The sequence below is a fragment of the Sorex araneus genome, chromosome 4 (genome assembly GCF_027595985.1).
Source record: "Sorex araneus isolate mSorAra2 chromosome 4, mSorAra2.pri, whole genome shotgun sequence".
Taxonomy (NCBI): domain Eukaryota; kingdom Metazoa; phylum Chordata; class Mammalia; order Eulipotyphla; family Soricidae; genus Sorex; species Sorex araneus.
Genome location: NC_073305.1, coordinates 43,702,104 through 43,763,051, shown reverse-complemented (window position 1 = coordinate 43,763,051; position 60,948 = coordinate 43,702,104). Strand labels below are relative to the sequence as shown.

At 60.5% G+C, this 60,948-nt stretch overlaps 2 protein-coding genes across 6 annotated transcripts; one reads left to right on the top strand and one right to left on the bottom strand.

Moving 5' to 3' along the window:
• Nucleotides 1–6,353: 6,353 nt before the first annotated feature.
• On the bottom strand, nucleotides 6,354–28,333 carry PTH1R (parathyroid hormone 1 receptor). 5 transcript variants are annotated; one of them, XM_055135707.1, is made up of 16 exons: nucleotides 28,184–28,333; nucleotides 27,045–27,167; nucleotides 24,512–24,609; nucleotides 15,630–15,732; nucleotides 13,804–13,938; nucleotides 12,236–12,346; nucleotides 12,022–12,140; nucleotides 11,751–11,845; nucleotides 10,945–11,137; nucleotides 10,415–10,568; nucleotides 8,793–8,853; nucleotides 8,389–8,455; nucleotides 8,001–8,095; nucleotides 7,382–7,523; nucleotides 7,265–7,306; nucleotides 6,354–6,846 (listed from the first exon to the last, which is right to left on the bottom strand). In XM_055135707.1, exons 1-16 carry the CDS (start codon nucleotides 28,215–28,217, stop codon nucleotides 6,469–6,471), a joined length of 1,950 nt encoding a protein of 649 aa, XP_054991682.1. In that variant the 5' UTR covers nucleotides 28,218–28,333; the 3' UTR covers nucleotides 6,354–6,468. The 5 variants fall into 5 exon arrangements, with proteins under 5 accessions (XP_054991682.1, XP_054991684.1, XP_054991683.1 ...); XM_055135708.1 differs by lacking the exon at nucleotides 24,512–24,609 and having other exon boundaries at nucleotides 6,355–6,846; nucleotides 28,184–28,319; XM_055135709.1 differs by lacking the exons at nucleotides 24,512–24,609; nucleotides 27,045–27,167; nucleotides 28,184–28,333 and adding an exon at nucleotides 22,284–22,427.
• Nucleotides 28,334–46,444: 18,111 nt separating this feature from the next.
• Nucleotides 46,445–51,160, top strand: MYL3 (myosin light chain 3). The gene is made up of 6 exons (XM_004614514.3): nucleotides 46,445–46,635; nucleotides 48,607–48,634; nucleotides 48,736–48,885; nucleotides 49,532–49,705; nucleotides 50,511–50,588; nucleotides 50,676–51,160. The coding sequence occupies exons 1-6, from the start codon at nucleotides 46,489–46,491 to the stop codon at nucleotides 50,702–50,704; spliced, it is 606 nt and encodes a 201-aa protein (XP_004614571.1). The 5' UTR covers nucleotides 46,445–46,488; the 3' UTR covers nucleotides 50,705–51,160.
• The last annotated feature ends 9,788 nt before the right edge of the window (nucleotides 51,161–60,948 follow it).

The following is a 60,948-nucleotide window of genomic DNA, read 5'->3' as shown; positions in this document are numbered from 1 at the left end:
CGGTCAAATGCCTAAACTACCTTAACCTAACCGGGCTAGACTTGCACATCTGAGGGCCTTTGTTTATCAGAACACACATCTTTGTAATGGGTTTTCTCTAGCAGAGACTTCCAGGAGAGGGAGCAGAGAGAGATAGAGAGAGCAGCTACAGGCCCCTCCCCCCGTCCCCAGGGCAGCATTCCGTCTCCAGCACCAGCATCCTGGCTCGAAAGGGCCCATGGACTCCGCGTCCTGTCTTGCTCCTTTATCCACGCGTCTGGTCCCCAACACCGTGAGCCCTGGGGCCCCCGGAGGCTGCCAGGCCAGGAGTGTTCTGCAGCAGAGGTCAGCCTCTGTGCCTTGAGGAAGCCCCCCTGGTGCTACTGGGGCCGTGTTCAGGGGTGGGGACTTGGGCTGCAGAGAGGTGCAGCCCCTAAAGTTGAGAGAAAACATGTAGCCACATGCCATGGGCCGGACATGTCAAGGTGGCCACTGTGGGCAGGTGCCACCACCACCACTACTGCTCCCCTCGCCCCTGCCTCCGCCAGACCAGCACCTGCTGGCCGAGAGAGCCCCATGTCCGTGCAGCTGCTCAACACCTGTGGGGGACACCACTGTGTCTGGGGGGGCTCTGTCCACCCCTGCAGGAACTGGGGCTCGGCCTTTCAGGAACTGACCTTTCTTCCTGGTGTTACTGTGCTGAGAGTCAAACCCCTTTCCTCAGGCCAGTGAAAAAGGCCTCACTTTCCCAGGACTGTCCGGCCAGGCAGTGGGCACAGCGAGCATGGGGGTCTGGGGTCCCCTGTAGCCCTCTCGGTCCGCAGGTGAGGGGCACAGGATTTCCCAGCTGCGTTTAAGGGAACCCTAGGCTTTATTTTGCCACTGTCCTCACATGACCACTAGGGGGCAGCAGGAGAAGCTGCTGTGTCCGTGTCTCCGAAGGGTGCACAGTCTGCTATTTCCATTGCAGCCAGGACTCACTGGTCACACACCTCACCCCACCACATAAAGCACGCGGCCCTCTTCAATATTAGCAAGGGACTGATGTTGAGTGGCCCATAGCAGGGATGCACCCAGCAGTTGGGTTTTGGTGAACTTGACACCAGAGCAATGAGCGGGGGAGGAGTCTCTCCCAGTGCCCCAGGCTGCCCTCTCAGGTGCCGGCGCCAGAACTCTAGGAGGGGGAGATGCCAGCCTGGAGACACCAGCTCTTGGGGCCCTGCGTGTGGGGCACATGCACGCAGAATGCCCGGGGATGTGGCCCATGGCACCTGACGGTGCCCTGGGCCCATGGTCCAGGCCTGCTGTGGCATTCTCTGAGCCAACCTGAGCGCATGGCTGAGTAAGACTCCCAGGATGTCAGCTGTCGGTGGCAATAAGCAGTGCAGAGTGAAGTCAGGCACACGCTGGGTCCCACGGCTGCTGACCTCCCTGGCCCCGCCCGGCCTCAGAGCCTCTGGCAGCCACGGGCCAGGCAGAAGCGTCCAGGCTGAGTTTCCCGGCCAGCCTGCCCCTGCTCTATTTACTGGTTTTCGTTCAGTGTTCCCATTACTCAGGCCTCCTCCAGTCGGCACCGAGACAGAAATAAATCCCGCAAGGCAGCCCAGCCAGAGGCCGGGAATCTGATTCCCCATCAAAGGCCAGAAGAGGCCCCTGGGGCGCACATGCCAGACCACAGTGGCCCACACACTCCCCATGGCCACGAATGTGGCTGCACACATCCAAGCACACACATGCACGTCTGCGTTCACTGGCGTTTCACACACACCATCCAGGTGTGCACGTGAGGACACGGGTCCCCACTCACAGATGGGTCTTGTGCATCCCGCCCCAGCACTGACTTGACACACATGCGCATGCATACACACACGCACACACATGCACATGCATACACACACGCACACACATGCACATGCACACACAGCTATGTACGCACACTCTCACACACACACACACACACACACACACACAGATACACTCGGGTCACAGCCATCCTCACCGCTGTGCCGAATGGGAGGGTGCAGTGGCCGCAGCCGCACCGCCCCTCGGCAGCTCTGGAGAAGCCTGGTCTCCTGGGAGCACAGGCCCAGGGCTGCCAGGGCTTCTGAATTTTTAGAGAAGTTGGAAAGCTGAATTTTTATGTGAAATATCCTGATTTTTAAATGTTGGCTCACGATGTTGAAAATACTGGGCGGGCCAAACCAAACACACGTCTGGGCCAAATTCCACCCACAGGCGGCGTTTTCAGACCGTGGTTACACACACACACACACACACACACACACACAGACTTGCACACAAACATCCAAACAGATGACACTGGTACACACAATTGCGCAGACCCCAAGAGGCAGACACACACAAATGGACATTCTGACATACTGACAAACAGTCGTATCCAAATAGAGCCTCCAGGAGACACACATGCAAATAGACACTGTCCCTAGCACCTACATGAACAGTGACACACATTGATGTTACAGGCCCCAATACACTCAGGTCCACATATACACACATGTGTGCTCACACACGTGCCCTCTCTCTCTCACTGATGCCTCTGTACTTTGGTGGGGCAGGCAGTGTGACCTGACGGGGCTTGTGGAGAGGGCCAGGGTGTGGTCGCACCCAAGCTGTTCCAGCAGAGGTAAAGGTGAGAACAGGGAGGGTGCTGGGACAGGGAGCCCCAGGAGAGAGACAAGGGGTCAGGCTGAGCGACTGGCATGGGCAGTTAGGGGCTGCACACACCAGGCCTGGGGCGTGCGTGACCGCAGTTGAAGTCACTAAGCGCCAGAAGGAAGCACTGGCGCCCGTCAGGTCACCCTGGGGAGCTGCTTCTTCCCCAGCGCAGCACCTTTCCCCATGGGGACGCTGCCCCAGCCGAGTCTGTGGGGGCTGCAAGCTGCAGAGCTCCCTCTAGCGCCTGGCAGTGCCCCGACCCGAAACCAAGACAAAACCCTGGCGCCGTCCTATCAGGAGGCCGCTGGGGGCTTTGCGGCTCAGCTCCCTGCCTGCACCAAGGCAGGGAAGGCCGGAGTGATGGGCCATCACGAACGGAGGAGACGACACCCAGCCCCTGGCCCCGTCCTCGGCAGACGGGAGGCTGAGGGCAGCAGGGCCACTGGAGGTCTGTGCTAGGTGACCGGTCTAGACCACGGCCATTCCCGGCCTGTCTTGCTGGGGCTGCAGGTCGGTCCTGTCCTGGGTGCCCACCTGCCGCCACTTGGCACGTCTGTCCATAGAATCATGACATTGAAGAAAGGGAGCCTGTCACTGGGCGATGTCCTGGCCCCCCCACCCATCCGAGGGCGGCCTAGCGCCCTGTCCAGGCAAACCCAAACTCAAGTGGGGGGAGGCTCACGAGGGCCTGGCTGGGCTGTGTCACGAGACGCTGCGGCTCAGAGGGCCAGGCCAGGCCCCTGCCGCTGCTCTGGGCCCTGGTCGTCTTGGCTGGGATCTCTCCAGGAGTCCACGAGGGGTTCAGGAAGCAGACCTAACCCCGCCTGGGCCGAGCTATGCACAAACCGTTCCTGGGCCCTCCGGCTCACACCCCCACTGACATTCCCAGCAGCCAGCTAGGATGAGACCAGCATCCTCTCAGGCCTTCAGATACTTGAGCAGGGCTGCGGCCTCAGGCCCCTGGGTTATGACAAAGGGTCATGCCCCTTTGGCGCTCTCTGACCTCGGCCCCAGGGTTCTCTGTGAGCAGCAGCAAGTGAGGCCCAGCTGCTCAGCCCTGGCACCTAATGGGGTAGGGGTGAGTAGAGACATCTCTCAAAGCCCTTAGCGCTCCCCCCTCCGCCCCCTGCCCTGTCCATCCCACGGGGAGGAAGCTTGGAACTTGTCCAGCGTCCCCTTTACGTTTAGTTTTTCAGAGGTTCCCGGCAGGGGGTGGTGGCAGCGGGAGCAGAGGTGGCACGGTCTGTTCCTGAGGTCTAAGGGGGCCTTCAGACGTTTTCTGCTTCCCGTGGCGGGTGAGAGGTGGCACTCACCATCTCACCGTCCCGAGGATGGGGCGGCCTTGAGGTGCCCAAGCGCAGTGGCCTGGGGGGAGCCCAGAAGTCGGGGTCCGGAGGTGTCCTCCCTCTCTCCCCAATCCCTCCGAGGCATGCCTGGTGTTTACATGTTCCCTGCGGCTTGGCCGGGCTGTGAGACCTTGAAGGGAGAAGTGACCACCTGGCCCCAGCCCCTGCTCAAGGCGGATGGCCCTGCCTGCCCGCCAGGCCCACTGAGGGCTCCCACTTCCTCTGCCAGCACCTGGCTGGCCCAGCCCTGGCTCAGGGCTCCAAGTGGGGAGGCCGAGCTAGTCCCGGGGGTCCAGGTCGAGGGGAGGGGACCTGGCCCGACCTGGGGGGACCAACCAGGCGACCCAGCCCGAAGGCGCCATCTAAAGGGTGGACAGGCCTCCCGAGGGGGCTCAGCCCTCACTGGGGACGTGTCCTTGGATATGGCACAGCTCTCGGGGTGCGTCTGCGGGCAGGTGGGAGTGTGTGGGGGGTGACACGGCCATGTTCTGCCGGTGGGTGCAAAGGAACCAACTTCAGACCCTGGGGAAGACGGGGCCCAGGAACCTTGCTGAGGCGAGGGCAGGATCTGGAGCTCCGGGCTCTGGCCCTGGAGGCTCCTGCCAGGGTGCAGGAGGGGCTGTGGGGCTGGCGCTCAGCACTCCTCCCCGCCCGGTGTCTCATCAGGGGCCTCAGCCTCAGCCCCCTGAGCAGCCCCCCGCAGCCCCCTCGCCAGGCCTCGCCTTGGGCTTCTGCATTAGAGCAGAGACTCTTGAGGGCTGACATACCTTTTTTTTTTTTGCTTTTTTTGGTCAAACCAGGGGGTGCTCCTGGCTCTGTGCTCAGGAATGACTCCTGGCGGTGCTTGGGGGACCATATGGGATGCTGGGGATAGAACCAGGGTCTGCCACATACAAGGCAAATGCCCTACCTGCTGTACTATCGCTCTGGCCCCTGATACACCTGTAAGCTCCCCCTAGGACTGTTTTCTGGAGCTGGTTGCTGGAATGATCTGGGGACAGTAATAGCTTTGGGTGCAATGGGAAGCACCTCCAGTTTGCTCATTTAAGAGGCAGATTTCCAGCGGGGCGAGGGGGGGGCACTGATTATTGATCCTCAAAAGTGGGTGGTAGTAGATTTGGAAACTTCAGCTCTGAAATTTCAGTGACTCCTGGGAGTCCCTGATACTCTGGCAATGCTCCGGGATGACTCATGGTTCTGTGCTCAGGGCTGACTCCTGATTCTGTGCTCAGAGCGGACTCCTGGTGGTGCTGAGGACCAAACCGGGGGAGACAAGTGACTTAGCTGCTGTACTATCTTTCAGCTCCAACATTTTGGTTTTGGGGCCACACTTCCCGTGGTACCACGTGGTGCCAGACATAGACCCCGCCCTCAGCCTGTGGCCCTGTCTCCCGGGCCTCAGCAGACTGCTGCAGGAGAGGGGCAGGGAGGGGCAGGCAGGGGTACCCGCGTGTGCAAAGGCCCAGGACTGGGTTGTCCAGGTTTGAGAAAGGACTTTGCCAAGGGTGCGGGGAGGGGGTTTCTGTGTTGTTGAAGGCTCAGAGTCGGGTAACCAGGGGGCGTGGGTGAGTGCCGGTGGGAAGGAGTTTGCAGTGAGGAGCATGGCCAAGTCTTAAAGCCCTCTGGGCTCAGCCCCCAGCACCCCTGCCTCCCTGCCCCCTGCATCCCCCCCACATCCCTAGATCTGGAGAGGCTTCTCAGGCCTGGGGTGGCAGGAGGGGGGCTGTGGCAGGGGCAGAGGGGCCTGGTCCCCTGTGGGGTCCGCCGACAAGCTTGGTGAATGTGGTGAATGGCCAGTGCTGCACCTCTCAGGGGCAACAGCTGAGGCCCAAGTCCCCTGGGTCCCAGAGGTTGTGTGACCCTATGTTTACAGATAAACATGGGACCCAGGCACCTCCCCTCAGCGAGCCCCTGTGAGGGCAGGATCACTGCTCTGAAGTGCCCCTACTCATCCCGTAAGTTTCTGAACCTACCTGCCTACCTCTCACTTTTCAGGATCAATAATCAGTGTCCCTCCTGGAAATCTACCCTTAAGTGAACAAACAGGAAGTGCCCCCCACCCCCGTTGCATGCCCTTAAGTGAACAAACAGGAAGTGCCCCCCACCCCCGTTGCACCCCCTTAAGTGAACAAACAGGAAGCGCCTCCCCCTTGTACCCAAAGCTGTTACTGTCCACAGGAGGCTTGGTGAACGGTGCCCCCAGCCCCAGAATTGGCCCAGGTACCTAGACGGCCCCTCTTGAGGTGAGAACCCCATCTCTCCTGACTCCGGGCCCTTCCCCTGCTGGAGTGAGCCCCCACCCCACCCCTAAGTTCAGACCACACCGCATCCTTTTCCCTTTTTTTCTTTTCTTTTCTTTTTTTCTTTCTTTTTCCTCCTGCCGTCTGTCCTCCTGGCCACAGCCCTGAGCAGGAAACTTTCCAGCCACCCATGCCTTGGTCCCTCCTGTCCATAGGTCCAACTCTGGTCACATGACCGTCTCCCACTCTTCTTGCAGCAGGGCCGGGGGCCGCTCGGGCCCAGAGGCCTCCTCGTCCAGTCCGGAGCAGGAGCCGTTGAGAAACCCATCGTCCTTGGGCGTCGCCAGGGCAGGGGGGGTGGTCTGGGGGGCTGGGGCCCCTGGTTTGGCAAGGCCAGGCAGCCGGGGGTGGCCGTTGGTGGTGGCGGCAGGCAGCAGGCGGGGGCTGAGGGGCAGGCCGAGGCCCGTGCGGGGGCCCACGTTGGTCACACTCGTGTGGGACACCATGGGGCCGTAGCTGTAGCTGCTGCTTCCGCTGCGGGCCTTGCGCTTGAAGTCCAGGGCCAGTGTCCAGCGGCTCCAAGATTTCTTGATCTCAGCCTGCACCTGGAATGGCAGTAGGAGGGTGGGCGGTCAGGTGTGGCTGGCCCTCTGCCACCTGTCCCCCCAACCTCAGCAGTACCCACATTCCTGTCCTGTCACACCCAGCTCTGAACGGAAACAGGCACGACACCGTTACTGGGCAATTCCAAGGCCTGGTGAAACGCTGTCCCCCTCAGGTCACTGACACACCCAGGGAGTTCCCACTGGCCCCAGAGGCGGCTGAGCTTCTGGAAAGATCCAGAAGCTGCCTATGGCCGAGATTCTAGACCCCGACAGACCCGGAGCTGGAACCCTCTGGACAGATGAACCTCTTTGCTTTCACAAGGTCCCTCCTCTCAAAGGACCAAAGAACCAGGGAGAAGAACAGGGGGACAGGATCTGGGGCTCCCCGTTTCCTCCCTGCCCCCGCCCACCTCCTCACCTCGCCGTTGCAGAAACAGTATATGATGGCGACAAAGAATCCCTGTGGGGAGAGAGGGGTGGGTCAGGCCCCTGAGCCCACCCCACGCCCAGCCCGCCGCCCCGCCAGGCCCCACACCTGGAAGGAGTTGAAGAGCATCTCGTAGTGCATCTGGACTTGCCAGAGCGTCCCTGAGACCTCGGTGTAGGGCGTGGCGATGAAGACGATGTAGTGCACGCCGAAGAGCGGCATGAGCACCAGCGTGGATTTGAGCAGCTTCCTGCACGGAAGGGCAGGGGTCAGTGCCTGGCCGGCCCCTCAACCACCCGTACCTGCTGGGCCACCATGGGGGGTCCAGGCTCTGGCTGCCAGCGGAGGAGCACACTGATGGCCCTGGGGCTCCAGGGGTCCTGGAGGGGAGCACAGGTGACAGTCGCACTGTCCCAGGGCCCTGTGCTCCTGTGCTGGCCCTCGGACCCAAGGCACTCACCCCACAACCTCCAGCACACTCAGGCTGCAGCTCGTCCAGGCCCGGCCCATGAGAGCCCCTCTGAGGGGTTGGGCTGGCTCCCCTTCACAGGGCCCCGGGAACTGAGGCTCAGGGTGGCTTGGGGAGGGTGAGGAAGCTGGCCAGCCGGGTGGGGCAGCCAGGATGGGTGTGGGGCCCTTCCCGGAGACAGCGTGTGTGTGTGTGTGTGTGTGTGTGTGTGTGTGTGGCGCCGTCACCCGGCCGGAGCCGGCAGTGTGGCTCACCCACCGGTACTGCTGGCGCGTGTCGCAGCGGCCGGCGTTGGTCTCCCGCAGCTTGGTGGCGAGTACCCGGACGATGTTGATGAAGAGGATGAAGTTGAGCTGGGATGAGGGAGGGCTGCGTTTCCAGGCTGCACCCCAGCAGGGCGGGGGCAAGGATGGGGACCCGCCCATCGCCACCCAGCCTAGGCTGTTCCGCCACCCCATCTCCAGGGGACTCTTAGAAACTGTGTTTCCCTAGCAGAACTGGGGTGGGGAATCACTGGCCCTCGGGCCCTAGTATTCTGGTCCTGGGGTCTAGTGGGGGCCTCTGGAAGTTCCTATCAGCCAGGAAGGTCCCTGGAAGCCAGGGGTCACATGCCCACCCAGCCCTGTGGCCACCCCGCCCCGCTCACCACAATGGAGGCCAGGATGGGCACCTGGATGATCCACTTCTTGTTCCCGGAGCTCAAGTCCCAGCACCTGCGGGAGGTTGCGGCATCAGCCCCACCCTTGCTGGCCCCTCCCTGAGCAGCCCATGCCAGCCCAGCCAGGCCCTTGAGCCAGCCTGCTCTGACACGGACTGGACTGTGGGGCCCAGAGAACAGTATGGGGGTGCTCGGGTCGGAGGCGACCCCCAGTGCCCTCTTGGGAGCCACTTCACCACCCTGAGGGGCCACAGAGGGGACGCTGAGGAGGGTCTATTGAACGCCACGCACCGGGCGCTCCTCTTATTTACTTCCCATGGCAAGAGGGTGCAGGGGTGTTTCTGGCCTGAATCCAAACCCAGTCCCTGAACCCAAACTTGCTCCAGACCTACCCAGTGTTGGCCAGCATGGCCCTCACGCTGACCCACACAGCCACGAAGATGGCAGGCACACCTGTGGACACAGAGGGTCAGTGTGTGAGGGACTGCCCAGCGGGTCGGCCAGGATGGCTCACTTCACCCTCCTCATTCCTCCCATCCCTGAGGTCCCCCAGCTGCCCCCGGGTTGCCTCCCCCCAGCCCTCTGCCCTCCCTCAATTCCATGGCTCTCACAGTGCCAGGCATGTCCATCAGAACCTTTGAGGACAAGGCGGCCTTAACTTTAGCCCCAGTGCGGTCCCTGCCACCAAGGGGCTCTCTCCAGGATGGGGATCATTACAGGGAGGGGGCAGTTTTCTGCCCCAGGGCTGTCCTGTCCCCACCCAGTTCCAAGGTCCTAAGCCCCACGCATGAGGCGACTCAAACGGGGACTGTCCTAGGCTGGGCCACCTGTCCAGGGGAACCAGGGCTGAGCCATCTCAGGCGGAACGAACACCTTGCTGGTAAGCTTCTCACTGGGAAGGAGCCCCAGGCCCCCCTACACACCGCTCATCCGGAGCCCCATGCTCCCTTGGGAGAAGCAGAGCCTGGCCTGGCTCTACAGTGAGAGGAAGCTGTGACAGCCCAGGCCACAGCTCTGCGTGTGCCCCAGACGGGGTGCTTCTGCCCCAGCACTCTCTAGCGCTGGAACCAGCGCCAGTCCTGAGAGCAGGCCCAGGACTCCCCGACTCTGGCTTGCCATGGGGGTGGTGGGTGAGGTCCAGGTCCCCGGGGGTGGGCCAAGAGCAGGGAGGGGGTGCTTAGACGTTAGAGCACTGCTGGGTGTTGAGCCTGGGAGGGCCGCAGCCACTCGGCCCACCCCTCGGCAGCCTGGCCCCTTGCCCCGGAGCCAGGCCAAGTTTGGGAGCTGCCAACAATAATGGACAATTATCAGTAACTCTATCCCAGAGCCCAGGGGTCAGAGTAGCCACCCATTCTGCAGGGGGGAGGATATGAGAGCCTGCAGGCTCGAGAGGCCGGGCCCCGGGCAGGGCTGCAACCTCCAGGGAAAGCTACTTGCATTGAGGGGACAGGTGGGGAAGTAGGAATGAAGAGACTCCAAGACCCCAACTCCTGCCATGCCCTCTGACCTGAGATCCCCTGCTGACCCTAACCTGAGCCTTGTTGCTTGTGGGGATTGTCTGTCTGTTTTGGGGACACACTCAGCGATGCTCAGGGGTTACTCCTGGTTCTGCACTCAGGAATCCCATATGGTTGCCTGGCTGTGTGCAGGGGACCATACGGGATGCTGGGATTAAGCCAGCAAGTGCTATACTATAAGTTATATATGCTCCACTATATATGCTACGCTTGTAAGCACTGTGCTCCTGCTTTGAGTCCAGCCTCTGTACCACCTTTCCCTGAGCTGAGCCTTGTTCCAGTAGTCCCAACTCCCTCTCCTGGGATGAGCCCCAAATCCTGTCTGTCTGCCTCCAGCTGAGCTTTAGCCCCAAGCCTGGGCTGGGCTCAGCATCCCAAAGGATGGACAGGTCCGGGGCCAGTGTACTGGGTGGGTCCCGAGCCATCTAGTACCACCTGACCCTGTTCTTCAGGGCCCCGACCTTGCCCGCACCTCACCACCCACCAAGCCTGCGTACCCCAACCGAAGACTGTGAAGCCCCACAGGTACTTCTTCTCTGAGAAGAAGGCCATGAAGATGAGGCTGTGCAGGTACAGCCCCTCCACCAGGATCCAGTAGTAGTTGGTGGCCAGGAAATAAAGGAAGAAGGTCACCGCCACCCTGCAGCCCGCCTAGGAGAGCAGATAGTGTTAGCCAGGGGTAGAGCCTGTGTCTGGGAACACAGGGCTGGCTGGGGATGTGGGGGTTCTGGGGAGATGGGAAAGTGAGGCAAGCTGACAAAAGGGGCAGGCCAGGGCAGGTATGGGGCGGCAGACACAAGTGGCAGGAGGCCAGGTGAAGAGGTGGGGTGGCTCGGAGAACGGGGCTGAGGCAGGAAATGGGACTGGCAGCAGGGCTGGAGGGTGTGAGGGGCACTGAGATGGGCGTGGGTGGCCCAGGGCCAGCGGTCACAGGAGACAGGGATGCGGGGGCTGGGATGGAGTTGTAGGGTGCACACGAAGCTGGAGTGAGCAGGTGTCCTGTACCCCGACCCGAGAGGGCACTCACATAGCCGGTGGTGGCGACGGGTGGCGGGGGTGCCTGGGCGATGGCACGCAGCTCCTCCTCCGTGAGGCGCTCTGCCTCATCCAGCGTGGCGCCTGAGTAGAGCACCGCGTCCTTGACGAAGATGCTCACGGCGCGCAGCATGAAGGACAGGAACAGGTGCATGTGGATGTAGTTGCGAGTGCAGTGCAGCCGCCTACAGTGCATGCAACGTCACCGTGGGTGGGCAGGAAGTGGGACCGTGAGTGGAACAAGCAGCAGGGGTGGGACCCCAAGAGGGGGAGTGGTTAGCAGCCAGACCCAGCCCCGCCCCTGCCCTACCTTCTTCCATCCTTAGGCTTCCATCAACCACTCATGCCTGTGTCTTATCTCCCCCCTTCCCAGCACACCCTCACTCCACCTCCTTGCACCCCTCACCGCACATCATGCCATGCCTCCTCCCACCACACCAGGCCCTTGATCCACCACGCTCTGTCCCCATCCCGAGTCCTCTCATGCTTCGTCCCTGATCCGCTATGCCCCGCCCTCACCCCACCTTCTCCTATCACACACCACCCGGATCCACCATGCCCCGCCCCCGCCCCGCCTCCTCTCACCATGCTCCGCCCCTGATCCGCCATGCCCCGCCCTCACTCTACCTTCTCCTATCACATCCCACCCTGACCTGCCATACCCCGCCCCATCCCACCCCGCCTCCTCTCACCATGCCCCGCCCCAATCCACCATGCTCCGCCCCCATCCCACCTCCTCCTATCACACCTCGCCTCTGATCCGCCATGCCCCGCCTCCTCCCACCATGCCCCACCCACCTAAAGTAAGCTAGGATGAGCACAGCCACGGTGAGGGAGGCCAGCGACACGGAGTAGCCCACGGTGTAGATCATGCCCAGGCGGTCAAACACCTCCTGTGACGGTGAGGAGACACCCTCAGGGCACTGAGACTTGAGTGTGTGCATCAGGTTATGGGGCATAGGCCAGGCTGAGGTTACTAGAGGAGTCAGGGTTAGGTCAGGGGTCACCATGGGGGTGGGGGGCACGAACAGTCTTATCCAGGCAGTTTGGGGAAGGGGAAGGCTTGTACCCGTTCACGAGTCTCGTTAGTCAGGAACTTGACGCACTCGCTGTAGTTGGCCCATGTCCGGTTGTGCCCGGGCACCAACTCCCAGCTCCCGTTGCGGTCACAGCGCCGGTAGGCATGGCCTGTAGGTGCATGGAAGGGGTAAGGGCAGGCAGAACAGGCTGAGGCCCTGAAGCCCTGCGCTCTAAGGCCCCCCTTCCACCCCAGCCCACCTTACCTTTGTGATTGAAGTCATAAATATAGTCAGGACAGGGCACGGCCACCACCTCTCCTGGTGCCCCCAGTGGCCAGCACACGATGTGGTCCCACTCAGGAAGGCAGGGGCGCCCTGTGTCCAGAGAGACAATTGTGGGGGTGAACATGCTTGTGCTGTCGGCTCTCAGGGAGAGATGCACCCCAAGACCGGAGAATCCAGATGTTCCAGAATGTGAAGAGCCCTTCTGCCCCTTTGTACCCGCGCCCCCTGGCTCGCAGACTTCACCCTAGTCTCTGTGGGCAGGGACCACGCTCACCCTCCTTTCTGGATTGGCTGGCAGGGGCCAGGTGAGGTGAGTGACTTGCTGGAGCCATCCAGCCCTGGGCCCTGACTTTCTCAAGCAGCTTCCCCAGCCTCAGCCCCTTTCTCTCTCGGTTCCACTTTCCAGGGGTCGTGGAGAGGGGTAGGTTTCTAAACTGACTTTGCTGAGGATGAGTTTTGATGTGACCCTTGCCTGGGTCTGTGGTCAGGAGGCATAGCTGGGTTTCCTGGGTCAATTGGACACTCTATGAGGCACCTGTCCCCCTCCTTGCACCTCACTTCCTTCCCTGGGGAGCTGGGATTGACCACACCTGCCTGAGCTGCTGCCATCTTCCGATGCCCTGCCCAAGCACCTGCTGTCGGACTCCAGCAAAAGATGTAATCCCCTCAATCTAGGTGGGTCTCAAGGCAGGGTGGCATGCTGTTCCATTTTGGGGCCCCAGCCTCACAGCTCCTTCGAGGGTCCCCAGCCACTGAATTGTCCATGTGCCACCGCCTGCTCCCACCCGCTTCGGTCCCCCTCAGGGGTCCAACCACAGCACTCTCCAGCCACCCTGGAAAGCTGCCTTTCTGGCTGGACCCACCCCATGCCCCAGATTGGTGAAAGACTCTCTGTCCCGGGCACCATATTCCCAGCCCCGGCTGGCCAGGCCCACAATTCCCTCTGGTCCCTGGGGAGCCACAGGGTGACCACAGCCTCCCAGATGTGGCCCATCTGGAATCTGCTGCCCACCCAGCCGGTTCAAACCGGGCCTGTGGCTGCAGCCTGGGCTCCGTGTTTGTCTGTTCTCACCTCCCCGAGGGACAACAAAGCCCGGAGTCTCCCTCCCTCTCTTCTCCCTTCCTTGTCCCCCATGGACTGGCCCCATCCCTTCATGGCTGCCCCCTCAGCTGCTCTGTAGGACCCACCTCACTCTGACTTGGTGACAAAAGGTTTGGGGCCCTCAGCTCATGCTGTCTCTCCGCAGTTCTGTCTGTGTGTCTCTGGTTCCTTCTCAGCCCTGGGCCACATGTTTCTATGTGTCTCTGTCTCCATAGATCTCTCCCAGTCCCTCTGTCTCCTGGGGTTCTGTGCCATCTCTCTCTTTGAGGGGCTGTAGCCCTGGTTCACTCTTGCGGTGGTGGCGAATGAGGTCCCTGCCACAGCTCCCAGGGCTCAGCCTAGCCAGCTCACCTGCCTCCTTACCCCCGAGTCACCACCGGGGACAGGGCTGGGGCCGGGCGGGTCTGCCACTGTTGCGGAGAGGTGCGTGGAAGCACGAATGTACCTGGGCGTCTGCTGCCAGTCGGTGCCTCCTTGTCCTCCTCAGACTCAGGGTAGGGTTTCCCGGACGTCTTCTCCTTCCTGGGTTTCCCTGATGTGGACGCGGATGTCCATCCCTTGTCGGGTTCCATGATGCTGGCTGGAGACACCAGGGTAGGAATGGGTTTCAGCCTGGCCATGGCAGGTGGCCGGGGCACCCGCCTGCCTCAGACACCCCTCTGTAGGGTGGAGGTTCTCCCCTAACCTGTGGACACCACAGGCTGTTGGGATTGCAGAGGTGCCAGGCCAGGAAGAGGGCTATCGTCGGTAACGTGCTTGCCAAGAGCAGAAGTCACTGAGGGGATGGGGCCTGCTGGCCAGGGCTTCAGGTGGGAGCGCACACCCTACAGGTGTGGGGTCACTGAGTGGGCTGAGAGGAAAGCGTGGGCAGAGGCGTCTCCCCGCCCAGGAGTCCCAGCCAGAGCCCGTGCAGGAGGCAAAGGTCCCACCAGGGGGCGCAAGGAGAAAGTAGACAGGGGTGATGGCAACCGGGAGGCGAAACAGAATGCAGGAAGCCAGGCCCTGTGTGCGGAAGACAGTTGCAAGACAGTCACGGGTGGGCCCCCAAGTCTACCTCTGTCATCCCTTGGCCTAGAGCACTAGGGTACGGGGCTCACAGCTGCCACGAGGGAACCTGGAGTTTCTCCATCTGAGCTGGGGCCTAGCGTGTCTCTGCAACCGGAGACAGGCTTGGGGTCTCTCTTCCTGGGCTCCCAGACCCTCCCATGTCAGGTGTGTGGCCTCAGTGGGAAGCTCACTGGGCAGGCCCTGGGGCTGGCATGGCGGCGCCCTCTGTGCCTGCTGTCCCCGAGGGTCAGCAGAATGGGCAGAGCAGGAGGAGAGGGCCTCCACTGCGAACAGAGCCGGGGGTGAGCCTCCAGGCTTCCATGACCAGGAAGAGGACTGGGTCTACGGCCCAGAGAGAGGAGGCCTCGCTGAACCCCCTCCCCTGATGTGACTGGGGACCAGGGAGTCGCTGTTGGAGCTGACGTGGGTGGGCTGTGACTGCACAGGCCACGTGAGGCCACGTGCCACAGGGCTGGGGCCACTGTGTGCTGGCGCTGGGTCGCCAAGCATCAGCAGGGAAGGCACCCGCTGCAGGGTGGCTCTCAGCTGGGATCTGGGCTGCTTCCCGGCTACTGAGATGAGCCAGGTATCAGAGCCTGGTCGGGGGTCAGCGAAGCCCTGCCTCTGCCCTCAGGAAATGGACTCAATGAAGAAACCAGCTTGAGACGGCAGTGGGGGGAGACACCGTGACTGGGGGAACTCCCAGTGCAACCTCACAGGGGCAGGGGCTCCTTCCCCAGGGGCCCACGACGGACCAAGTCAGATACTCGCCCCTATTTCCTCTATTCCTTCTCCCCCTCCAGCCCCGGGGACCCTCGGTCTCCTGACTGTGGACAGCCTCTGTCGTGTCCCTTCTGGAACTCCCTTGCACATCTCCTGCTCCGGGAAGCTGTCCCAGCCCACCCCACTGGAGATGACACCTGATCAGTGCTCAGGATCCTGACTTCTCTCACCAGCTCTAAGCCAATGGGGATGGCAGGGTGGTTGAATGCAGCTATTTCACCTCCCACACACCCCACTTGCCCCCACCCCCCGCCCCCTTGGCTCAGCAGGTCTCTGAGTGCGCTGACTCACTGAAATTCTGGGTCCTCACTTTGACCTGGCTCCCCTTGACCTGCTCCCACCCGGGCCTGGTACCTTCACTTGACCTCCCCCCTGGCCCCGCCTTCTCTTGGCCCCGCCCCACCCCGCAGACGCAGGCCCCGCCCCCGCCCCCGCCCCCACCTGGCCTCTGCTGGACTTCTTTGAGCTTCTTCTCACACTGGGCCTGGGCACGGTGCAGCAGGAAGATCTGCTCCTCTTTGGTCATGACGTCATCCGCGTCCACCTACCAAGCCAAAAGTCAGACCTCTGGTGGGACTTCTCCAGACTCAGGGACAAGTCCCATAGCCACCGTGGCCTCCCTGACTCTGGAATGCGGGACATCTGCCCTAACCAGCTCTGCTTTACTGTCCTCGGAAGGGTAGGGTGGCTGCCCTACCCGACCCGAGTGAGATGGGGGGAGGGGGCTGTCCCCCTGCCTGTCCGCACGTAACCCAGGGGCTGTAGCCGCTGCTATTCTCTGTGCAGCCCTTCCCCAGGGGCCATGGGAAGGGATGGAATGTCCCAGGATCCTGGCTGCCTGCTGGGGACCTGGGTGGGGAGGAGGCTGCAGAGTGGGGAGCTCTGGGGAAATAGTCCCGACCTGGGTTCCTTCGCATCCTGGTGTCCTGGGGGGCTGGGGGGGTCTTGGGAGTCACTGATTTCCATCCTGCCCACTGTTTCCTCCAGCAAATGCCCAGAGCCTCAGCCCCTCCCACTCCTGCGGTCCCCAGAGGGCCAGTATGGGGAGCCTCTGGCCAGTGGTGCGGTGGGCGGGGCACCCCTGTGTGGGCTGTGGGTGAGAGTGCCCTGGCTTATCTGAAGCCCCTCCTCCAGCGGACCCTGTGTTCTGGTGACCAGCCCTCCCCCTTTGCCTGCAAAGCCCTTCCTTCCCTTCCTCCAACCAGCACACCCTGGGCACTGGCGGCCACCGCCTAGGACTCAGGCAGGGGACAGGAGGTTCATGGTGGGAAGTTAGAGGCTGGTTATTAGAGGCTCAGGGGCTGGGGGCTGGGAGCGGGGGTGGAGGTGAAGGAGTGTCCGAGGGTGGCGGCATCCGGGAACAGCTTACTATGCCCAAGCCCAGACACTCCCCTGAGTGGAACCCACAAGCAGATAGTTAATGCAACCTCTCAGGTCCCCAGGACATGGCCATGTCCCCAAAGACTCCTCAGCGTCAGGGCAGGGCCATGCCCGCTTGGATGACACAGCAGGACACAGCCTCGTTCCCCCCCCCCTCCCCCGGATTCTCCGCAGGCAAAGCTGCGTCCTCAAGATGTCCCTGGCCAGCCCGGGGCTGGTCATCTGCGTAGGGCTTTGCAGGGCTGGAGCGCCAGGAGGAGGCTGGGAAGAAAAGAGGCCAGTACGGGGAATGGGCGGACACTGGCGGGTGGGGGCGGGCTGCCGGCCTGCCTGCTGGTCAGGGAGCCTGGCTGCAGGGAGAAGTTAATTGACCGCGTCTCTTGGTGGCAGCGGCAAGGGCTTCCAGGGCCAAGGAGTCTCCAGTTCGGCCGGTCTCAGGCTCTGCTGGTTTCACTTAACGGAGGCGGGCGCGTGTGCTGTGCGCAGGCATGTGAGCAGCGGGGCCGCCCGAGGGAGCCGTGCACATGGCCGGTGTGTGCACGGGGCCGTGGGGGCGAGGTAGTATGCTCATCTGGGAAGGGAGTCGAGGTGTCTGGGAACCTGCAAAGGGCCAAGCTCGTGTGTCTAGGGGTGTGCGTGAGGTGCCCTGCTAGGCGGTGTCCTGTCCGGGTGTCCGTGCATCTCTCTCTGGAGTCCGAGCTGCACCCAAAGCCCCTGGTTTCCCCCAGGGAAGAGCAGACTCCTGTGTGCTCCATGCTGGTCCGAGCTCTCCTACTCTCCCCCTTCCCATATCCCAGCGAGGCTATTGGGGCAGAAGGAGCTGCCCGGGCTGGACTCGAGAGAAGACAACCTGGGTCTGTCCCACGGCTCATGGGATGTGCTCTTTGTGCCTCTGGCAATCAGGGTTCAGGATTTTGAGGGCTCTGAGTCCTACGTCTCTGCCGTGTCCAACACTATTCCCTGTCATAGCACCGTACTGCCGCCACCACGGCACCTGGTGCCTCCCTTAATGACCACCACCACCACCACGGTCTCCACCGTCACCCGCATCAGCAGCACCGCACCATCCGATGGCACTGCCTCCGGCTGCACCAAGCAGCCGCAGCGCTGTTACCACCACGAGCACTTAACGACCATTACCAGATAGACCATGACCACACCCCCGCTGGCAGACCCTCAATCTCATCACCGTCCTCAGCACCACCAGTGCAGCACTAGGGCCTCCGGAGCAACCACCACCAGCACCACTGCTACCAAAGACATTAGCACCATGGTAAATTGCCAGCAGCCCCATGACTTCTCCCAGCACCTTTGCCCCTTTGAGTCCTTACTCCCTGCCCACACCACCTTCCCCACTACTCTTTCTCCTTTTTTGTCTCCATCCCTCTCGAGATAAGTGATGCACCACAATTTCCCGTAGAAAGAGTGCCTGAGTGACTGACCAAGGCTTCCTTCAGCCTCTGAAGCTAGAGAGATACACCTGCCCTTGCAGTAGACAAGTCAGCCACGGATGTGCACGCGGGGAGGGTCTCGGCTAATGGCTTAGCGTCGCCACATGCAGTTATGGGTTGAAACTATCCACGTGGTACCTGGGTGAGACCAGAAGCTCACCATCAGGTCCCCTCACAGGCCCGGGGTGTTTACCTCCCTGCTGCTGTTGCCTTCCTTCACCCTCTGCACGGCCAAGAGGTGACACCCTATCTTTTCTCATTTCCATGGTGAGCCTGGGAAGGCCCATTAGCTCCCAATGGCCATTCCTTCAATTGTCTGCAGAGAATATCGCTCCTTTCACCTCCCTGAACTGTAGGACTCATTTACCTGTCACCCAATCATGGCAGAAGTGCCCTTGTAGCAAGGGAGATTCGAGACAGCGAGAAGGAGGCGCTTCCCTGGGGAGCGGGGGAGCTCTGGACCAGGTGCATTCCACTTCCCCGGGACGTGGCACGTGGCTCCCCTTCCTGCATGCGCCCCCCACCCCCACCTTCTCATCCGAGGAGATGCTGTGGCCACCACAGACTGGCTCTATGTTTCAGCGAAACTGCTTAACCCCATGCACCCCAGTCTTCCCCCTATAAAATCAGGATAGGCCAGGACTTATTTTTTTGGAGGGGGTAACAAACCTGGAAGTGCTGGGGTCACTCCCAGTGGCACTCAGGGGACTATGAGGTGCTGGGTGAAACCCAGGACTCCCACATGCAGACCATGTGCTCCAGCCCTCGGCACTCTCCCTGGCCCTCGTGACAGAACTGTGAGGACTAAGGGCGGGGACTGCACAGAGAGCCTGGGTAGGGCTGGGCCCAGGTAAAGCAGGTTGGCTGTTTCCCCAGCAGCAGGTCAGGGCTGCCCCCTCTGGTCACTGCCAGGCAACATGGGGGTCCCCTGAGTGGCAGGAGGCTGGGGACCCAGAGTGGCAGGGCATGGGGTAGGCAGGTGACCAGGTCCACACAGGAGGCCCCAGGGAGGAGAGGGAGGGGGAGGAGAGGGGCTCCTGGTGAGGTACATGGTGCTTTTTCCAGGGGCTGGGAAGCCCAGTGACTGCACTCTAGGCAACTTGCTCAGCTGGTGCTATGATTCAAGGTCACTGTAGGGCCCCCCAGGCTTGGACTGGGGGAGGGGTCAAAGGGTCTATCCTCGGCCTGTGTGGAAAAGAAGGATCAACAGGGAGTAAAGAGGGGAAGAGCCCTGCCCTGACTGTCCTCCAGGCCTGGGGCTGCTGTCTCCCTCTCCCCTGCACTCGAGGGTCTTTGCCCAGCACCTGAGAGTTCTCAGGCTCGTATTTTATTTTATTTTATTTATTTTTTTTTTTATTTTTTGGGTCACACCTGGCGATGCACAGGGGTTACTCCTGGCTCTTGACTCAGGAATTACTACTGGCTGTGCTCAGGGGACCATATGGGATGCTGGGATTCGAACCCGGGTCGGCCATGTGCAAGGCAAACGCCCTACCCGCTGTACTATTGCTCCAGCCCCAGGCTCGTATTTTAGATCCAGAGTTCATGGATCTTGGATCTCTGGTGGGAGGACAAAGGGACCTGGGTTGTGAGCAGGACTGACTCGATCCATACCCACCGGCGGGGGGTGGGGGGGCTGTCCAGCCTTGGCACCATCGCCAGATCTCCTGCACCCCACCTTTTAGGAAACTCTGGGTCATGACCCAGTTTCCTCTCACCTGCTTCAAGATGCCCCCACTGCAGCCTACGCTTCCCCCCATCACCTGCACACCCCCCCCCCGCCCAGAACATGCATGTGCATGATGCAAGGGGGGGGATCATGCAGGGGTGGGTGCGGCCTGACTTGGCCCTGCACGGGGGGAGCAGGTAAGAGGCAGCCTGGGAGCTGGTACCAGGCAGGACACAGGTGGGGGCTGTGGCCCGTGTGTTGTTTACAAACACAGGAGCTGCTGTCCCAGCACACCGAGGAGTGTGTGGTCGGAGTCCCGGATGTGTTTCTCATTTCCTGACTTCAGAAGCCAGGACCAAGAAAAAAGCCATCTGCTGGCTCCTCCCCCTGGGGGGCTGGCGAGCTGCATCTTGGGGTTCTGTGCCCAGAGTGACTCCCCCCACGGAGGGCACGGCTGAAGCTGGGGCTGACAGGATGGTGGGGTGGGGCTGAAGACAACTGAGGTGGCCATGTCCAGGCTGCCGGCAGAGGAGTGAGGCACTCTGGGCCCAGCTCCTTGCCATGGGTCCAATTCCTCCCCTTCCTGCCAAATTCCACACATTTGGGGCCTGTTTTCCCCGGCAGGCCCCAATCCCCGACTCTAGGGGAAATCAGGTGGAAAGCCAGGGACCCTTTTCCCCCTTTTCAGCTGCTGACCTCGCTGTTCTGGGCACCTTCCTCTGTCCTCTGCCTGAACCAGCCTGCGGCCCTGCAGCAGCCACTCTGCGCACCTCTGGAAAAGGCACCTCTGCCCGGTGGGCATCCCTAGAGGTGCCCAGACTCCTGCATCTGAGTGTCCCTCTGACTGCTGACTCCGGCCAGGAGTCCAGGGCTTTTGGGTGGGGAGGGTGTGTGTGTGTGTGGAAATGAGGGGTGCTTGCAAACAGTGCTCAGGGGGCTTGGGGCCCCTTCTGACAATTCTCAGCCAGCCAGGCTGGCAGCTCAATGCCAGGGCCAGAGGACACAGTGCTGCCCTTACCCCGGCACCCTGGCCGTGCTTGGGGACCTTCAGGGGTGGTGCTCAGGGATCAAACTGGGGTTGGGTGCATGTGAAGACTGGGTCCCTAACTCACGTACTATTGTTCCCACCCCAGCACCACCCCTCACCCGCCCTGGAACTCTACCAATACCCCCCTCCCTTCCCACATCATCCCCACCTGACAACAGGAAAAGGGGCGAGCGACTACATCAGAAGTAAGTTCTGCTTGACCGGAAGTAACAAGTAACGGCCCCAGAGGAGGAGGGGAAAGAAGGAGGAGGAAGTGAGCAGCAGGTCGGGGCCCCAGGTGCCAGCCTCAGCAACCCTTTCCAGAGACGCCTGAAGTTTTGCTGTACCAAACAAGAGAGTCCCCCACAGAGGCAATTTAGGGGTGCAGGTCAAAGTCAAGGTGACCTGCGGGGGGGAGGGCGGCAGAATTCTAACGGGGCAGAGGAGAGCTAGACCCAGAGAGAGAGAGAGGGTTCCCCCGATGGGAGCAGGACACAGACTCCCTGGTGACCTCCTGGCCTTCCTGCACACTGGAGCCTGGGCTGGCCCCCCTCAGAGTCCCCACGCCAGCTGGCTGGAGACTGCTGCCTGCCCGGCGTGCCGCCGTCTGTCCGGCTGGCCCATGCAGGCCGAGACGGGCTCCCTGCCGGGGACACTCCTGCTGGGCCGCCACCACTGACAAGTGCTGATTTCTCCCCCCACACCCCCGGCCGGCCCTCCTGAACAGGCGGTCTGTGTTCGGGCTGGGGAGGCTCCAGCACTGCTCACCTTGGCCAGCGCGGACGCCCGGGGCTGGCAGGGGGCTGGAGCCCGGACGGCAGAGCTGGCGGCTCGGACCAGGTGGGACCTTCCCTTGTGGCCTCTACCTGGGCTGAGGGACCCGCTGTGGCTAATCTGACCAGAGTCTGGTCAGCAGAATAGGATCTGGCCGGGTCTTGCCTCCGGCACAGGGCTGGCTCCAGACGAGGGGTTCTTACGCACTGGGAGGTTTTTGATGTTTTTTTTTTTTTTTTCTTAAATTTTGTGACTGAGCAGAACTGCACCCTCTCCCCGTCACACTATATTTTGCAGACAATTTTCGGGGTCTGCCAACCGCCCTCCCCCTTCCTTTTCCCGGGGACTCTCTGAAAGAGCTGCCTTCCTGATGTGGTGGCCGGACCAGGGAGTGTCCCCAGAAGGCCCACAACAGGAATCTGGGGGAGGCTGCTTGACGCCTCATTAAAACATTCCGAAGAAAACCCAAGATCCCGGGAGGGCTCGGCCCCCTCCTCCTGCCCTGTCCACAGGCAGGCGGTTCCCAGAGCTGGGGGCGCTGGAGACGGTGTTTAAGGGCAGGTGATATAAAAAGCTTCAACAAATCAATACAAAGAAGACAAATAACCCCTAGAAAATGGGTAATGGCTCCGGCAAGCTCTTAGGAGGTGGACAAGAAACCAACTATAAAGACCAAAAGCTCCCGGTAAGTGGCAAATTAAAATGACAAAAGACACCATTTTTCACTGGTAAGACTGGTGAGGGTGGACAGAGTGGGGGGGAGGGGAGAGGCTGTGTGTGGGCAGGAGACCCACCTGGTCACCACTCCCGCTGCTCTGAGTGTGAACAGGGCACGGGAATTTGAGGGTGAGATTTAGCTGTCCCAGTAAAAGAACACCCTTGTGTGCTCGCAGAGCCAGCAGTGACAGAACCTCCAGCCACCCTGCGGGGAAATGGTCACACAGAGACAACAGGGTTTTCCAAGGAGTGTCCCTGCCACGGTCTAGAATTACAAACATACAAATGAAAATTATTCAGAAATGCTCTAATTGTATATTCCTAGGAACTACTTAATGAATCCCAGGCTTTGGAATATTATGCAGCATTAAATAAAAAGATAAATTTAGACTGATGTGAAGCTCTCCAAATCACAAGCTTTAAGTAGAAAAGCAGGGAGAGGGAGAGGGAGAGGGAGACGGAGAGGGAGAGGGAGAGGGAGAGGGAGAGGGAGAGGGAGAGGGAGGGAGGGAGAGAGAGAGAGAGAGAGAGGGGTTTAGGCATTTGCCTTGCATACAGCTGAGACCTGGTTATATCCCCAGCACTGTTGAAGGTCTCCTGAGCACTGCCAGGAATGAGCCCTGAGCACATCTGGGTGTGGCCAAAAAGAACCAAAATGAAAACAAAAAAGCAAAAGGCAGAGACCTACTGACACCAGTGATTTAAAAACAAAGCAAAAAACACAGATCATATCTAGATGGTTCCAGAACAATATCTTTAGGAAACATACAGAAAGGATTTGGGAGACCTTCAGTTACCAGACTTTTCGTGTTTTGGGGCCACACCTCGCCTTTTGCTCAGGGAGAACTCCCAAGCAGAACTCGGGGGACCAGGCAGTGCCAGGCATCTAACCTGGACCTCCAGCATGCAAAACATGCACTCTGGCCCCACCACCAGACTTTCAAAAAAAATTTTTTTTTTCTGACTGGGGATATGTCTCAAAGGGCTAAAACTCAGGAACTGGAGAGCTAGTTACACTGGGTAGGGTACTTCCCTTGCACGTGGCAACCTGGGTTCAATCCCTGGAACCCCACATAGTCCCCCGAGACTGCCAGGAGTGGTCCGTGAACTCAGAGCCAGGAGTCAGCCTTGAGCACTGCTGGGTGTGTGCCCCGCTCCCCAAAAAGCAGGGAGGTGCTGGAGCTCATGCTATACATGAATGAGGCCCCGGGCTTGATCCTGGCACCTGCTGGGTGTGATCCAATGACAAGGCAAAACAAAACAAAACATAAAGATCAAAGTCAGGGAAGAGGCTTGAGAATAGTGAAGATGGCCTCTCTTTAATTTCTATTACTTGACTCTTTTATAAGAATATTTCCAAGCACAAGTTATGAAATGAAAAACAAGCTAAAAGGAAAGGAACAGAAGCATTTTATTGAAGAAGACAAAGAGAAGCCAGAGCGGAGACTGGGGGCCTCAGCTGTGTTGGAGAGGGAGCTGGGAGCTGGGAGTCGGGGGTTTGAGTGGTGGGGCTCCTGGGCTGGGGGGGGGTGGTGGGTGGCCAGGCAGACGAAGAATCTCTCATGACTTTCTAGCTTAGAGTTCAACACATTCTGGGGATCCTGGTGACCACGCCACCCCTGGCACAGGCTGGGAGGGGACCCCTACACTCCGGGCCACCAGAGTTTGTCCAGTCTGATCCCGGGCATCCTCTCTGCACTCTAGCCTGCCCCTCTGCTGCTCTCCAGCCTCTCCCCTGGTGCTGAGAGGGTGTTCTTTGGATAAGGCATCCCCAGGGACTGCCTCTTTGCCCCCCCAACTCACAATCTAGGCTCGATCTTTCCTCTGAACTTTACTCCCCCTTAACCCCCAGCGACACTTGCTTCTCTGCTCAGGTCCACAGGATACAGGATCCAGCCTCGGTCTCTCACAAGCAAAGCAGGGCTCAGCCCCTTAGAACCCCCTCCCTGGTCCTGACATGCTTTGGTTCGTGGAGATGGGAGCCTAGTCCTGGAGCCAGCGAGGCAGACAGCGTCCGGGTTTGGTGCCAGAATACTGCGGGTGCCAGATCTGGGGGTTTGGTGCCAGCATACTGGCGGCACCAGCTCAGAGCTGGGTGCAAGGGGCAGTCCCTGGGGAAGGAGAGGGGCTGGTCGCTCTGTCTCGGGTGTTTCCAGCCAAGCCAAGGGGACCCACAGAGCACTGTGTGACCCTCTGGCCGTATCGCCTTTGGCCCTGAGGTCCGGTGTACTCAGGACCTAAACGTCCAGCCAGAGGGGCCTCACCAAGGCAGACCCGGCTGTGGGCATCTTTGCTCCTTCCTCACCTGCAGCCTTGGACCAGGGCAGCCAGGCAAATTCTCAGCACGCGTCTCAGCCTCCCCAGAGATCGGTGTGGGGTCCTGGGGATCCGTATCCCCGCATCCTATGTACAGAGGCACACAACTCGGCACTAGTTGGCAGGCAGCAAATAGTGGTCCCATTGGCGATATGTCTCAGGTCAGTTAGAAGGCGGGGACAACAGTGGAACCTGCCTCAGAGATGCTGGAGCTGAACTAGTTAATAGGAGGTTTCTGTTTTGCTTTTGTTTGGGGGCCACACCCAGTGCTGCGTAGGGGGGCTACTCCAGGCTCTGTGTTCTGGGGCAGGGGTGCTGCAGGTCCTCGGGGGACCATGGGGTAAAAGTGCTCAAACCCAGATTTCCTGTGTGCAAAGCATGTGCCCAGCCCATTGAGCTGTCTCTCCGGATCTTAGTTAACATCTGATAAAGTGCCGAGAAAAAAGGAGAAACCACCCCAGAAATATTTATGAAAAGAAAACCTAGAACACAACAGACCCTGCATTCTGTATTCTCAAGTGCGCGCGAACACACACACACATACACACACACCCCTGCGCTCCTGCAAGTCATGTGCAAACAAACGAGTGGGCTCAGTACTCACACAGCCCCACAGAGCTCTGTCCTGACAGATACCCAGGACACCAGCCCCTCTCCCTACCTGTCTCTGCAGGCCCACAGGCGGCCGGTCCACTCACCTCGGAGGGTCACTGGGAAAGGTCAGAGAGGACAGTGGGGTCTAGGTCCTGGCATAAACCCTGCACTTAGAACTGCTGTTTTTGGGGCTGGAGCAATAGCACAGCGGGTGGGGCGTTTGCCTTGCATGCGGCTGACCCAGGTTCGATTCCCAGCATCCAATATGGTCCCCTGAGTCCCGCTAGGAGTAATTCCTGAGTGCAGAGCCAGGAGTAACCCCTTGTGCATCACCTGGTGTGACGCAAAAAAAAAAAAATAATAGAACTGCTGTTTTCTTTTTCTTTTGCGGGAATTGGGGGTTGCTCCGAGAGGTGCTCAGGAGCCATGCGGTACTGGGGATCAACACAGGGCTCCCGCATGCGGAGCGTGCGCAGCCCTTCGACTCATCTCCCAGCCCTAGAACTGCTATGAATCCAAATGTAAGTCTGTGTAGTGTGATGTCTCTGGGCCTGGGGAGGTCCCACAGAGCAGAGCTCTCATCCCTGGACTTCTCTGCCTCAGACCGGGGAACTCAGAGCAAAGTCTCTGTCTCTCGGTGGTCTTTTGGCAGACGGGAAAACAGAGACATGGAGCGGCTGGGCCCAGGGTAAGGCCTCCGGGAACCCAGGGACTCCAGGGCTCTGCCGGGCAGGGAGCCGATGGGGGGGTGGGGGGGAGGCTGCCTGCCAGTCAGCCTGTCTCTCTAGAAGGCAGATGCCTCACCTGGGATCCTGGCAGTCAGACACTCGGGCAGACGGCTTGCTCAGCAGCACGAGGTCCCGAGGGGGGAGCCCGCACACCCGTCCTCACATTAGGAAGGTGCTACCCTCCCGGCTCCAGCCCTGCCTCTCCCTTCGTGCCGCTCTGGCTCCATCCACTCCTGCTCCGGGGAGCTCCCATCCCCAAACTTCTTTGTCTTTCTTTTCTTCTCTTCTTGCCTCATTTTCCCCAGGCTCTTTCCCCTCTGTGCCTCTCGGCCCCCACTCTTAGGAGGATGCAGGCTGGGCTAGGGGGATTGGTGTCTCCCATTTTCTGGGGGTTCCCACCCTCACCGGAGTGCTGTTCTGTGATGTCTCAGCGTCCGCTTGAGGACTCCCATGCCACGCTCCACTCACTCTGCAGGGCAAAGAGCTTCCATTCTGGGTAAAGCTGGGCATGAGTGCATGTCCATGCATGCGTGTCCTCGTGAGGGCTGGAGGGGACCCCGGCGTCCTGCCACCCAGCCTGGGTGACTCTGATCTCAGACCCATAGCCCTGTGTGGCAGAGCGCAAACAAAACTTGCTGTCCAGGGCCCCCCAAAGCCAATCTGAGGGACCCGATACCAGTCTTCTGCTTGACCACGCTCATCTTCCAGGGATGGACACCAAGCCAGCAGTATTCATAGAAGCAGAAGTCAGGGGTGCCCCAACCACAGATGTCATGACCTGGGACCCCAAGCACAGCCTTCAGGAACAGGGAGACCTCAGGAAGTCACAGCCCAGGCACCGCCAGATAACGAGCTGGGATTGAGGACTCACAGTTGGAGTGAACCTTCACCCAAATTAGGTTACTGAGACTCCCAAGCCTGGCACCCCAGAGGAAGCCCGCAGCCTGTCCTGGGGTGCGGGCAGGGAACCCCAAGAAGAGATCAGATCAGTCTGTCCTGTGGTGTGGGCAGGGTGACCCTCGGGAGAGCTCACAGCCTGTTCTGGGGTGCCGGCACAGGCATCTCAGAGAGAGCCCACAGCCTGTCCTGCAGCGCGGGCAGGGGGGACCCCAGAGAGAGCCCCCCACAGTCCTGGGGTATCGACAGGGGGACCCCAGAGAGAGCCCACAGCCCGTGCTGGGGTGCGGGCAGGACACTTACCAGCGCGTACGCGGAGGTGAGCACCGGGCAGCAGAGCAGGAGCGCCAGGCCGGGCGCGATCCGGGCGGCCCCCATCGCCAGCGCCTAGGGCCCTGTCCCTCGGGGCAGCCGCCGTCGCCGGCCCTGGGGGTGGTGGTGGTGGTGGTAGTGGGGTTCAGAGCTGCGTCAGGCGGGCCGGCCCCGCCCACGCTCCGGCCTAGGGGACCCCGGCGGCCCGGCGGCCCGAGGCCCCGGGGCCCGGCGCGGGGCCCATGCGCCCAGGGCGAGCGAGCGGACGGGCGCAGAGCAGAGCGAGAGGGAGGGAGGAAGGGAGGCAGCCGGGGGCCGGGCGGGCGGCGGGCGGGCGCCGAGCGCTGCGGAGCTGCCCGTCTGCCTCGGAGCGGAGAAATCACATCCATATGGCCGGGCCCCCCGCCCCCGGCCCGCCTCCCACCCCCCGCCCCCCCTCCGCGCCGCCTTTTCTTTCTTTCTTTCTTTCTTTTTTCCCTCTCCTCCTCTCTTTTGGGGAATTGGGAGCTGTGGCTTCGCCCCACGCCCAGTGGGGGGAGGGGCGGGGGAGGGGTTGGGGTCGTGGTCTGCAGGGGGCGAAGCGGGCTGTTATTTTTAGCTCTGCCGCGGGAGCAAATAGGGGGGCAAACTGGGCGGGGCGGAGCCGGGGGGCGCGCGGCTCGGCTCCGCGATCCCAACTTCGGAGCGACAACTAAGTGCTCGGGCGCCCGGTCCCGCCCGGCGGGCGGTCGCCACCCGCGCGTCCCCTCCGCAGCATCCCAGGCCGGGCCCGGTCCCTCCGCCCGTCCGTCTGTCCGTCTGCGCGCCTGTCAGGCGGGCGCACCTCCCGGGTCTCGGCCGCTGCTCCTGCAGCAGCCCCAGCTCCATTTCGGTCACTCCCTGGCTCGCTCCCTCCCCTCCCCCTGCTCGCGCTCGCTCTCTTTCTCTCTACGAAAACATTTGCAAGTTTCCAAAAAAGCCACGGAGCCGAGCGGCGCGGGGCTGGCGGCTCCCGCCGCTCCGAAGAGGCGCCGCCGAGGGACCCCCGAGACGGCCGGGGCCTCCCCCTCCCCGCTGTCCTCCCGCTCCGCTCAGGCCCCGGGGCCGCCCCGACCCCACTCCGGGCGCCGGCGCCCCCAACCCCGACTTACTCCGAGCGAGCCGCCGCGGCCCCCGCCTAGCCATGGATGTCGGGGACCCCCCGACAGCCTCCCCCGGACAGCGCCCCGTCCGCGGCCCCGGGGGGGCTTCATGGAGCGCTCGGGCTCCCCCAGCGCCGCCCGCCGCGCGCGTCCCTCGCCGGCGTCTGCCGCTCCCTCCCCCGCGCGCGCCGCGCCCGCCCCCGGCCCCCGCCCCCCGCCGCCCACCCGGGCGCGTGGACGGGCCGCGCCGGACCGTGCCGCGGCGGCCCCGGGTGTGCGTGTGACATCGGGCCGGGAACGTGGCGGCGCCACCGCCGCCGCTTCTGTCCCCCGCCCGGCACGGGTCGCTGTTTTTATTTTTCCAGCTCGCCGGGCCCCGGGGAGGGGGATGATGGGGAGGGCCCACCGACCCACCCACCCCCGACCTCACGGGCCGGGCCGCTGCCCCGGAGGAGCCCCGCGCGCCCCGGGCCCCGCGCTGTCGGTTCGCCCGCGGGACTCCCCGCTCGGGGCTGCGCCCCCCCGCCCCACGCCCCGCAGCGGGCGCCTCCCCGGAGGGTCGGTGCGCCGGGCCCTGGACCCGCCCCGCCCCGCCCGCAGTTCGGGCAGGCTCGTCCCTCTCGCCCGCCCTCGGTCCCTCTCCGGGTCGGGCTCTCCGGGAGTCCCGACCCCTCCAGATGCCCGCCGGCTCCGCCCCTGGCTCCACCCCGGCGCCTCGAAGCTGCAAGACCCGCGGCTCTGCGGAGACTCCCGACCCTCGAGCCCCCCACTAACCTCCGCCCACCCCATCGCTGTCGTCTTAGCGGGTTCGAGTCCACCCGGGACTTGGGGGCAAGGGAAAGAGGAAACTGGGAGCGGGAGCCGGACAGGGGCGGAGCTTACTGGCTGGTACCCACTTGAGGCCTCGAACCCCTGCCGGCCACCTGGGCACCTGGGAAGGCTTGGGATGCTTGAGAGAGGGTAGGGACAGTGGCAAAGTCACTGGGCCCTGGGGGGGCTGCATCTGAGCTGAGGGACATTTCTGCTTTGCCTCTTACCAATTGTGTGTCCTGGGCACGACAGCTGTCCCACTGTTCGGAAGTCAGTTTCCTCATCTGTAAAATGGGGATTTGGGAAGTCGATTCAAAGGATTCTTTCAACTCCTCTATTTCAGTGGTTGTCTGGGCTGAGAGCTCTGGAGGCCCCCCAGACATGGTCTGTGGGAACTGAGCTCAGAGCCCTGGGGTTGGCTGGGGGCACTGCCGATGTGCAGAAGCCCCCACCACATCTCCAGAGCTCTCGATGGCCACACTCTCCTCCAGGGCCCAGGGCGTTTGCTGGAGGCAGCCTCTCTCCCCAGGTTCACGCTCTGCCTCTCCCCTGCAGGGTCTCTGCCGGCATCACTCTCTGCTTGGTTAGGACCGTCCTTCCTTAGGTCCCATCTGCTCTATTGGAGGGCTGGGGTGGGGGAGGTGGAGCTGCTGGGGAGGAGGGGCAGGAGCCCGGCGGCCCAGAGTGAGCATCTAATGAACACCCGAGGGACTTGGGCATTTTATTTTGGCTGGTCTCAGCTTCTGGTCTCTGTGCCCAAGAGCTTCTGTCCTAACTTTCGTGGTTCGATGACCGCTACCACCAAGCAAAAAGAACATCCATGTATGATGGGTAGGCGGCCCTGGGAGATAAAAATAGGGGTTGATGGGAGTTCACCTCAGGTATGACAAGGCAAAGCTCAAGATCTGGTGTGTGTGTGTGTGTGTGTGTGTGTGTGTGTGTGTGTGTGTGTGTGTGTGTGTGTGTGTGAGAGAGAGAGAGAGAGAGAGAGAGGGAGAGAGACAATAATATTTGCCTTTGGGAGAACCAGGATGGGCTGGAGATGAGCTGCAGAAGGGGCTCCGGTTGGCTTTGGGCCCCTTTACGGCATTCCCTCTGCCTAAACCTGTGTTCTTCAGCCCCAGAGTCCACCGCTGTGGGTGGGGCCATGGATCCCCTAAGTCACCCCCAGACCTCTGGTTAAAATACCACCATGAGGCTGTGGGTGTCACATATTAACTGGGGCCAGCACCCCAGGGCCTGGCACAGCCAGTCTGTCCTTTTTTGACAGCAACCCTGGGGTCCAGGTCAGTTTCAGGTCAGTTTCAATGGCATTAAGAAGTTGTTGGTGGAGGGTGTGTGTGTGTGAGAGAGAGAGAGAGAGAGAGAGAGAGAGAAGGGAGAGAGAGAGAGAGAGACAGACAGAGATGGAGACAGACAGAGACAGAGAAAGAGGAGAGAGAGGGAAGAGAGAGAGACAGAGACAGAGACAGAGACAGAGAGGAGAGAGAGGGACAGAGACAGAGACAGACAGAGACAGAGATACAGAGAGAGAGGAGAGAGAGGGAGAGAGAGAGACAGAGACAGAGACAGACAGAGAGACAGAGAGAGGGGAGAGAGAGAGAGAGAAGAGAGAGAGAGAGAGAGAGAGAGAGAGAGAGAGAGAGAGAGAGTGAGGGCCCCTGTGGAGAGTCCCCTCTGATGCCCAGGCTGGGACCCAGGAGGAAGAAGAAGTGACAAAGTGTCACTGCAGCGCACGGCTGACAGGGTGCCTCAGCTGCTGCCATGCCACAACTGTGAGAAGGGCTCTGGCCAAGGTACACAGGCCCTGGGCCCACGGTGGGCGCCAGACTCAAACAGGAAGGACGAGGGCCCGGCTCCGAGCCCTGCAGCCCAGCCGCGCTCAGAAGCCCCTTGCTCCAGCCTGGGGCTCGCCGGGGAAGCTCACCCAGAGAGCCTCCCCCCTGCTTCACTGAGCTTCCTAGCCGGGGTCCCCCCGTCAGCCCCCACCCCAGTCTCCACCCTACCCTCCACCCCAAGCTTCTCCACTAAGTGGAATTCTATCCCAGTCTGACCTCTAACCCCTGGCTGAACCCTGACCCCACCAGAGCGTCCCTGGAGCAGCAACTCTAGACCGCTCTCTGGTTCCAGGCCCCCTCTGGAAGCCTTTCAAGGCAAGGTAGGGCAGAGGATGGCCAGGCCGCGAGTGAACTGAGGTGCCACTTTTACAGCCATTTCGGCTGCTCATAAACACCCCCTGCCCGGCTGAGTCACTGGGGGCTCCCAGGGCAGCGGGTCAGGCAGCCCCCTCCCCTGGAGCAGGAAGCCTGGCCTTCTCACCTCTCCAGAGGGTGGAGGGAGGGAAGCAGGGGGCGCAGGGGGCGTGGGGGGGGTGTGGGGCTGGCAGTGTGGGCTTCCTGTCTCTGATCCCAGGGTCACAGGCCCCCTGCCGCAGGAACCCCCATCGCAAACATGCCCCCTCCCACACCTTGTCTGTCCCTAGCCTGGGGACACACGTGCACCCAGCCTCATCCCTCCACCCTGCACCCCACTCCCCTGGACCCCGCTTACCTGGAACTCGCAAGGCCTTCTCAGAAGGGCCCGAAGCGACACCGCCGGCTCAGGTTGGCTCCGGGGAGGCCATGGGTAGCCCTGAGCTGCCCGCGAGGGCAGGCTGAGCAGGGCTGTCACTGTCGGCACAGGAAAAGGCCTGAGTCAGTTTTCACTGAAAAGAAAAATTAATTATTTTTTACCAAGCCCAGCACTTGCCTAGGACTTTGTCCCAGAGCCCCGGTGTGGGGCAGAGGCAGGTCCGAGCATAATAGTGTTCAGGTAGCCTGGGCCCAGCCCTGGCCACCCCTCTAGCCCCCATCTGTCTTCCAGGCTCCCATCTGCTCAGGCCCTCAGGGGTGTGTGTGTGTGTGTGTGTGTGTGTGTGTGTGTGTGTGTGTGTGTGTGTGTATCAGTGGTCCTCCCCTGGCTCAGCCAAGCCTCTCTCTACCTTTCCTTCTGCCTGTCTCATGTCCCTGCCTGCCCTGGCCAGTCCCTTCCACGTCTGAGATTGTCCAGGTCACCAGGAGTGATGAGCACACCCACTCTCTGTGGGTGACTTCATTTGGATTTGGGCACCTGCAGAAATCAGAGGCTGAGTCTGACACATATTTAGGGGACAGGCAGGAAACTGAGGCCCAGCAGGCTAATTGTCCAACCTGGGTCCTCTGCTAGGAGAAAGGTGGGGACCCTCGTGTCACCCAGCCTTGGTGCTGACCCCTTTCTCCCCAGAGTCTCCCGTATCCCATGCCCGAAACTAGCTGGGTAGCCTGCTCTGTGCCCCGCTCCCGGACACCACCCCGAGCCCTGGGCCTGTTGAAGCAGGTGGAGGTCACAGAGCAGGGGCCGGTGGACAGGGTGACCTCCTTTCGTGGGTCTGTGTGACAAGCAGTGGCACAGTCAGAGCTGCACCTGAGGGTAAAAATAGGCGTAGAAGGGGGAGCGCATGCACAACTCTGGGAGCTAGCCCCGAGCCCCGGGGCCCCTGGCGGGAGCCCGCCCTCCTGCCCGCGCCCAGCCGCTGCTGGTTTGCACCTGGGAGCTCCAGGCTGGGTCTGACGAGGTGTAATGATTCACGTGGCAGCCAACGCTCAGCACATTCCAGCCGTAGCCCCCAGAGTCCAGCACGTGAAGCCGCTGACCCCAAACCTCCGCCACCCGCCCCCCCCCCTCCCCCCAGCTGCTGGGGCATGTCCCTAGAGCCAACGTCGCCAGAGGTGACCCCTCCTCAGGCCAGGTTTCCCAGATTCCTGGGGAGGGGACCTGTCTTTGCCGTTTCCTAAATACGGTCTAGTTCTCAAACCAGAAAGAAACCAAAAAGTGGTGGTCTAGAAGGTGGACTGGACTCATCGTCCGTCCCCCATCCCCAAAAAGGCTGTGTCCTATGTCCCATAGCATGTCCAGGCTCTGGCCCCTTGGCCCTGGGCTCTTCCCAGGTTTACTGAATTGAAAGGGACCTCAAGGATAACGGTTGTTCTGTAAGCAGGCGGGCGGGTGGGGGAGGAGCTGTGGTTGTGGGGGGCAGGTGAGTGGGCCTCAGGCTAGTGGGCAGCTTGCTCAGGGAGGGCAAAAGTCTGCCCCCCATCACCACCCCCCTGCTCCGTACCCCTCCGGCTGTGTCCAAGGAACCTCTTCCTCTTCTGAGTGACCCTCCCTGCCCTGCCCACTGTTCCCATCCTCAATGGCCAGGGGGACAGGAGAGCGAGTGCCCTGACCTGAGAGTGTTCTGTGCTCGTGGCCTCAGTGTCCTAACCTGTCAGTTCACACTTGGGTCTTGGGTGCAGGCCCTGAGGGTCTGTGGCCCCGCCCCCTTCGCATCTTGGGGGTGACTGTGCATACCAGGCCAGGTCCCTCCAGTGGGCCCCAGCACAGGACTCTGAGGGGTGGGCCTGGCCCTCAGCTCCGGGGACAGGAAGTCGTATTTCGGTCCTTGGTCCTGGGGAAAGAGGACGGGGGAGAATGGGCGCTCAGACCCAGTCGTGTTTACTCGGGCCCGGCCCCCTCTGCGCTCAACAGCCCCATTCATTGGGAGCCCCATAAACCCTTTGGGGCTCCCGGAGGCTCCAAACGCCAGGACGCCAGGTCTGGCTGCCGCCTTCCAGCCCTGCGGGGGACCCCGGGCAGCAGGTGGGGCACGGATGCGGCAGGGCTGAGGGTGACTCTCGGAGCCTCAGACACACTCGGGCTCCAGATCTTTGCATCGGGGAATGGGGCCTGCACATTTCGAACAGCCGAGGGACCTCCAGGGGTCTCCAGGGCCCCTCAGCATGGGCTCCTGGGAACAAATGTCCGCACACCTGACTTCCTCATGCTGGGCTCTGGGTCTGCTCAGTTCTAGCACTGGGGACCGGGCGCCTCCACGTGGGCCCCTGCCAGAGCGCCTCATCTCTGCTGTGGAGACGTCGGTGGAAAGCATGGTGCCAGGGGGCCGGAATCTACCCTGCTCCCAGGTGGCCTTCAAATATTCCTTCTAAAAGCCCAGGTTTCAGGTCCCCCCTGCAAACGGGGGCGAGAGAGGATATTCTCCCCTCTACACCCCTTCCCCGATCCCCGCAGGTCGGGGGTCCCTTGTGGGGCTGCTAGAGGCAGGAGGGACAGGCTGGAGCAAAGCCCCCTCCCGGGTCCCTGGCGGCTGGGCTGCTGACTCCGTCCCGCTCTTCCCAGACGCCTTCCTGGTGGGGTGTGTGACTTCCCGCTCCAGCAGTTGTAAAATCCCCAGAAGCTTGGTGGGTCCCAGTGGGGGAGGGGGGTCTGCTCCTCGGAATCCCCCCTCCCAGGCGTCTTTGACACGTGTTTCCGCCTCTCCCAGCATGGGCTCCCGTGGCTGCTATTTATAACCTTTAAGAGCTCCTGCCGACAGCAAAGTTTTCTTAAACTCAAAATATCACTGAGGTCCTGGGCACGCGTTCCAGAGCGGGCCGGGCCCTGTGGTTTGAGGGGACGAGGGGGCCGGCAGGAGGAGGTGACGGGGAGGATTTTGCTCAGACACGGGTCCTGCCTAGCATGGTGGCACAGAGACCCTGGAGGTGGTGGTGTGGGTGGGTGAGTGGGTGGGGTGGGGGGGATTCCTGGGTCATGACACTTGGTACTACTTGGCCTGGACGGAGCCTCTATGTGGGTGGTCCTTGGGCAGGCAGGGCCATTCAAGGCCTCAGTTTCCTCTCATTCTGATAGCCTCGGGGGACACGAGCTGGGTGAGGCAATGAGCTGGCAGTGACACTGGGAGCATCTTGGGCCGTGTGGGCCCGACTCCCCTGCACCCAGCACGGAGCTGGGCCCTGAAGTGCATGGACGTTGGCTGAACTGGCCAGAGAGGGGAAGTTTATAAAGCTGTGTGGGATGGTGATGTCCAGAGCGAGGCAGCGGTGTGCCAGAGGTCACCCAACTCGTCCAGACCGAGTACTCCGGAGCCTTCCAGCACCGATGCCCTCAGAGTCACGAGGCTGGTGGCAGGGTGGAAGGGCCCTGGGCAGGAGATGGGGCGTCTCTGCCTTGGAGGAGGCTCAGAGATGAAGGGGGGGGGCAGTGCACGTTGCTCACGGACCTCCCTGCAGCCCCCCAGGCCCGGGAGTCACAGCCCAGCAACTGTGTCCGGGTCCCTCTGCTCCCTCCCAGGGAGGAGACGCTTCGGCCTGGTGCCCCACTGGGGCACAGAGCTCTTAACTCTGGGGTCCTTCATGCTCTCTGTGGGACACTAGTGGTCGAGGGCCCCTGCCCCGCTACTGATCCCCTTTCCTTTCTGCCCGCAAGGGCTGGGATACAGGGTGCGGAGGACTGACTTTCAGGCCTTTGGGCATATCTGATCCCCTCCAGCACTGCCTCCTCCCGCCCTTTCCCTGGCCCAGCCTGGCACCCTCCACCTCCCCGGCTCAGGATGCCTCCTTAGGCACGACCACGAAGGGCCCCTAGCAGCCAGAGAGGGGTGTTGAACAAGGCCTTGCAGAAAGAAATCAGAGAGAGAGAAAAGACAGAGAGAGACAGAGACAGAGACTTAGAGAAAGAGAGACCGAGACAGAGAGAGAGAGACAGAGACAGAGACAGGGACAGAGACAGAGACAGAGAGAAAGAGAGAGACAGAGACAGAGACTTAGAGAGACAGAGAGAGAGACAGAGAGAGACAGAGAGACAGAGAGAGACAGAGACAGACTTACAGAGACACACACATAGAGAGAGAGAGAGAGAGAGAGACAGAGAGTGACAGAGACAGAGACAGGAGACGTTTTTGGAAGGTCCTGCCTGACGAAGCCTGTCCCGTGCGCCCTCCTCTGGACTCTGGGCCACTCATTGCTCAGACACTGCAGCACTTGTCAGGTGCTGAGCTGAGCTGGGTGACTTGGCAGCTCAGAGGATGGGGCACATAGGGCCCACCCCCCTGCCAGACCAGAGTGAGCCGTCGGCTTCCCACTATGACTTGCCCTTCCTTTTATGCATCTCGGAGACTCTTGTTTGCCCTTCAAATGTCCCCTCCTCCCCGAGGTCTTCCTGGGCCTGCAGCAATCCCCCCCACCCCGGGGCCCCTGGCAGAGTAAGATGTCAGAACTCCCAAATTCTGTATTGGAGGCGGCATATCCGGCAGTGTTCAGAGCCTACTCCTGGCTCTGTGCTTAGGAGTCCTCCCTCCCAGCAGTGCTCAGGGAACCGTGTGCGGCTGGGGAGGGTACCAGGGTCTCTCACATGCAAAGCAGGGGCTCTCCGGCCCTGGGACTCCTGATTCTTGCCTTAGACCTAAGAGCCTGTGGCCCCCGAGGGCAGAGCCTGCGGCTTCCCGGAGACCCTGCTGAGTCCTCCCTGGGAGCAAAAAGCATCCCCTTGTCCTGCATCTCTGCACAGTCATTGATTGGAACGTGGGGCTCCAGCCCCCTCTCGTCTTAACCCTGCTCCCCCAGCCCCATGTCTCCCCGCCGCTGCCAGCTCTAGTTTTCTCATCAGGAGAGAGAAGCTTAGGATCTCACAAGGACTCTTCTCTGGCTCTGAACGTGTCCCTGCCACATGCTCCCCTCCAGGGAATCTTAGGAGCACAAACTCTTCCATGGTACATTCCCGGCAAACCAGGTTAGAGCTCAACAGGGCCAGTAGGAGGCGCCAGCACGGAGGCCTGGGGCTGCGTGGAGGGCGGCCATGCTATTGGGTGTCCTCAGCGCAAGGGAGGGGGAAGCGCAACACATCCTTTGTCTGGACCTGAAGGTCGACCAGGCCCTGCCCGGCTGCCGGAGGCGGTGATGGCTCCTGGAAGCCACAATCAATGGTGCCTCTTAGTGGCTCCCGACCCCAACCTGCATGAACTGTGGTTAGAGGCCTGGCAGGGTTGGGGGGAAGCGTGCACCCGCCCTCGCTTGCTATGGTTCCCACTGTTGCGTGTACACCCGCATGGAGGCAGGACCCCTCTTCAGATAGGTGGGGCTGGCTCTCAGCGGGTACCGAAGTTCCCCTGGCCTTCCGGTTCAGGCTTATGTGCAGCCCCGGGTTTTGTGCAGGATTCCAGCCACTGCCCCTGGTGGACTCAGCTCCATCTGGGTGCAGCTCAGGTCTCTAGCAGGCCCCGGGACCCGGGCAGGGAGCAGAGGCCTCTGCAGGCGAGGAGAGACTGCGGTGAAGGATGCCCCAGGCCGACCACACTGGGAGGACTTGGTGCCCGCTACTCGGCAAATGCCTAGATCTCTGAAGGGGATGACCCAGGGGTCAGTGAGGGGGCCAGGACCAGAATGGGGTGCCCAGCTGACCCTAACAACTGACTCTAGAGCCAGCACCCTGATTGTTTTGAATGGGAAATGTGTGTCTCCTGACTTTCTTTCATCTATTTATTTATCTATTTTTTTTTTTGCGGGGGGAGGGCCACATGTGGTAGTATTCAGGAGTCACACTTAGCTCTGTGCTCAAGGGCCATGCCTGGCGGTGCTGGGGGACCTTGCGGTGTCAGGGCTCAAACCAGGGCTGCAGCGCCCATAGCTGCCACCCCTGCAAGCGCTGTGACCTTTGTACTAGCTCTCTGGCCCTCCTGGACCTCTCTATGCCGCCCCCCCACAGCCTCCTGCACCCTTCTGAGACATGCCTCAAGTCGTGTGGAGCACCTGCACGGAGCACCTCCCGTGGCTCCCCGGTGCTGAGGCTCCCACTTCGTCCATCTCCATCTGCTCCAGGCCCAGCCCCGGCAACCCCTGGGCTGCTGGCGGTGAGGGCTCAGGCCATGTCCCAGGGCCGGCCCCTCAGAGTCAGCCCCCAGGCCGGCCCGGTGAGGACCCGCTTGTCTGCAGTCATCCCTCTTTCTCCTCTGCCTGTTCTGGGGTCCGGGAGCTGGGAAAGGAATGGGTTGGGAGCCTTCCAGAGAGCCCTTTCCCACGAGAGCCGAGCTCTGACCCCGGTTCTTATCGGGCCGGGCTGTGCCAAGAACAACACAGATGGTAAGGCTCGCAAGACCCAAACCTGGGGACACTGACCTCCGGAGGCCCAGCTGCTCTGTTGCAGCCTCTGTTTCCCTCCTGTGGCCAGAGGCAGAGGCAAGCGGGAAGGTTCCGAGCATCTGGACACACACGCTCACACTTGTGCACACAGGTCTGGCTGGACCGGGCTGGGCTCCTGACTGCCCTGGCCTTTCTCTGCTTCTCGTCCTCACCCGTCCCTTTCCTCGCCCACCCCCAGCCGCCTGGGGTGTAATACACTGCGGTTCCCATAGTAAAGGTGTGCAGGCTTGCGAGGGTGCAGGGGTGACGGGGCCATGCACAAGTGTCTGAACACACGTGTACAGAGCTGGGTTTCGAGACTTTGCAGGAGGATTTGGGTTTAAAGGTGGGTACCCGGGTATCTGCCAGGCTGTAGGCCATGCTCCAGGGGACCGGGGCTCCTGAGTGAGGGAGAGTGTGGGCACATGCATGGCCACATACACATGTCTGTGGGATTCCTGTTAGCCCCGTGTGCAGAACGCAGGGACGGATGAGTTTTACTAGACAGAGGCAGACACACAGTAGGAGAGAGGTTAGTCTACCTGGGGCTTCCTCTGTGCCTGGGTGTGCGCGTGTGTATGTGTGCATGTATGTGTGTGTGTGTGCGTGTGCTCGTGTGTGTATGCATGCCTCTGTGTGTGTGTGTGTGTGTGTGTGTGTACATGCGTGTCCCTGTGTGTTGTATTTTAGACATAACCACACTGGGCAGCGGGTGGGTATATAAATACCCACACAGGCAAAACAGGCAGGTACCGGAATTGACTGGAACTATTCCTGGCGGGGGGCTCAGGCCACTTTTATTGCAGCGTCCACACCCTGGGCCACAGTGCGTTTTTGTGTGGCCACTGGAGGCAAGGCCACAGCTGGTGTTGGGTGGGGTGGGTGGGGACAACCCTGGTCTGGTGGGGCCACCACAGCTAGGTGGGGTCTGAAAGGGGACAGAAAGGGAGACTGGCCAGCCACCATGGATGGAACCTTCTGCTCTCCGCAATGATGTCACCTCTTGGCCGTCCTGCCTTCGCCTCCACCACTGTCCCCTGCTCTTCTGCCATTGTCCCCTCTATGCCAGCTGCCCACAGTCTCTTCCTTCGTGGCAGGCAGGAGCCCACCAGCCCATTTTGGGGCGTGGAGGTGCGTGTCTGGGAGGCAGGAGGCACGCGCTATCCCCAGAGGGCGGGGAGCCCTGGTTCTCGGCACTTGGATGCTGGGGCCCCCTTTGTCTTCGACCCCCTCATCCACCTCGTGCTCCTGTTTCTGAGCCCACCCCCGTCTGTGTCTGTGGCTCCTTTCTGTCGCTGTTGGGGTCCCCATCTCCCATTTCTGGGCGATGGCCCCCGGGGCTTGGCCCCTCCTCCCAGCCAGCGGGAACTGTTTGCCTGGGACAGTCGGTCCATCCAGCCAAACAACCACCCAATTCAGCCGCCTCGTCTGACTGACGGTTTTTTTTTCCCCTGCTAAATTTACTTGCATTTGGGACTGAATTGGCCATTCAATAGAGGTTGTGTCCACATGCCCCTACGCGGCCCCATGCCAACAGATGAATCGGCTCGCAGGCAGACACGTCCTCAGGACCAGGAGTACCAAGCCACGTCGGTCCACACGGGGCCGCGGCCTCGGGAGACGCGCAGAGCACAGGAGTGACCAAGGCCCACACCACTGCCCAGCGCTTTGGGGCTACCTGCGCGAGCCCCACTTCGCTGGTAGCACGTGTTCACGCTCAGTGCCTGCACAGCCTCGCACCGACTGGAGGAAGCCACGGGCGGGCCCCACCCCACAGCCTGGGCCGACCTCAGGGCCCGCGCGTCCACATCCTCCCTCCCCGGCCCTCACCTCATCTAGGTGGGGTATCTGGTCATCTTGGGCCACCGCTGAGCCCCTGCAAACCGTAATAGCAGCTCCCAGACCCTGATCCTAAAAGGGGACTCATTTTTTTTTTTCTTCCAAGGACAATAAATATTTACTCTTTGGGAACCTGCTGGTGGGAGAGTACAGGGTTTGGCCCCGTGGCGGGGAATGTGCAGGGCAGTTGAGCGAGGCCGCCGGCGGCCTGACTCGGGGGAGGAAAGGGCCCCCGCAAAGGTCAGCCCAGTGGGCAGCGTGGACAGCCAGCACTGGGGCTCTGCCTCTGCTCCTTCCCGCTGACCCCGTGAAGGCCTTTATTCTCTCTGTGCCTGTACCCCTCCCCTCAGCCCTCCCATCTCGGAGCCTTTCTCTCCAGCCACCCCCCAGTGCTGTCAGGGTGCATGGTCCCAATTCAATATCGGGTTCAGTGATGTGAGATGCGAGTAGATCAGCCTCGCAGAGGGCAAGACCGGTGCCCCCAGCTGGGGTCCCCCTCTCACACTGGTTCTCTGAGAGCAAGCTTGGGCCCTCCTTCTAGAACGGGTCGAGCTTGACCAACGTGTCCCCACCAACCCTGTCCCCCATGAGGTCCCTGAAGGCTCTCGCCGCCCACCCCTCCCTCGTGCTCAGTTTGGGCTCCCAAATATAGCGGCTGTGGCCACAGCCGGCCAGGACACCACAGCCCCAAGCGTCAGTCCTGGGCCGGGATCAGAGGGGCAGAAGCTGATTATAGGTCCCTGGGCCAAACCCAGGACTTGCCTGCCAGCCCGCTGCGCCCTGCCCCCCTCACCCCCAGAACCACAAGGTTGGAGCATCTGGTCCCCGTCAGCACAGTGGGCAGGGGAGGGGCCTGAGGGTTGTGTTTGGCCTGTGAGGACAGAGTTGCCTGTGTGTGGCGAGGGGGTGGTGAGGATGGGCTGGGACCCACGGGCAGGGACCGTCCCCTGCGCCCCGGATCACCTGGGCAGATGGGGAAACTGAGGTCAAGAGGAGCCCAGAGCAGCCAGGGGCGTGTGAAGCCTCCGGCCTTCCCCTGGGCGGCTCCTTCCCATCTCTCGAGTGTGGGGCTGTGTCTCTGGGAAGCCGGCCACATCCTGCTGGTGGCAGAGCAGCCCTGCTGGGACGTCTTCCTGGGAGCCCCGCTTCCAGCCGGGGTCCAACTGTGTGTGTGTGCTGCTCGCCTCCCCGCCTCCTTCTCCTGCTCCGGGCTGCAGGGCCGCCTGGCCCACCTTTAGGCAGAGTAGCAGCGCGGCTGGGCGGAGACGAGGGCCCTGCGCGGGGTCCAGGCTAATGGTCATCCAGGCCCAGGGTGGTGGACCGACAGCCATAGAGAGGTAGCCCTCAGTCCTGGGGGTGGGCTCGGGCCCAGGGGCCTGTCCATGACTGGACAGGGTCCCCAGGACCCACTGCATGGCAACGTTTGACCTACTTCTAAGGCTCTGGGTCTGGCCCAGGCCGCGTTCTCGACTCCTCCGGGAAGTGTGGGCCTGCGTCCCAGCCCAGAGGCCGCGGGCCAGGAGGGGCGGTCTGGGGCGGGCCAGGGCGGTCTGTGGAGCCTGTGGCCAGGGGGACAAGGGTACACGGGGAGCCCAGTGCTCGCTCCCAGCCTCTGGTTCCTGGACCTAACAGGCAACCGGGCCTCACCCTTCCTCCCCTCCCCTCCCCCTCCCCTACCATGTGGCCGCCATACTCTGAGCTCCCGCAATTGGCTCTGACAGGATGAGGGACATTCCTCATGCCCTTCTGAACATTACCAGGAAGGCCTGCCAAGCATTCCCATCCCGTTTGCCAAGAGTTTGCCCCCCTGCCCCGCCCTTGTCTACACAGTTGGGCTGGCAGTGGCCGTGCCACGTGGAGCTCCTACAGGCCCTGACCTGGGTCCTGGTGCCACTTGTGTGTGGGGGCCTGGAGGCCGGGGTCAGAGCTCTCTGGGGCCTCGGCCCGGCCTCTGGGGTCTGGGTCGGCCATGCTGGGTGTGGGGGTGCTGGTGCCCAGGGCGGGCTCAGGTGCTGGCTTCTGAGTTCCGGATTCCCTGGCCTAAGTCTGAGGCCTGGGTTTGGGATTGCATTGCAGGTTCCAGATCCGCAGTCTGGGTCTCTGAAGTCTGGGACCAGAGGGACGTGTCCCCAGGCAGCCTCTAGCCCGCTCCCTCCTATCCTGGCGGGATCCAGATTCTGCCTCTGGGCTGGGATTCTGGGTACTGGGGTCTGGGTTCCCCATCTGAAGGCCAGTTCCTGTCCCTTCTGCGCCCTCTGCTGGCCGATCACCAGAGTGCAGCGAGTTCGGCTCAGCCTGTGGCTCCCGGACCCCTCCCACTGCTGAGAGGGACCCTCCACTGTTGGGCGCGGGGAGTGGTCTAAAGAGCAGCTGGGGGTGAGTCCTAGGGGCTGCTCTGTCTGCATCTCGGCCTGAGGAGACTCCTGCACTCGCCAGTACTTCTGCCAGCCGGTGGCAAATCCCTCCCGTCCTCAGGTCCCTCCTCGCCCTCACCCTCACTCCCGGGAGTTCCGGTGGTGCTGAGAGAAAGCAGCCAGGCCTCTGGGGGATTACTCATCCAGCATTTATTGAACGCCTTCTGTCTACGAGGCTGTGGTCTAGATCCTGGGGCTGACAGTGGTGGATGAACATAAGTCCTCCCACGCTGGCCGCCGGCGTGCCGAGGGACCGTGAGGGCCTGTGACTAGGGCGGCCAGCTTGTTCTCAGGGGCTGGGGATGGAGAGTCAGAGGGAGCGAGCCTCAAGGAGTCTGTGGAGGCTTCTCAGAGGAGGCGACATCTCCCTCAGAGTGGGCCTGACAAGGACTGACAGCCGTGACGGGTGTGTGTGTGGGGGGGGGGGGTGGAATCCTGGGCCACGGCCCGAGGCTGCGGAGAGCCTGGGGGAGACGAGCCCACCAGGGCTGTCCTGCCTCTATCTGAACACCTGCACATGTCAGAGTCCTGTGGTCAGAGCCGGCAGCACCCTGGGCAGGGGGAGGGAGCAACGTGGCTGTCCCCAGGGGGCCCTGGAATGGGTCTGCGTGGACGCGGGCACTCAGGAGCCGAGAGGGAAGGACCCAGGCCCTGTGCCTAGACTCGGCGGCCCCCAGCGTCCTGGCGCTGGCTGGTCTGCAGGGTCTTCCCGAAGGCGGGAGCTCAGGCTGGCACCTTGGCCAGAGACAGGAGCCCTGCCTCCCTGCCCTGCAGCCCGCATCTCCCTCCCCTGCCCATCTGCCTGCTCATCCTGGCCCTGCCCAGCAGGTGGCAGGGGTGTGGGGTGGTGCTGGGCCCTGGAGGAGGTAGGTCTGAGAAACATCCCAAGGGGTGAGCCAGGGGACACACTTGCTCCCGGGAACCAGAGCTTCTGCAGAACAGTCTCGAGTAGGCAGAGGCCAGCCCCAGCCTCTACCTGTGCCACGAGGAGCCGCTGTTTCCCCTGTGCCCCACTGAGGCCACACCTGTCCTGTGCCCGAGGGAACGGGCCGAGCCTCTCCCTCACACCCCAGGCCCGGTGCAGAGTCCAGTCACTCACTTCCCCTTGGCCCAGCTGAGGCAGTGCGGATCCAGAGAAACACGACGGGAGGTCTGGGGTACAGGGGGAGGGCTGTGGTTGGGGCCCCCTGAACCCCGGTGGGGCTGCATTCCTGGGCCTCAGCTCCCCTTGTGATGAAGGAAGGGGCCGTGGGCCAAGCCTGTGAGTGCCCGGAGCCCCTGGAGGCCATCCAGAGCGGGGTGTCGGGAGGGTCAGCTGGCCCGACCTCGGGGCTGCCCCTTCTGGCTGGCCTCTCCCCCTGCGGTATTTCTGGTTCTTCTACGTGGACCCTCCCCCACCCCTTTCTTAATATTGTTGCCAAACATCTGGAATAAAAGTGAAAAACTTGCCCTCCCCCAGCCCCGGATGTTGTCAGATTTCCAGATGCGAGCTATTCTGCCCTCCAGATGAGGGAGGAATGAGGAACGCGCGGGGCTCCAGCGAGGAGGAGGCCTGGCCCCAGCGCTGGACCTCAGGGGGCCCCTCACTGCTAAGCAGAGGGAGAGGATGAGGCAGGCCGGGATGCAGGGGAAGGTGTGCGGGCGCCCCAGTGGAAGCCCCCTCCGCAGTCTCACTCCCAGCCCCAGGAGGTCCCCCGGGACTGGGGGGTGGGGTGGGGATCGCCTCTGAAGTTTCTATCAAAGGCTCCAGGCACTTAAAAATAACAAGGAACACCTCCTTCCACCCCGCACGCAGCGCGGGCTGGGCAGGCGGAACCCCATGTGCTCACAAGATGTCCTTCCTCTCAGGTTTCGGTCCTGGGGGGGCCTCTGCACCTCTCCAAGGGTGGCCCGGCCAGGCCTGTCGCTGCCAGTTGGGTGAGCACTGGAGTGGGGATGAACGGGGCTGAGCATCCTGCCCTGGAAACCAGCCCCCTGGGGTGTCTCAGCGTCCAAGACACACGTGGGGTGGTGGCAGTGACACCCCAAAGTCTTCTGGGAGAGGGGCTGGAGTGCGGCGGGGAGAGTAGGGCGATGACCTGGCGTGCAGATGGCTGGAGTTCCATCCTCAGCCCCACGTATGGGCCCCCGGACACCACCAGGAGTGACCCCTGAGCACAGAGCCAGGAGTCAGCCCTGAGCACAGCTGGGTGTGGCCCCAAACTAGAAACAAGATAATAAAGTAAAATTAGACAGAAATTGATGAGGAACGACTCAGAGCTTGCGGGAAGATGAGCTCTGGATGTGGCAGGGGTAGGGGCCATGGGAGAGGTAGGGTGTGTGCAGGAAGCAGGGTCCAGGTGTCGGGGATGGGGGAGGCTGCACGGAGATAGCACAGCAGGGAGGGCGCTTGTCTGGCTCGAAGCAGACCGGGGTTCGATCCCCAGCGTCCCATGTGGTCTCCTGAGCACCGCCAGGAGTGATCCCTGAGCGCAGAGCCAGGAGTAGCCCCTGAGCACCGCCAGGTGTGGCCCCTAAAGAAACAAGAACAAAAGCAAAACAGCTGTGCGGGAGGGCGCCTGGGTCACCCACTGGGGGATGAGGAGGAGGGTGATAGGCAGCGAGGGGGTGCCCAGAGCCTAGCCCAGGGCCCGGGGCTGCTCGTGAGGGGCTCCGAGCGGCGGGTTGTGGCCGGGGCTGTGTTGGCTTTGAGGGAGCCGCATCCATTCTCCCGCCACTCGGGGTGTTCTGGAAACCCTTGACCCGTTGCTGAGGCAGCAGCTGCCTGTTAGCCATGACCAGAGGCTCGCACAGACCCGTCTAAACAAACACCCAGACACTCCGGCGCACGCAGACAGAGCCGGCTCTCTTGTAAACAGCCGACTCAGGCCCCGAGCGCCAGGGCGCAGCAGGCAGGACCACCCCGACTCAGGCAGCACAGAGGGACCCCCAGACAGCAACACACTGAGATACGCGCAGACCTACCTGCCGTGGAGACCCGGAGAGCCTGGAGCACACAGCCGAGACACACACACACACACACACACACACACACACACACACACACACCACACATACACACACACCACCACCACACATACACACATACTCCCCCCACACACACGCACCCCACACACAAAGACACATATGCACACATACCCCCACACATACACAATACACCCCCCAAACACATCTCCCACACAAACACACATACACACCCCCTACATACACCCCCCCACATAAACACACATCCACACATGCACCCCAAATACACACCCCACACACAAATACACATATATACACATACCACCACACATACACACACCCCACACACAAACACACATACACATATACACATACCATACCATGCATACACACATATAACACCCACATACACCTTCCCAACACACACATACCACACACCTCCACACATACACACACTCCATGCACAAACACACATACACACACTCCACACCACGGATACACATACACACACACCATTCCCCCCACATACACACACCCACACACAAACACACATACACACATATACCCCCACATATACACACCCTTTGTGCACACACATACACACACCATACATATCCCCCATACCACACCCTCCCATGTACAAACACCCCAAAGGTAAACACACATGCATACATCACACATATACACACACCATATATACACACACACATACCCCACATACTCATGCACACACCCCACACACAAACACGCACATATACACACCACACATACATACATATACACCACACACATACACACCACACACACATACATGTGCACACACACACATACATGGGACTTTCATGCCCTCCACATGGCCATGCAGACGCCTGGGAGTTTGATGTCCTGATGGAAGTTCACTCAAGAGGTGCCCTGAGCTGACCCCCACCTCGGCCCCCGGCTCCGGGCACTGAACCTTCTGCACCTGTTCAACGTAATGGGCTGCTGAGGGGTGGTGGGGACCCTTTGATGTGTGTGCGAGTGCGTGCATGGGCTGAGTCGTGGCCTCTGAGCCCCTGTCCCCCACCCTCCCGACAGGTGATTGGAAGGAACCAGAGTCCTGCCTCTCCCTACCCATTCCTGAACAATGCCCTCCCCAGGCCCCAAAATAGCACCTGCGCCTGGCCAATGCCCTTTTATGGCCCTGGCCCTATAGTGCTCGGAGGGGTGGGGCTGGGGTCAGGAGGTAGGATAAAGGCCCAGAGCTCCCCCCTCCCCGCATCAGCCCTCCTCCCTCCTCCAGCCTTTCTCCTCCCTGCATCCCTCTCTGCTCGCAGCTCCCATGGCCCCCAAAAAGCCGGAACCCAAGAAGGAGGAGGCCAAGGCAGCCCCCAAGGCAGCTGCGGCTCCAGCCCCTGCGGCAGCCCCCGAGGCGGGTCTTGAGCCCGAGCTTCCCAAGGAGCCCGAGTTTGACGCCTCCAAGATCAAGGTGGGTGTGTGGGGGGCCTGGGCCGTGCTGGAAGGGCCGTGCAGGTAAGTCCTCCCAGGGAGGGCCCGTCCAGGGCAGGCTGGGCCAGGCTCCAGAGGAGGGCACTGGGCTGCAGCGAGAGGCTCCATGCCAAGGTCAGCGTTCCTGGCATCAGAGGGAGGGACGGGGCTCCCCCAGGACGGCCCCAGGACGGCCAGTGGGGACACCTGCCCTGTGACTTGGAAACTGATCTCTTTGCCCATCCTATACTTCCCCCCGGCCCCACATGTTGGGGAAACTGGAGTCGCCTGTACCCCCAGTGCAAGATCTAGCTGTGGGCCCCCGAGTCCACGCTGGGTTGCCTGGCATGGGTGGAGAGGGGCGGGGGAGGCGCAGCTCCAGGTCGGGGGTCACTCACTCGGTGGTGGTCCTGAACCCCAGGGCTGGTGGGGACTTGGCTTTCTTTCGGTGGGGAAACGGAAGCAGTCCGGGTCGGCCATGCAGGAAGCTGGGTGCAGAGCTGTGCACGGTGACCCCGAGAATCCTGTCCCGGCCGGGACGCGCAGAGTCTAAACTGGGAGAAGGAACCGTGACTCCCACCTGTGGCATCTGCATAGCGGCACGCTCGCGCGCCCTGCCCGCTGTTTCTGCTCTTGGCTGGCCACCGGCCCTGATGTCCTGGCAGCCCACGACGGGCCCTGGGGAGCCTGCCTGCTTCTCACATTCCCATCTGCCGGGATCCTGTTGGAGAGCACTTCCTGGGGATGCCCGTCGTGTCTGTCCCCGCCTGGAGATGTGGGTTCAGATCCTGGCTCCTCTCCATCTCCTTTGCTCTGGGGTGGCACCAATCAGTGCCGGAGACTGAACCCAGGCCTCCCACATGCAAAACCTGAGCACCAGCCTGTGGAGCTGTATCTCTTGGACCCTCCCTCGAGCCTTGGTTTTCTCAGCTGTGAAATGGGTCCATCGGCATGTCCTCCTTGCTGGCTGCTGGAACCCACTCATCACAAATGCTTCCTGGGCTGACTCCCTGCTCTCACAGTGCCCTGTCCCCCACCCCCAAGCCCTGGACCTGTCCCACAACCTCCTTGGTGAGGCTCCTGTGCACTGGCTCCCCTGGTGCCATTGTCCGGTCTCCCTGGCCTGGACAGTGAGTGACATGCCTTGTCTGCCCACCCGTGCCTCTGACTTTGCAGAGACCCCGGGAACCTAATCTCAGCCGGCTTCCCAGAAGGCAGAGGGAACTCGGCTCTTCCCTTCCACAGCGAGCTGGGCCCCGGAGCTGGGGGGACACTCATGGCAGGACTGGGGGTCACAAGGGAGGGTCAGGGGTCGGGAGGCTCTGTGCTCTGGGCTGCACAATGGAGGTGGGTGGAGCCCCAAGGGGGCTGCAGTGGGGGCGACCCCTCCCCCAGGCTTCCTTCCCTCGGGTGACCTTGACCTTGGTCAAGTGGCACCTTGGGGCCAGCGACTGCAGTGACAAAAATAGCACTGGTATCAGTGAGGAGGGGGACCTCTGGGCTCAGGTGGCTGTGAGCAGCCTCACAGCCTCAGCGAACACTCAGCAGCCCTGCCCGCCCCTGCCCTCCCCCTCCCCCCCCCCCCCCCCCCCCCCCGTCTCCCATTCACTCTTGTGGATGGTCTTTCTCTCAGGGCTCCAGGCTTGGTGGGGGGGCCAGGGGGGCTAAATGCTGGTCAGATCTCACTGCTTTGGGCTCTTGAGGGGAGCTGTCGGGGATGGCTGGACATTGATCCCCCCTCACCTTTGCCCCGTGGGGAGCGATCAGGCTGCTGGTGTGGGGGGGGCACATTCAGTGCACAGGCCCCCAGTGAGAGGGCTTGTGCTGGCAGGTGGCAGAAGAGTGGGGGGTGGATGCTGGGGGTTGGCGTGGGGACAGTCTGGGACAGCTGAGGGGTGGAGGGGCCTGTGGAGGGGACCTAGCCACATGTAGTCTCTGAGCCAGCACTTACATTTGGGGGGTCTCTTTACAGATTGAATTTACACCGGAGCAGATTGAAGGTAAGTGTGACGGGGCTGGGGGAGTGAGTGTGGACGGGTGGGCTGGGGGCGGTGTGGGGGCGCGGCTGGGGGCCCCTCCCTACTCACAGCCTCTTCCGCAGAGTTCAAGGAGGCCTTCCTGCTGTTCGACCGCACGCCCAAGGGCGAGATGAAGATCACGTTCGGGCAGTGTGGGGACGTCCTGCGGGCGCTGGGCCAGAACCCCACGCAGGCCGAGGTGCTCCGCGTGCTGGGGAAGCCCAAGCAGGAAGGTGGGTCCCGCCCGAGAACCCCCACAGACCCCGTCCTGGGAGGCGGGGGTGGCAGCGGGGACACCTCTGTGCTGTGCACATGCTCTGTCCTTGCTGTGGTCTCTGCCTTCTCTGGCGCCAGTCACCGGGCTGGTCTGAGGGCGGCCGGGGTCTCCCCCTGCGGCTGTCCTGGGCTTCTCAGCTTCTTGACCCTCTCAGGGTCTCTGTTGGTCTAGGCCTGATCCTCTCAGCTCCTGGGCCCGCCGGAGAGGAGGGGTGAGGTGCAGGTCCAGGCCTCAGGCCCCAAAGTCCCAGGGCAAGGCTCTGATTGGCCAGTTTTCCCAGGAGGCGGGTCTCTCAGCCCTCTGTGTGTGTGTGTGTGTGTGTGTGTGTGTGTGTGTGTGTGTGTGTGTGTGTGTGTATGGGGGGAGCGGTGGGCGGCATCTCAGTGGAGCAGAGAGATGCTGGGTGGAACCCACCGGGACGCTGTAGGAATACCGGAAACAAGGCACTCACTGCACCCTCCACCTCTGTCAAGTCCCTTGGTACGGGGACAGCTTTGTAAATAGCCAGTTGGGGTCGGGGGCTTCAGGAGAGTCAGAGGATAATCACGCCTCCTTCACCCGGTCGAGCCTGGCTCTCAGGACCGTCTCTCCTCTCTTCACAGACCTCAACACCAAGTTGATGGACTTCGACACGTTCCTGCCCATGCTGCAGCACATCGCCAAGAACAAGGACACCGGCACCTTCGAGGACTTCGTGGAGGGGCTGCGGGTCTTCGACAAGGAGGGCAACGGCACCGTCATGGGCGCCGAGCTCCGCCATGTGCTGGCCACCCTGGGTGAGGGCCGCCCCCGCCCTGCACTGCCCGCCGGGCCTGCTGGGAGGGACTGCTTGGTCACTCGGTCGCCATCCAGGCCCGTGTCTCTGCTGCAAAGGAGAAAGAGTGGCACCGGACAAGTGGGGAGCCAGGGCGGTTGGCGGGGGGGAGAGGGGGTGGGAGGGGTTGCTCAAGTCTGCTCATTGGCGCAGACTTGAGTCCTGGCACTTGGCGCCTTCTGGTCCCTCCCTGGGACAGGAGCGACCGAGGTGCTCTCTGTGGCTTCTCGGGCCTCCTGGCACCACCCCTGCAGGTGCCTAGCTGGGGAGGCAGCCCCTTCTCGAAAGCACTTTTCCCTCAGCAGTTCCTGCTACGCGCCCAAACCTGGGTCTCGGGCTTACGGGAGTAGACGTGGTGGGGGTGGGGTGCAGCCCCCACAGAAGCATGGGGCCAGGAGCTGCTGGGGGCCAGTGCTGATGTCTCCTGGTCCCTTCCGTGCTCATCCTCCCTGGTCCCTAGCTGCACCATGGGTCCTTTCTTAGGGGGGATTTCCAGGGACGGAGGCGCCCCCAGCCTGTCACGGACGAAGCCTAGAGCTGGTGACTAAGCACTGCTGTGGCACAGTCCAGCTAGGGCCAGGCCTGGAGGTGGCCCAGCCTGGAGCTCCCCTCGTCCCCCCAACTGGGCCTTGTAGCCGAGCCTACTGGTCTCAGGATGGGGGCGCCAGGACCCCGTGAGCGATGATGCTGTGCTGGTCCAAGGTGTGGGACAGCGGGGACGCAGACAGACCCCCCCACCCTGAGAACTCCCCTGCCCCTGCCCCCAGGTGAGCGGCTGACAGAAGACGAGGTGGAGAAACTCATGGCTGGACAGGAGGACTCCAACGGCTGCATCAACTATGAAGGTAGCCCAGTGCGCAGGGTGCAGGGGCCTCCGGGGTCCCTCGGGCACCCAGTGCCCACCCTGTGCCCTGCTCTCCTCCTCTTTGCAGCGTTCGTGAAGCACATCATGGCCAGCTGAGGCTCTCCCTTTCAAACTGCGGCCACCTCTGCCTCTCTTGTTACACCGCTGCCTCGCCCCGCGCCTGCCGCATCCGGCCCTGCCCCACCGCCGTCTCCGCCAGCCACGCTCCCCGTCGTCCCCCGCTGCCCCTGGAGCCCGTGTCCTCAGGGAGCCCCCCGAGGGCTGTGCTGGGGACAGACCACCGCCCACGTGTGAGACTGACACCAGTGGCCAGGGCAAGAGGGGACCCCTCCAGACTTCCCTGCTGGCTGTCATTGCTCCCCCAGGACTGCACTGCTTGTGGCTGTACCCCTCCTCCCACCGCCTCAGCAATAAATAGCTCCTTCCTTCCTTCCTTCCTTCCTTCCTTCCTTCCTTCCTTCCTTCCTTCCTTCCTTCCTTCCTTCCTTCCTTCCTTCCTTCCTCCCTCCCTCCCTTCCTTCCTTCCTTCCTTCCTCCCTCCCTCCCTCTCCTCCCTTCCTTCCTCCCTTCCTTCCTTCCTTCCTTCCTTCCTTCCTTCCTTCCTTCCTTCCTTCCTTCCTTCCTTCCTTCCTTCCTTCCTTCCTTCCTTCCTCCCTCCCTCCCTCCCTCCCTCCCTCCCTCCCTCCCTCCCCTCCCTCCCTCCCTCCCTCCCTTCCTTCCTTCCTTCCTTCCTTCCTTCCTTCCTTCCTTCCTTCCTTCCTTCCTTCCTTCCTTCCTTCCTCCCTCCCTTCCTCCCTCCCTCCCTCCCTCCCTCCCTCCCTTCCTCCCTCCCTCCCTCCCTCTCTCCTCCCTCCCTCCTCCCTCCCTCCCTCCCTCCCTCCCTCTCCTTCCTTCCTTCCTTCCTTCCTTCCTTCCTTCCTTCCTTCCTTCCTTCCTTCCTTCCTTCCTTCCTTCCTTCCTTCCTTCCTTCCTTCCCTCCCCATGTCCCTTCTATCCTTCATCTCTCTGGCCCTTGGTTGATTTTCATAAAGTCTGTGGGACACATTTGGTGAGTCCCAGACAAAACAAGGGTAGTCATTCTTAAATATTTCATCAGAACTGTCCCATCTGGTGCGCCAAAACTTTGAGCCTGTCCAGGGCAGTGGGGTCGAAGCTGGCTGGCCAGAAGGCGGCTGCATTCCCTCCCTTGCTCCTCTCCTCTCCCCTCCTGCCTGAACAGGGCATCGGGCAGCGGCCTGTGGGCCAGACACAGGGATGTTTCTTAGGAGCACTGTCTGAGTGCTCCCACTCCACAGACAGCAATCTAGAAACCACAGACATTGGCCAGAGCCACCCATGTCACAGAGAGGGACACTGAGGCCAAGAGCAGAGAAGGAGTTTGGCCTGAGTCGCACTGGGAATGGCTGTCAGGGCAGGAGTAAACCTTGCTTCCAGGTAGTCAGATCCAAAGGGGTCGTAGGCCCTGGTCTCACTCAGGTGCCTGGAATGTGACTCCGGGACAGCGTCTGGGACTTCCGAGAGGTCCCTTAGCTGCAGATTCCGGGGGTGGGCTACATGGTTTGTAGCACCTGTGGGAGGTGCACAAATCCTACAATCTCTTGCTACATTGCCCCATTGCCCGCACCTGACTCGGGGTCAGGACCCTAGATTTCCCTTACAGCCCAGTGGGAGAATGAGGAGAAGCTTCCTGGAGGAGGTGATTCCCACAGACTTTATGGGGGAGGAGGGGCAATGCCCTGCAGGATGTTTGGGATTCTGGAGATGGAACTGAGAGGAGGAAAGGGAGTGTGCGTGTATGTGTATTATGCATGTGTATGTGCGTCATATGTGTGTATGTGGAAGGTTTAGTGGGGACTGACATGTTTAATATGAGATCAAAGATTCCCTGAGAAGGGAGTATTTGGGCAAAAATTTAATAAAGAGGAGATAATATTCAGAATATATGAAGAATTTCTACATGCGACAAAAAATACTTTAAAAAGAGGCAAAGAAGTTGAAGAGACACTGCTTCCAAGGAACTATGCAAATGACCAATAGTACATGAAAAGTGCTCAGCATTTTTGATCATTATAGAAATGCCCAACAAAATCACCATGAGGGGCTGGAGAGACAGTACAGCAGGGCAGGTAAGGCGCTTGCCTTGCCTGTGGTTGACCTGTTTTTATTTATTTTTTCTTTTTGAGTCACACCCAGCAATGCATAGGGGTTACCCTGGCTCTGCACTCAGGAATCACTCCTGGCAGTGCTCAGGGGACTATATGGGATGCTGGGAATCGAACCCAGGTCGGCCTCGTGCAAGGCAAACGCCCTATCTGCTGTGTTATGGCTCCAGCCCCTGAAGTGGGTTTGATCTTCCGAACCTGCCCGGAGTGATTCCTGAGTGCAGAGCCAGAAATAACCCCATGAGCATCGCCGGCTGGGGCCCCAAACCAAAGCATCTGAAATACCATTTCCTTCCTAGTAGGATGGTGAGTGTGAAGAGCAACAGGAAAGAATAAGGGTTGGTGTGCACCTGGGGATGTGGGAACACTGGGCCTGGGGGCAACAGTACTAAAGCTGTCACAGAAATGGTGCTGCGAGCCCTCAAGCTATGAAATGCATTGGTACCACGGGCTTGAGTAGTTCCAGGCTGGAGATTTAACCCAGAGAACTGAAAGCAGGTCTGTACACCTGTGTCTCATGGCCTGTTTCCAGCAGCCAAAGGTGAGCACCACCCAAGTGTCTCACCGCAAATGGATAGACCCCACGTCCACGCGATGGAGCGTTCCTCAGCTCTCAGGAGGGAGAGTTTCGACAAGTGATCTGAGGTGGGTGAAGCAGGGGGTGTTATGCTGAGGGCAGTCAGAGGCCCAGTCCCCACTTGCAGGAGGTTCCTGGAGAGGCAGATTCCCTGAGTGCAGAGTTGGGGGAGGGGGAGGAGGCAAAGAAAAGAAAAACTAGGGACTAGAGAGAGTACAGCAAGGACGGTGCTTGCCCTGTACGTGCCTTACCCAGGTTTGATTCCCGACACCCTATGTGGTTCCCCGAGCCCGGCAATAGTGAATCCTGAATGCAGAGCCAGGGATAAGCTGTGAGCACTTGCAGGTGTGGTCCAAAAACCAAGAGAGGAAGAAAGAATGAAAGAAAGAAAGAAAGAAAGAAAGAAAGAAAGAAAGAAAGAAAGAAAGAAAGAAAGAAAGAAAGAAAGAAGGAAGGAAGGAAGGAAGGAAGGAAGGAAGGAAGGAAGGAAGGAAGGAAGGAAGGAAGGAAGGAAGGAAAGAAAGAAAAGGAAAGAAGGAAAGGAAGGAAGGAAGGAAGAAATACAGACTAGAGAGGGTGTGTATATCTGTGTCTGTGTGAGTGTGTGTCTGTGTGTGTTTCTGTGTGTGTGTGTGTGTGTGAGAGATAGTGTCTCTGTGTTTGTGTGTCTGTGTGTGAGTGTGTGTATGGGTGGTGGAGCTTTCCCAGGAGCAGGGCCTGACCACAGGTGTGCTCCAGGGAATGGCCTAGTGAGCAGGGGGGGCTGATGGGAAGGAAAGGGAAGCCTTGAGGCACAGGAGGGTCAGCTAGCTCTGGGGACCATGGTGGGGGTCAGTGTCCCCAGGGGGTGGTGGGAAGACCTGGTGAGGAAGCTGGACCGGGACCCACTGTTGCTAGGCGTGACAGGGCCTCCCAGGAGGTGTGGCACAAACCAGGCACTCCAGCCTCTGCTCCAGGGGACCCTGTGGGTATCTGAGGAGAGACAGGCCAGGGGCACGGGCACGAGAGCCTGCTAATGGAGCAGAAAGCCGAAGCCACTTCGCCTTGTACACCGTGCCCAGGACCCACCAGCTCTCCTCTGAAAGTGGTCAGGAGCTTAGTTGTCACTGGTTCCAGCACATTCTTTGTTTTCTGCAGTGGAGGGCACACCCAGCAGTGCTCAGGGGTTACTCCTGGCTCCGCACTCAGGAATTACTCTTTTTTTTTTTTTAAATGTAAGAGTACTGATATTTATTCAGCCATTGATTAAGCTGATTGAATTGGGCTTGAACGCCACATTATTTCTAAAAAACATTTTTTAAACTGGATATATGAGATAGAGCATTACAAAGCTGTTTCATTATTTGGTTTCAGTCATACAATGATTCAGCACCCATCCCTCCACCAGTGCACATTTCCCACCACCAATGTCCCCTGTTTCCCCACCACCATCTCTCAACCCCCCACCCTCTACCCCCAGCTTCCCTCTACGGGAGGCACTTTCAGGAATTACTCTTGGCGATGCCTGGGGACCATACGGGATGCCAGAGATCGAACTTGGTCGGCCTCATGTAAGACAAATACCCTTCCCGCTGTACTATCATTCTGATCTTTAGGTGCCAGCACATTCTTTCTGGAATTTCCCACCTGGGATGGGGTCCTCCAGGCTGGAAGTGGTCCTGCCTTCAGGTTCACATTGGGTCCCAAGTCCCAGGAGGAACCTGTCCCCATCTTTCGAGAATGCTTTGTTTTTCAGGGTGCTCCTGCATCGCCTCCCCTCATGTCCTCCCTCTTGCAGTCCCCCCTAGCTCCTGGATGCTCCCACACACCCTCCTAGGACACCCTGAACCCCCACCTGCCAGACTTCCTGTGTGGATGAGGGCGAGTGGGCCGGGTGGTGATGTGTTTGGGCCCATTCTTTGGCGGGGCTCAGCCTTTGACTTTGTTCTCACTAGAGCCACACAGCCACGCCGGGGCCTTGACCCGTCACATGCAGCTGTGCCGACCATGTACAGGTGTCATTAGAAGGCTGTGGGTGCAAACATCGAAGCAGATGGGTGTATGTTGGGGCTGGACTGAGCTACCAGGGCAAGCCCATGTATACTGTACTGTACTACGGACAGGAACATAGAGACCCATGAAAATGGGCGAGATTTCTCGTGTGTCCTGACTGGTTTGGATGAAGCTGAACATTTTCCCCCTTCAAGCTGCCTTCAGAAAAATAATTTCAGCATACTGAAAAGAGCAGTTTTCCTTCTCTCACAGAAGCCTGGCTGGTCTTTGACATGCAGATGGTGTTAGCCAGGCCTGACCTTTGATATTGTAAATTGTAGGCTCTGGCCCAGCCTAGTCTTTGGGATGTAGATTTCAGGTGCAGGGCCCAGTTTTGTCTTTGGGATGTAAATCCAAGTGCTTTTAGCCCAAGGAAAGTTTCAGTTTTGGTTTTGCATCTTTTTTTCTGGAGGCCTAGATTACTGGCCTGCAGATACAAGGAAATAATGTTGCCTCAATGTTCTTCCTGTAACGTCTTTTGATGCCTTTGGTGACGTCACTATATTGCACCCTTTAGAGCTACCATGATCAATAAAAGGAGGTTCACGAGGCCCTCTGCCTTTGATAAGAGCCAGAGAGAGCCTTAGTCCTCCAACCAAGACATTTCTTCTGTGTTCCTTATCTCAGCACCTCCAACGGCACGAACGTTCATGCAACAGGTGTAGGGACCTAGAGGGTGCCACTCAGCTGTAGAGGAGCGGGCACCCCTCACTCCACATCCTCCCCTTGCCTTGGTGGGAGTGGGGGACATGCCTGCATTTCTCTGTATCACCACACATGCGTGGGTCTCTGTCCACCGTGCCTGAGTATCTGTGTCTGGGTGTGCCCGTGCCTGTCCACGTGTGTACCTGTGCGTGTGCGTGCGCATGCGTATCTGTGGCTGTCTGCGTGCATATGAGTGTGGACGTGCCCGGGAGTGCTGAGTCAGCGCTAGTGCCGGGCGGGCGGCACTGCCAGCCAGACTGTGGCCTCCCCACAGTTGCATAAACACTGGTCCCAGCTCCCCCTCGAGCAGGGTGGTCCAGCGTGTGGCCCTGCGGCCTGGGGAGAGGGATGGGAGGGGGCGAGGGGTTTGCCTTCCTGTGAGCGGGGTCCTCCCTAGGCCTCAGGAGCCGGGTCACGCGCTCCATAAGGCTGGGTCGGGTCTGGGGTCTCTGTCCCTTACGTTCTCCACATCTGGCCTGAGGTCTGCTCTCTGAGGCATCTCAAAAGTGGCAGGACTAGTCATTTCTCTAGTTCTGGACCACACAGACCCCGGAGGGGTGAGTGGGGCAAGTCAGGAAACTGGAGACTGGGGACCAGGGTCAGAGTTCAGCCTCAGACCCTCAGAACAAGTCACCTGCCTCTTCTCTGACGCCCACAGCTCTTGGCAGCCAACCACATCTTGCCTCCTCTCTTAGACACCCGCCGCCAGAGTCCTGGAGTGAGCACAGGGACGTGGCACAGATGGTACGGGGTGGAGGGGGTGGAGGAGGTGGAGCAGGAAGTCCAGAAATTCAGGCTGGGGTAGAGTGAAGTAGCGCCGGGTCTCGGAGAAATCTGACGTTGGAGGACAATTTTTCCAGGTCGCATGGAGGGAAGAATCAGAGGGCGGGCACTGTGAGTGAAGGTGTTCAGGGGCTGGGCGTACACTCAGCTCAGAGTTGGTGTGGAGAAGAGTCTCAGTAACAGAGGGTGGGAAATGGGAGGGGGGGCAGGCAGGAGTAGGAGGAAACTGGAACCTAGTGTGACAGGCAGCCCTAAGTGGGTGCCTAAGTGGGTGTTTGGGGCTCTTCCAAAGTGCCCTGCCGGTGTCTGAGGCTTGGAGGGGAAGGGTCAAGGATACCCTTCCCACCCCGGATACCCTTCCCACCCCGGGTGAGCTGACCCACTCACCTTGAAGAAGGGCAGGAAAACCCGCAACTTTAAACCCGGTGACCTGGATCAGAAGCAGCTCCCTGGGCTGAGCCCTCCCTTGCCCAAATTTGGGGTTATTTGCTCCCCACCCTGTCAAAGCCACACAATCCTGGTTTGCCCAGATGCTGACAACGCACAGCTGGAATGTGGACCGTGTGTGAGCGTGTGTGCTTGAAGCTCCCCAGAGCCTATAGCCTAGTGGCACCCCACCCCCACCCCCCAGGGCCAGCAGCCTTGGATGGGGAAGAGCCTAGAGGGTTAGGATTGTAAGGGGGTCCTGCCTGCTCTCCCTTCCCCAGCCTGGCCGAGCACCTCTGAGCTTCCGCCATTGCTTCCCTAGCTGTCACCTTCTCTGGCCAAAGGATCCAGTATCTCACGTATTTATAACTTGACTAGAATGAGGACATCATGGCCTTTCATTCAGGATCTGGGGAAGTTGGAAGATTCTGGACTCCAGAGAGGGAGGAGAAAAATGGCCCCTAGGACATCTCAGACCCTAACCAGCTTCCAGATTTTTATACTTTGCTCCAGTTGAACATTGGCACCTCCTTGTCCCCACTATTCCTGGGCCCTGGGAAGACAGTAGCCTGTCTTCTTTCAGGGCTTTCCCCACTTCACTCCTCTCTGGGTCTCTTTCCCTCTTCCCATGTAGGCCCGGAAGCCATCACCAACTCCTGAGCTACCTGTGATGGGCAGTGAGCACCCTGCCTAAAGAGTGTGTAACCAAAGGGAACCAATTCTAGTCAGGAAGCTTTGGTGGAAATTTTACTTGGTAGATATTTGACGTTCATGGGTATCCTAAGCCCCGGGGCCTGAACCGCGATGATATCCAAGAAAGTCTTCATGAAACAAAAATAATGTCCCTGTTGTGTGTTTTCAGTAAAGCCCAATTTCTGCATCTTCGAGGTCTGGCTTTCTTCTGGATTTGTTTCTTTCCTTTTTTCCTCCCTTGATAATATCCTTCTGTTTATAAAACTATGATGGTGGAAGCTGGTGATTGTTGTTTTCCATGTCTTTACTTGGCAGAGCAAGACCTTACAAGTCATTTTTTGAGTTTCAAGGAAAGTTTACAATTTGTAGCAGACATTTCTCTAAACCCTGAATAGATGCATCCTGAATGCAGCAGATCATTTCCTCATTTGAATCAACTTATCACCCATCTATTCCCACAACACCCATCCAAACATCCACCTATTTATTTCATCCATCCATTCATTTATTTCATTCATGCATCTATCCTTCATCCATTTGTCCATCCATCCATTTTATCAACCATCCATCCATCCATCATCCATCCATTTATCCATCCATCCATCCATCCATCCATCCATACATACATCTCATCATCCATCCATCCATCCATCCATCCATCCATCCATCCATCCATCCATCCATCCATCCATCCATTTCACCATCCATCCATCCATCCATCCATCCATCCATCCATCCATCCACTCATCACTGTCTCCCGACATGCCATGACTAACAGATACCTGGCACTGACAGTGTCATGGTACATGGACTCATTAGGGCACTGCAGATGCTTTGGGACGAGTAGGCATAGGTCGAGTCGGGACACAGGAGGTGGGGACAGAAGCTGAAGATGTTTCAACTGCCTTCATTGTGGTACCTAACACTGAAGATTCGAGTATCCCCAAACCAGTGGATGCCCATACATGTCCATACCTCTGGATCTGCAGCTGGAGGCAGGCATCTGTCATTGTGGGGGTATGATGGTGGCCATTGTTGCAGGAAGCAAACGTTCACTGATTTCAGTCTGCTAAGTCAGAGTGATCTGAGTGCAGGGAAGCTGGGCATCTCCCAGTAGCTTCAGGGGCTCCCTCTACCTGGTCTGGTCTAAGTGAAGGGGTCCTGGCTGGGAACCCACAAGTGGGTGCCACCAGATCCTACAGCTCTAGTGCAGACAGCACTGAATCAGTGAGTATCTCCTTCTTCTCTGAGGAACTCGCTGCGGTTGGACCCCTACTGGAGCCTTCCTTGCAGGAGGGGGTCCCTGGAGTGCTGCATAACTAGACCTGAGCTTCCCAGGGCCCCAGGCTTGCTGTGAACAGGAGGAACCTGCCAGAGTGCCTCCCACAATTATCTCCCGTGCACCCGAGGTTCCAGCCATGAAGTCTGAAGCCTACCCTCCAGGCTGTAGGGTCAGCGTGGATAAGACAGTTACTGCAGGTCAAGAGTGACCTCGAAGGGGCTGGAGTGATAGCACAGCGGGTAGGGCGTTTGCCTTGCACGCGGCCAACCCGGGTTCGAATCCCAGCATCCCATATGGTCCCCTGAGCACTGCCAGGGGTAATTCCTGAGTGCAGAGCCAGGAGTAACCCCTGTGCATCGCCAGGTGTGACCCCCCCAAAAAAAAAGCAAAAAAAAAAAAAAAGAGTGACCTCGCAATGCAGTCCCCAGTAACCCCCAGGTTGCTCTCTCACCTGGACTCCTGTCTCAGATTTCCCTGTGGTCAGAATCTCCCCCTGGGTAGAGGCCCTGATCCCTGGAGGCTGCCTCCAACCCTCTAGTAGAGCTGAGGCCAGCTCTCATTTGGCTCAGAGTGAACGCCAAGGATCACTTGCCTGCTGTGCCCCCACCCAGCCTGTGCAAGGGGCGGGCGGGGCCCAGCAGAGAAACCCCTGCTCTGGCCAGGGCTTGATTCCCAGAGCTCTCCTGTCCTGATGCCTTGGACTGGGTTCCCTGCTGTCCTCGAATGGGCGGACAAGGATCCCTCCGTCTGTGCACCTGGAGGGGGCTCTGTGCAGTCCCAGATTCCAACGCTGGGCACGAATGGCCTCACTCACTTCAGGAAACTTTGAAGAACCCAGCAGAGGAAGCTCGCCTTCTGTTCACACAACAGTGTGAAGCAGGACATAAGGGTGTGTGTGAATGGCAGGCGGGGGTGGAGAGTGGGGGAGAGAGAAAGGAAGACAGGGGTGGGGCGGAGAGAGTGAATGAGAGAAAGATAGAGAGGAAGAAAGGGAGAAAGAGGAAGAGAGAGAGGGAGAGAGGGAGGGAGAAAGAATGTGTGTGACAGAGAGAGGGAGAGAGAGAGAAGTGAGCAGGAGATTAGACCTCTGCTTTATTTGGGACAGACTCTGGCCCAATCTCCAGCACTGAATATGATTCCCTGAACAATGCCAGAGGTCACTTTTGAGCAGAGTCATGTACCCTGGTCACCTCTGGGTGTGACCCCCAAACAACACCCCCGTAAAGAAAAAAGCAACGAAAAGACCAAACACGAACAAACAAACAAACAAACAAACAAACAAACAAACAAACAAAAAGCCTGTCCAGGGCCTCTTGTATTCTTGGGAACTGGGTCCTCAGGACTGTTTCTCCCAACAGCCCCGGCAGCTGGGAGGTTCAGACGCCAGCCGTGCAATTTCCTAGGCGGCTTTCTTGCTCCAGGGTGGGTCTTTCCTTCTAGGCTACTGACCAGTGGGGACTCAGTTTGTTGGGGCCCTGAGCAGGGCAGGGTCCCTGAGCACTGTCTTAGCACCAGCAAGGGCTGGTTCTGCACTGCAGAGAGGGTCCCCTGAGGGCACGTGGGGGACAGGTAGTCGGAGGCTGGAAAAGAGGCATGAGATAGTGTTTTGGGGGGGAGGGGTGGGGAGCATGTGGGAGGATCCAAGTCAGAGGGGGGCTAAGTTCAGGTGCAGATTGTTGCG

Bases quoted from the DNA above. Each gene is read 5' to 3' on its own strand.
- PTH1R (XM_055135707.1), bottom strand. From the start codon at position 28,217: ATGGCTAGGCGGGGGCCGCGGCGGCTCGCTCGGA. The intron at 27,168-28,183 runs GTAAGTCGGGGT...CACCACCCCCAG, and splicing joins GCCGCGGCGGCTCGCTCGGA to GGCCGGCGACGGCGGCTGCC. The intron at 12,347-13,803 runs GTACATTCGTGC...CTCTGGACACAG, and splicing joins GACTGGCAGCAGACGCCCAG to GGCGCCCCTGCCTTCCTGAG.
- MYL3 (XM_004614514.3), top strand. From the start codon at position 46,489: ATGGCCCCCAAAAAGCCGGAACCCAAGAAGGAGGAGGCCAAGGCAGCC. The intron at 46,636-48,606 runs GTGGGTGTGTGG...GTCTCTTTACAG, and splicing joins TTGACGCCTCCAAGATCAAG to ATTGAATTTACACCGGAGCA. The intron at 50,589-50,675 runs GTAGCCCAGTGC...TCCTCTTTGCAG, and splicing joins CGGCTGCATCAACTATGAAG to CGTTCGTGAAGCACATCATG.